General features: G+C 45.3%; 2 protein-coding genes across 2 annotated transcripts in view; both read left to right on the forward strand.

Moving 5' to 3' along the window:
• Window positions 1-17,991, forward strand: part of LOC139411582 (switch-associated protein 70-like) — a 33,781-nt gene extending 15,790 nt beyond the window's left edge. The window contains exons 8-12 of the mRNA XM_071158129.1: window positions 13,873-13,980; window positions 14,347-14,513; window positions 16,464-16,662; window positions 17,118-17,214; window positions 17,390-17,991. Of these exons, the coding sequence (XP_071014230.1) occupies window positions 13,873-13,980; window positions 14,347-14,513; window positions 16,464-16,662; window positions 17,118-17,214; window positions 17,390-17,508 (690 nt within the window). The 3' untranslated portion in view covers window positions 17,509-17,991. The remainder of the gene's footprint in view (window positions 1-13,872; window positions 13,981-14,346; window positions 14,514-16,463; window positions 16,663-17,117; window positions 17,215-17,389) is intronic.
• A 10,908-nt stretch (window positions 17,992-28,899) lies between these two features.
• Window positions 28,900-49,665, forward strand: LOC139412224 (collagen and calcium-binding EGF domain-containing protein 1-like). Its single transcript, XM_071159052.1, has 11 exons — window positions 28,900-29,273; window positions 30,465-30,545; window positions 45,156-45,208; window positions 45,559-45,690; window positions 45,892-46,029; window positions 46,281-46,414; window positions 46,623-46,743; window positions 46,900-47,039; window positions 47,214-47,249; window positions 47,483-47,518; window positions 47,724-49,665. The coding sequence occupies exons 1-11, from the start codon at window positions 29,158-29,160 to the stop codon at window positions 47,910-47,912; spliced, it is 1,176 nt and encodes a 391-aa protein (XP_071015153.1). The 5' UTR covers window positions 28,900-29,157; the 3' UTR covers window positions 47,913-49,665.
• The last annotated feature ends 18,762 nt before the right edge of the window (window positions 49,666-68,427 follow it).

Consider the following 68,427-nt stretch of genomic DNA (forward strand, 5'->3'; position numbering starts at 1 on the left):
ATATATATATATATATATATATATATATATATAGGCCTACCGTTTCATAATATTTCCCCTAATGTTATTAGCCTACCTCCTCTTTCTCTCTCTATTGTTGCTTCATTTCTTCCTCTCTTTCAATAGTTAAATAAAGTACGTTTCATAGTCCTTATCGTCATCATTCTAATGACATCCTTGAATAATATAGGACTAGAATTAGATGCACACGGCTTTCACTTCTCTTCATGAAGATTGAATGGTTATGGCTCTGAATAAGTAACTGCTATTGCCTAACTGGGTTCTATTGGCTGCTGTATTTAACATTCAGCAAACAAGGGCTTGCATCCCTCTTCGAATAGTCTATTGGTATAAGAAATGCAAAAAGAATGTGTGTCCAGCAATTTAACAGTTCCATTTCACGCCATGCTGTTCATGTAAATCATTTATTATAATTTCATGTTTTTTCGCAGTTATTTATCCTTGGAAAAGGGAGAGGTTTTGGGCGGTAAATCCATGTAAATCTCGGTAACCGGTTTCCCGCCATTCAACCCTATATATGCAAATATATGCAAAAAAATTGGATAAATTGTTATTTGGCCTTACTGCTATTAGCCCATACAAATGCATTGAATAACAGATTCACTAAATGGAACAACGGATAGTCCCCACCAAAAAATCGAAAGGACGTTTGTTCTGAAGTGTTTGTCCTATATCTGAGAGAGATAAGAAAAATCAGTAAACATTAGTATATATATATTTCTTTACATGTATTTAACGCACTAAACAGTCTCCATATATACAGTACATCCATGACATTTTTTCAACTGGTACTGGGGGACCTTCAGAAGAGTCTTGTGAGGCCTGTGGGCGTCCTAGAGCAGAAAAATAGTTTATATGCCAAAACTTTCGGACGCTACAGATGATTTTGTGAGAAGCCCGATTTTTTTTAGATGTCTCATTGTCTGACCGCTCTAGCTTTGTCAGCTTTCACCTCAGATGCGGAAGTGCAACATAGGCGGATGCGGTGGATTGAAACTCATCCAATGCATTATGCTAATTAGATTTCCATGGGGCTCAGACATCAACCTTAGGGGGTTAATCTGTTTGACTCAGAGTGATGAATTTTGGCCCACATGCTCAGGGATATGAGTCTAGCTAACCCAAGCAATATCTCAGACACCACTGACCCGATTTTGACTAAAATGGGTGAATGATTCATCTTGCCATAGAGATCCGTAATTTATAAAATTACACTGATTGGCCCAAGGGGGTTGCTGCATCATTCGTGGGGGACGACATGTTTCCTGTTGCCTTGTTTTTCATTAGATCTGAGAAGAGGGGGAAAAGCACTTATGCAAACGTAGCTGGCTCAGGGACACCTGTGAAAGAGCTGATGCCTGTATTCCGGTGCTGGTCTGCTGGTTATTTAGATCTGTCTGACTACCCACTTCCCCCTTTGCACCAGCATCTGGAGGCCCAGCTTTTCTTCTAATGCATCATTCTTTTCTACTCAAGTTCTCAACTCAAATCCTGTGTAGCTCAGTTTTTAGAGCATGGCGCTTGCAACACCAGGGGTGAGGGTTTGATTCCCAAGGGGGTGGGGGAGTATGAAAATATATGTAAGTTGCTCTGGATAAGAGCATCTGCTAAATGACTAAAATGTCAAACAAAATCAGATCAACTACCACGGTTCAATTGTTTAAATATTATTTTGTTGCTGTATTGTCACAATTATAAAGGATAAACATATGATAAAGGGGTCCGATAAGTCTAATGAGTGTAGCTGTCCCACTGAAAAGCAATATCAGATTTTTCTCCTTTAGACCAAACTTAAAGGCAAGTTCCTTTTAAAGGTAACCTTTAGGTGAGCGTGTAAAGGCTGAATTAATACTGTCACGTTGACTCAAAGCGAATGCACTTTTTTAATTACTCTGCCATTTTTAAAGCCATGTCCACCCCGTCCTTGATTTTTCCTAAATAACACACGGTTGTTGTTAGAATCTTATTATCACAAACATCATTTGTGTTATAAGCCATTTTAAGAGGACATTCCCCCCTGCCCCTCATTCACCGCCAGTCATTCACTGGCAGTCAGCCTGCGAGGCAGATGATAGCCCCTCGAAACTACTATATAAAATATACATGTAAATTCTATTAATTTATTCTGCAGCATGACAACGACCCCAAACATACAGCGAAAGTCATTAAGAACTATCTCAGCGTAAAGAAGAACAAGGAGTCCTTCCTGGAAGGGATGGAATGGCCCCCACAGAGCCCTGATCTCAACACCATCAAGTCTGTCTGGGATTACATGAAGAGAGAGAAGGACCTGAGGCTGCCTAAATCCACAGAAGAACTGTGGTTAGTTCTCCAAGATGTTTGGCCCAACCTACCAGCCGAGTTCCTTCAAAAACTGTGTGCAAGTGTACTTAGAAGAATTTATGCTGTTTTGAATATTGATTTGATGTAGATTTTTCTTCTGTTCACTCACTTTGCATTTTGTTAATTGATAATATATAATATGTCTATTTTTGAAAGCATTTTTACTTGACAGCATTTTTTCACATTTGCCTAAAACTTTTGCACAATACTGTACATAATTTTTTCAAACCTTTATATAACTAGCCAAGTCAGTTAAGAACAAATTCTTATTTCCAATGACAGCCTACCCAAGCCAAACCCGGGCCAATTGCGCGCCGCCCTATGGGATTCCCAATCACGGCCAGATGTTATACAGCCTGGATTTGAACCAGGGACTGTAGTGATGATGCCTTTTGCACCGAGATGCAGTGCCTTAGACCACTGCGCCACTCAGGGGCAGTATGGCAGGGCTGAAAAGTGCTGAAAAGTGACCGGTAGCAGGAATATATAAATGCTTATGGTAATATACTAATGGTAATATATTCATGTAAACAGGAGTAATAATGACCAGTAGCAGAATAAATGGATAAATACTTATGGTAATGGAAATCAATAATCAATGAACAGCAGCGTAGTGGTAGTAATACATATTTACACAGAGGCAGGGGAAGGAGAGCCTACAGAGTCACAAGCAGGTAGTTTTGATGTCTATATATGTATTATAGTATCAGAAAGAGCAGATTCTGCAGTTTCTAAATCATATATCCTTGTTAAACAACCCCTAAAAAATGACCCCTTGAGCTCGATTTCAAAATATAATATAATATAATAATTACAGTGCCTTGCGAAAGTATTCGGCCCCCTTGAACTTTGCGACCTTTTGCCACATTTCAGGCTTCAAACATAAAGATATAAAACTGTATTTTTTTGTGAAGAATCAACAACAAGTGGGACACAATCATGAAGTGGAACGACATTTATTGGATATTTCAAACTTTTTTAACAAATCAAAAACTGAAAAATTGGGCGTGCAAAATTATTCAGCCCCTTTACTTTCAGTGCAGCAAACTCTCTCCAGAAGTTCAGTGAGGATCTCTGAATGATCCAATGTTGACCTAAATGACTAATGATGATAAATACAATCCACCTGTGTGTAATCAAGTCTCCGTATAAATGCACCTGCACTGTGATAGTCTCAGAGGTCCGTTAAAAGCGCAGAGAGCATCATGAAGAACAAGGAACACACCAGGCAGGTCCGAGATACTGTTGTGAAGAAGTTTAAAGCCGGATTTGGATACAAAAAGATTTCCCAAGCTTTAAACATCCCAAGGAACTCTGTGCAAGCGATAATATTGAAATGGAAGGAGTATCAGACCACTGCAAATCTACCAAGACCTGGCCGTCCCTCTAAACTTTCAGCTCATACAAGGAGAAGACTGATCAGAGATGCAGCCAAGAGGCCCATGATCACTCTGGATGAACTGCAGAGATCTACAGCTGAGGTGGGAGACTCTGTCCATAGGACAACAATCAGTCGTATATTGCACAAATCTGGCCTTTATGGAAGAGTGGCAAGAAGAAAGCCATTTCTTAAAGATATCCATAAAAAGTGTCGGTTAAAGTTTGCCACAAGCCACCTGGGAGACACACCAAACATGTGGAAGAAGGTGCTCTGGTCAGATGAAACCAAAATTGAACTTTTTGGCAACAATGCAAAACGTTATGTTTGGCGTAAAAGCAACACAGCTGAACACACCATCCCCACTGTCAAACATGGTGGTGGCAGCATCATGGTTTGGGCCTGCTTTTCTTCAGCAGGGACAGGGAAGATGGTTAAAATTGATGGGAAGATGGATGGAGCCAAATACAGGACCATTCTGGAAGAAAACCTGATGGAGTCTGCAAAAGACCTGAGACTAGGACGGAGATTTGTCTTCCAACAAGACAATGATCCAAAACATAAAGCAAAATCTACAGTCAAAGTCCAGACCTGAATCCAATCGAGAATCTGTGGAAAGAACTGAAAACTGCTGTTCACAAATGCTCTCCATCCAACCTCACTGAGCTCGAGCTGTTTTGCAAGGAGGAATGGGAAAACATTTCAGTCTCTCGATGTGCAAAACTGATAGAGACATACCCCAAGCGACTTACAGCTGTAATCGCAGCAAAAGGTGGCGCTACAAAGTATTAACTTAAGGGGGCTGAATAATTTTGCACGCCCAATTGTTTAGTTTTTGATTTGTTAAAAAAGTTTGAAATATCCAATAAATGTCGTTCCACTTCATGATTGTGTCCCACTTGTTGTTGATTCTTCACAAATAAATACAGTTTTATATCTTTATGTTTGAAGCCTGAAATGTGGCAAAAGGTCGCAAAGTTCAAGGGGGCCGAATACTTTCGCAAGGCACTGTAAGATGAGTAATGTAGGGTATGTAAACATAAAAGTGCCATTGTTTAAAGTGGCTAGTGATACATGTATTACATCAAAATGGCAAGATGCAGTAGATGGTATAGGGTACAGTATATACATATGAGATGAGTAATGTAGTGAATGTAAACATTATATGAAGTGGCATTGTTTAAAGTGGCTAGTGATACATTTTTGCATCAATTTTTCCATTATTAAAGTGGCTGGAGTTGAGTCAGTATGTTGGCAGCAGCCACTCAATGTTAGTGGTGGCTGTTTAACAGTCTGATGGCCTTGAGATAGAAGCTGTTTTTCAGTCTCTCGGTCCCTGCTTTGATGCACCTGTTCTGACCTCGCCTTCTGGATGATAGCGGGGTGAACAGGCAGTGGCTCGGGTGGTTGTTGTCCTTGATGATCTTTATGGCCTTCCTGTGACATCGGGTGGTGTAGGTGTCCTGGAGGGCAGGTAGTTTGCCCCCGGTGATGCGTTGTGCCGACCTCACTACCCTCTGGAGAACCTTACGGTTGTGGGCAGAGCAGTTGCCATACCAGGTGGTGATACAGCCCGACAGTATGCTCTCAATTGTGCATCTGTAAAAGTTGCTTTTGGTGACAAGCCAAATTTATTCAGCCTCCTGAGGTTGAAGAGGCGCTGCTGCGCCTTCTTCACCACGCTGTCTGTGTGGGTGGACCAATTCAGCTTGTCCGTGATGTGTACGCCGAGGAACTTTCTACCCTCTCCACTACTGTCCCATCGATGTGGATAGGTTGGTTCTCCCTCTGCTGTTTCCTGAAGTCCACGATCATCTCCTTTGTTTTGTTGACGTTGAGTGTGAGGTTATTTTCCTGACACCACACTCCGAGGGCCCTCGCCTCCTCCCTGTAGGCTGTCTCGTCGTTGTTGGTAATCAAGCCTACCACTGTAGTGTCGTCTGCAAACTTGATGATTGAGTTGGAGGTGTGCATGGCCACGCAGTCGTGAGTGAACAGGGAGTACAGGAGAGGGCTCAGAACGCACCCTTGTGGGGCCCCAGTGTTGAGGATCAGCGGGGTGGAGATGTTGTTACCTACCCTCACCACCTGGGGGCGGCCCGTCAGGAAGTCCAGGACCCAGTTGCACAGGGCGGGGTCGAGACCCAGGGTCTCGAGTTTGATGATGAGTTTGGAGGGTACTATGGTGTTATGAGCTGTGCTGATGAACAGCATTCTCACATAGATATTCCTCTTGTCCAGATGGGTTAGGGCAGTGTTCAGTGTGGTTGCGATTGCGTCGTCTGTGGACCTATTGGGGCGGTAAGCAAATTGGAGTGGGTCTAGGGTGTCAGGTAGGGTGGAGGTGGTGTGGTCCTTGACTAGTCTTTCAAAGCACTTCATGATGACGGAAGTGAGTGCTACGGGGCGGTAGTCGTTTAGCTCAGTTACCTTAGCTTTCTTGGAAACAGGAACAATGGTGGCCCTCTTGAAGCATGTGGGAACAGCAGACTGGGATAAGGATTGATTGAATATGTCCGTAAACACACCAGCCAGCTGGTCTGCGCATGCTCTGAGGACGCGGCTGGCGATGCCGTCTGGGCCTGCAGCCTTGCGAGGGTTAACATGTTTAAATGTTTTACTCACGTCGGCTGCAGTGAAGGAGAGTCCACAGGTTTTGCTGGCGGGCCGTGTCAGTGGCACTGTATTGTCCTCAAAGCGAGCAAAGAAGTTGTTTAGTCTATTTGGGAGCAAGACATCATGGTCCGCAACGGGGCTGGTTTTCCTTTTGTAATCCGTGATTGACTGTAGACCCTGCCACATACCTCTTGTGTCTGAGCCATTGAGTTGCGACTCTACTTTGTCTCTATACTGACGCTTAGCTTGTTTGATTGCCTTGTGGAGGGAATAGCTACACTGTTTGTATTTGTCATATTTCCGGTCACCTTGCCCTGGGTAAAAGCAGTGGTTTGCGCTTTCAGTTTTGCGCGAATGCTGCCATCAATCCACGATTTCTGGTTTGAGAATGTTTTAATAGTTGCTGTGGGTACGACATCGCTGATACACTTGCTAATAAACTCGCTCATCGAATCAGCGTATTCGTCAATGTTGTTGTTTGACGCAGTGCGGAACATATCCCAATCCACGTGATCAAAGTCATCTTGAAGCGTGGAATCAGATTGGTCGGACCAGCGTTGAACAGACCTGAGCGCGGGAGCTTCCTGTTTTAGTCTCTGTCTATAGGCTGGGAGCAACAAAATGGAGTCGTGGGACTAGGAACGCGAAACTAGGCGGCCATCTCTGTCGGCACCGGAAGTAATCTTTAGCCAGAATTAACGCACAACGACTATACCACTTAGCTAAGAATTATTTGTATAATCAAGTCAATAAATGTTAGGTAGAGGGCGGAGCTAGCATGTTGGAGTGAACGGCTGTGCGTGAGAGGCTCCTGCAACTTTTTTGCGAAATAATCTAATTTAACCTACTTTATGGCACTTTTTACAACAAACGTTTCTTTCTAATACAAGATTGTAACTTTTTATATGAAAATGCCGAGTAATAAGCGACCAAAGGACAATAAATCCACAGCGGAGGCCTACTCCCCACTAAACAACGAGACAGACGTGGCGGGAGGCACATGCAACAACGTGACACTTACAGAACTTACCCGGGCTTTGGGGGAGCTACGTGTTGCTATAGCTGAGGATCTTAAGGCCACTATTGCTGAACTGGACACCAAAATCGAGAGCATCATTCGAACGGTCGCTTCGCATGGCCAGAGTATTGTGGACCTTGAGAAAGCTTCTGAATTCAACGCTGGTAGGATCGACGAGTTAGAGAAGCTATGCACGTCATTGCAGGATACTGTGCAGAGGCTTTCTGTGAAAGTGGTGGACCTGGAGGGCCGATCCAGACGTAATAACCTTCGCGTTGTTGGTCTGGCAGAGGGGGTAGAGGCGGGCTCTCGCCCCACCGACTTCTTCGCCAAGCTATTGAAGGATGCAATGGGATCGGATGTTTTGGATTCGGATCCCCAGCTGGACCGCGCACATCGCTCCCTTGTCCCAGTGCCTGGACCGGGCCAACGTCCTCGCCCAGTAATCATCTGTTGTCACAGTTTCAAGACCAAGGATCTTATCCTGCGTGAAGCTCGAATGAGGGGCAACCTGTCACGTAAAGGGCATCCATTCCGTGTATATGAGGATTATGCGCCCGATGTGGCAAAGCATCGCGACGACTACAGAGATGTCATGACCAAACTCTACAAACTCCATCTTCGCCCAGCCTTACTCTTCCCTGCAAGACTAAGAAGTTTTGGACGCAGAGAAGTTTATCCGGGGATATACACCAATCCCCCCGTACAGGTTAGAGTGCCTTGTTATTGCGTGTTAGGGTCTGCTCATGGACTCGAATCCATACTATACCATATTGGGTGAAAACGTATTAAACGGGCTCAACAAGGGCTACCGAACATGTAAGACGCTGAGCAGACCAATGGATGGCGGTCAGAGATCTCAATTAACGTTACATTCACTTTCATCCCGGCTGTGCTCAGCGATTCATATTTTTTACTTCCAGGTTTGATCACTGACACCTTCGGACGGATATACTTATATTCCCCCACTTTTGTTTTGTTTCGTTATTTATTTTACAATCCTTACATTATTCTTACTACCATACCATTTATTTATTGCTTGCAGGGGACTGGGGGTGATGGTTGGGAGGGGGCAGACACCTGGTTAGCAAGTTGATGTTTTGTGCCGTTCTGCCTTTGTCTGGCCGTGGGCCTCTCTCCCGTGGGCCTCTCAGCCCTCTGTAGTTCTTATGTTTGTCTAGGTGTGCGTACATATAATTACTAGTTGCACTTTATTACTATTTTCTCTTAGCATTTTAGTATTATGTATGTGTATATTTTAAATCAGTGTAGATTGTTATTCTGGGGTATGAATGTTTGTATGTGTATATGTGCAGATGGATGTATATACATATTCTTTAAATATATATTTTTATATATGATTTTTTTTGTGTGGGTATGTATACATACATATATGTATGTGTGTGTATGTGTATGTGTGTATGCATATGTGTATGTATATATAGGTATATATAGGTATGTGTATGTATATGTGTATATATATGTGTATGTGTGTGTGTGTATGTGTGTGTGTATATGTGTGTATGTATGTGTGTATGTATATGTGTGATACATATATATATATATATATATATATATATATATATATATATATATATGTATATATATGTATGTGTATATATGTGTATGTGTGTATATATGTATATATTTTTATTTATTTTTTATTAAACTTTTTTTTTTTAATGGGGGGAACGTTTAATTTAACAAATCCTTGTTCCGATCTCCTGACCCACAGTATGTAAAGGTACGGCTGACTATGTCGGTTGCGGATGGTTTATTTTTTGACCGGCAGTGCTTAGCAATATAATCTTGAGGCTATATCTTGCTTATCTCTGGGATTGACCCAGGATGACGCTTAAATGCGCAATATGTTTAAGTTGCAACTTATTCTGTTTAGGTTTATTAGATGCTAACTGAACACTTAACTCGCGGGAGCCTCCTCAGTTCATATGTTAGTAGAAGTTCTAGGATAGTGAGAGGTGAACGTATAGTTGGGATTTCATTTTTGTTTTACCTCTTGTTCGAGGTCGCGCCGTGCTTTTTTGGCATCGGCCAGACAATGTGTTTATTATTTTTATTTTTACTTTTTTTTCTCTCCTGTTTGTGCATGCCTGTTAAATGTGGGTTGATGGGGGGGGGGGGGGTAAGTGTTGGGGAAATTAGGGGAACAGGGTGGGAAGTAAAGGTGCTTGCAGGGGGGGGAGGGGTGGGTTGGATACTGCTCGGGTGTAGGTGCTACATATGCTGATCGTGATGGTTTGGTGCACTTTCTTACCTTTTTATCAAGTTACATGGTATGCAGGCCACCACAGGAACTACAAACGAGAGGAGGGCGGGGCTTACATTTACTTCCTGGAATGTCAAGGGTTTAAACGAACCAATTAAGAGGGGCAAGGTCCTAGCCCACTTGAAAGCACTCTCGTCTGATATTATATTTTTGCAAGAAACCCATCTGAAGAATAACTCTCATAGCAGACTTAAGTGTAGGTGGGTGGGGAAAGTGTATCACTCTAACTTCTCTGCCAAAACAAGAGGCACAGCGATTCTGGTACGGAAAGGAATTCCCTTTCTACATAAAACCACTATTGCGGATAAAGAGGGTCGGTATGTGATCGCAATAGGAGAAATCCACTCTATCTCAGTAACTCTACTAAATATCTATGGGCCAAACATTGACAACCCCTCTTTTTTCAAAAGAGTCCTTGCCCTGATTCCAGATATCTCCCATACTAACCTGGTCATTGGAGGGGACCTTAACTGTGTGCTAGACCAATATTTGGATAGATCCTCTACCCGGCGAACCCCTACCTCCTATTCAAGCGAATTCTTGAATACCTACATAAAAAATTCAAACTTATTTGATATATGGAGGATCGCTAACCCTATGGGTAGGGAATACTCCTTTTACTCTCATGTTCACAAGGTTTACACTCGAATTGACTACTTTTTGTTGGATGCTAGACTACTCCCCTATACCTGTAATGTGAGGTATCATGATATTATAATCTCGGACCACAGTCCACTCACCTTCTCCCTGAGATTGGGTGACATTGTACCGAACGAGAGGGTCTGGAGGTTGAATCCTCAGCTCCTCACAGAACCAACATTCTGTGAATATCTTAAAGACCAAATTACATTTTTCTTTGATACCAATGACAACACAGAGACCTCCTCAGCATTATTGTGGGAAACACTGAAGGCTTATCTGAGAGGCTGTATCATCTCCTTTCAGGCTGCCAGGAGTAGGCAAAACAGAGGAAAACTGGAAGAACTGGAGGGACAAATTCACTTACTGGATAGGGAGAATGCTAGCCACCCATCTATGGAGAAACATAAAAAAATTACCTCTTTAAAATTTGAATATAATCGGATTCTCTCAGCTAAAATTGCTAAATCTTTTCTCTATGCCAAGCAAAAATATTTTGAGTTTGGTGACAAACCACACAAATTACTCGCCAGACAACTTCGAAAAAATGTGAGCGACCGAATGATTCACAGGGTTAAATCTGCATCTGGGGAATTACTCTCTTCCCCCAAAGACATCAATGACAGATTCCGGCAGTTTTATGAGACTATATACATCTAAAGCGGATCCTAACCCCTTAATTATGAAAACATTTTTGGAGGACTGTAATCTTCCTGCCCTGAACCAGGAAGATTCTAACTTCCTGAATAAGGAAATATCTCTTGATGAAATTCGAGAAACAATTAAATCTCTAAAGAGTGGCAAGACCCCGGGCCCAGATGGATACCCTGGTGAATTATATAAAACATTCAGCAACATGCTCTCTCCCTACCTGCACAAAATGTTGGTTCAGGCCAATGAGGATAGAGCTCTCCCTTCTACTTTGGACGAAGCGTTCATTACAATTATACATAAGAAGGGTAAAGATCCAGACCAATATCTCTCCTTAATACAGACCAAAAGATTTGAGCAAAAACTCTGGCTAACAGGCTTAGCACTTTAATTGGCTTTATCCCTAACAGAAACTCATTCTTCAACCTCAGGCGCCTCTTCAATATTATGTATTCTCAAAGGTTACCCAACGTGGACCTTGCCGTCATATCTCTTGACGCCGAAAAGGCCTTTGACCAAGTTGAGTGGCCCTATCTATTCAAGGTCCTACAGAAATGTAATATTGGAGATAGGTTCATAAATTGGATCCAGCTTTTATATAGGAACCCTTGTGCCATAATACTCACTAACCAATCAGTGTCGCCCCGATTTAACCTCAACAGGGGGAGGGAGGGTTGTGCGCTGTCGCCTATGCTCTTCGCCCTAATTATCGAACCGCTCGCTCAGACGATTAGATCTCATGCAGCAATACACGGCTATAATACTAAAGATACTCTAAATAAGATCTCCCTATATGCAGATGACATCCTCCTCTATGTAACAGAACCCCAGGCTAGTATCCCAGCTATTCTTGATGTGATCAATTTGTTTGGTACCTTCTCGGGTACAGAATAAATTGGAACAAGAGTGAATTAATGCCCATACGGTCGCAAAATACCTCCTGGCTAGAACATCTCCCATTTAAGTTATCTTCAGAAAAATTTACCTACCTAGGAATTGTAGTTACCAAACAATACTCCTTACTATTTAAAGAGAATTTCCCCTCTCTGATACAAAAACTCAAAGCAAACATACTATTTTGGAGAACTCTCCCAATTTCTCTGCTCGGAAGAATTAATGCCATTAAAATGGTCTTCCTCCCACAACTGCTCTACCTATATCAGAACATCCCAGTATTCATACCTAAATCCTTTCATAAACAACTGGACTCAATTATCAATCCTTTCATCTGGGATTATAAAACACACAGGATAGGGAAAAAACACCTCTGTAAATCCAAGATGGAAGGAGGATTGTCTCTCCCAAATTTTATATTTTATTACTGGGCCGCTAACCTCCGCGTTGTTACGTTTCTGTTGGATGACGTACTTCCGGCATCCAGCTGGCTTAGTATGGAGCGTGAGGAGTGTCACCCCTTCTCTATTGGCGCTGTGATTTTGTCGCCTGTCAATCTGGAGATGTCACTTTATTGTAACAATCCTATTATACATAGCACAGTCCGAATCTGGAAGCAAATTAAAGTCCACTTTGAGCTTAGACCAATGTCATTCATGCTCCCTGTCGCCAGGAATCCCTCCTTTGCCCCTTCTAACCTTGATAACACCTTTGAGCGATGGGGAAAGTTGGGGATAAGTACCATAGGGGATTTATACATAGAAGGGACCTTTGCTTCCTTTGAGTTGCTGAGGGAAACTTATAATCTTCCCAGAAGTAATTTTTTCAGATACAGAGACTACGTTAGAAAACACCTCCCAACATTTGGGAATGCTAAACCTTCCATGTTTGACGGATGCATAAAAATATGCCCCACCTCAGATAAACTGATATCGCGTCTATATGATGCTTTTCAATCTGTTAGCACACCTTCTACAGATGCCATCAAGGCAAAATGGGAGGAAGAACTAGGGACTGACATCTCGGTGGCAGACTGGGAAGAGAGCTTGGAGTATATCCACACATGCTCCATTAATTCCAGACATCGTCTCATACAATTCAAGGTATTACACAGATTACACTATTCCAAAACTAAACTGCATAGGATATTTCCTGACACATCACCTACATGTGATAAATGTCAGGCTGCGCATGGTACACTACTCCACTGCTTTGCCCTATGCTCTAGCTTGCATGGTTATTGGTGTGGAATTTTTGGGATCCTCTCTGAAGTTTTGGAGACTTCAATAGATCCAGACCCGCTTCTGATAATCCTGGGAGTATCTGAGTCCCTAATCGGATTAACCAACCCCCAAAAACAACTAATCTCGTACGGTCTCATTTCGGCAAAAAAACTAATCTTGTTGTTTTGGAAAAGGAGGGAAGCGCCCTCTACCAAATTATGGCTCAGTGAATTGGCAAACACTGTACACTTAGAAAGAATTAGATATATTCTGAACAATAAATTATCAACATTTGATCAAATCTGGCAGCCTTTCCTCTCCTACTTGGACGAGTCGGCGCTGTGAATTTGTACTTATTAACGCACTCTCAATTGTAATATTTTAATCTACCTTTGGGCAGCATGTGCTGGCCCTGCCACCCGAGCAGTTGGGAAGGGGGGGGGGAGAGGGAATAGGGGGGAATAGGGGGGAATAGGGGGGGGGGGGGGGGGGGACGGACATCTTCCCTCTTTCTTTCTACGTGTCCTTGTTTTGTATGTCGTGTTTTGTATTATTTGTTCTGCACCCAGAACTCTGGGTCTTGTTGTTCCTGTATGCTCTTTTATGGCTAGATAAGAATTGTATACCATTCTTGTGTGTGTTTAATAAAAAATATTTGAAAAAAATAAATAAATGTTAGGTAGTTATTTAGATAGCAGATAGTTAATAAACTGCCTGGCAAGTTCGATGTATTAGTAGCCAACTAACATTAGGCTTTTCAAGTGTTAAGTGTTAAGGCTTCCTCTCCCTTGGCTTCTGACAGAAACTGGAGGAGGCAGCGGCCACAGCGACTCTGGAGGAGCAGAGGAGAAAACAGAACCAGACTGACCTGCAGGACCGCTACAGAACAGACCTGGAGAGAGAGAAAATGGTAACCAACCACAAAGCTACACTCTAGATCTGTTCCAGGAAGTTAATACTCAGAATCACTGCAACAACGTATTACTCAGCAAGACTTTTCTCATGACTTTGAATCATTGCGTTTGATGTATAACCAAGTATTATTACTATTAATATTACTATTACTCACAGTATGAGTATTATTTATGGAGTTATCTGGGAAAATCTACACTAAACATAATTGATTGTCATATGCACAGCACATGCTACTTTGTACTGTGGTGGTGTGTGTGTGCACGTGTGTGTGCACGTGTGTGTGCACGTGTGTGTGCGTGTGTGCATTCTTATCTGTGTCCAGATTATCATATCAACCTGTGTGTCCATTGTCCCCTGTCAGGTTCGTCAGCAGATGGAGGAGCAGGTGGCCCAGAAGTCCAGTGAGTTGGAGCAGTACCTGCAGCGTGTCAGGGAGCTGGAGGACATGTACCACCGCCTGGAGGATGCACTAGAGGATGAGAGACAGGCCAGGCAGGATGAGGAGATCATGCGCAAACTACAGACCAGGTTAGACGCAACACACACTTGACACACTCATAGACAGTAGCCTTACACTGAGTGTACAAGACATTAGGAACACCTTTCTAATATTGAGTTGCTTTCCCTTTTGCCCTCATATTTATCTAATTAACTAACTGTTTAATTGTTACACAATTAAATTAATCATGTAGCAATGAACTAATTAGGATCTGGGGCACCACGAGAGTGGTTCTTTAAAGCGTTACCATCTCCCGAATTAAACTCTGAAAGGTCTTTACCTATCATATCTATAAACAGTCAACTTATTAATCATAACCTCATATCCTCATAATATCATATCATCATTCTGAGCAGTTGTAACCTCCTTGCATCTGCAAAAACCTGAGCCTTAATTATGATTCAGTACTACACAAATTGGTTTAATTATTTATTTACTAGCTAATTAAATGAGAACACAGGATAAACACACACACTCTGCACCGGTTATTATCCCCAGCGGAATGACAACAACATGGATGCTTGTTAAAGAAGAGATGGAGAGAGAAGGACAGAGACACTTAACACTGCCACATTCATACTACTCTCACCTACAATAACCATATACTTTGCACACGAACCGCCGCCCGCTTTGAGCTAGACATCATGAATGCATTTACGTGAAATGCCTGGGTTCGCCAGGGATCTCTCACTAAACGGGGCAGCCTTGAAAAGGGTGTTGGGCCTTTTTTTGTCGAAAATGATTCAAACAACTCTTCTACTCTTGTCCTTCTTCGTAGTTGTCCGGTATCTGGGGACTTGTTGTGTAGTCCTGAACAGAACTACAGAGTTGATTTCCCTTCCATTCACTCTTGAAGATACTTCTTTGAAGATAGGCTAGCCAGCTGTATCACTGGTTTCCCAGTGGGGGGATGAGAGTAACGTAATATGATGGTTTGAGCAGAGTAACAGGATGGTCCTACTTAAACTCGCTTTCGAAGATACTTTACTTAGGACAGCTAAACAGCTGTTCCAGTGATTGTCCTGGAGGTGAGTATCATCTACACCTCGTGTTGAGATTCAAAGTTCAAACCATTTTAAACATGTAGTTGCTGCTTCACACTTTTTCTGGTCCAATGTGTTTTTTTCTTAACCCATCATTTATACCTTTTGCTCGAAAGGTATAAGGTATAAGGTTCCGGCAGGCAGGCACGCTCCCTGACCTCACTCTGGGGCGATGATTACTCACTGTGCAATGTTTTGGAAAACAAGGATCTCTTATAACTTCTCAAATCACATCCCTCTCTTAACAAAAAAACACATAATTTTCCATATTACATGCACAACCCATAGTATGGAAACTTCTTCCATGTGGTATGTATACTTTCCAAGTTACAGTATTTCCTTCATAAAATTTTTAAGGACATCACAAAACAACAAACAAAATGACACTTTCCATGTTAGAAATATTGTTCCAGTATTCACTTTTTAACGTGTTGACCTTGAAAAGGTCTGTTGAGACAAAGAACATTCCTTTGGTGAATTTGGAGAGCGCAAGCCTGGATCTTCTCCCTTGATTTACAACAGGACGTGAGTGTCAATCCCCACTAGTTATTTACTCCCCCATCTACGGGTGAAATGGGGTCTGATTGATGTTATTCATTGTAAACCTGATCTGACCTATTTGGATTCTCATGGTTGGTCATGACAAAGGGATCCTAGCTTTCATCTGGATTCACCTGGTCAGTCTTTGTCATGGAAAGAGCAGGTGTTTCTAATGTTTTGTACACTCAGTGTTCGTGCACAGGTTAAAGGTAGTACACTATATAGGGAAAATGGTGCCATGTGGTACACAACTTCACACACAGATGTAGTGTACATTATCACACAAAAACAGTGTATCAGTAGGCTGTGTATAGATGTTAACGTTCACATTCTCAGGCTTGTTTGAGTCTGTCTGTGATTGGTTCATGTGGTGTGTCTGTTTCTGCATGTACACAGGCTTCTGGAGGAGGAGTCAGCCAAGCGGGTGGAGCTGGAGCAAATCCACCAGCAGCAGCAGAGAGCCATCTCCCAGACCCAGGCTGAGAAGCAGGAGCTGGAGAGTGAGCGGCTGGCCAAGGAGATGGCCCTGCAGGCAGCCATGTTGCAGCTGGAGAGACTTGAGAGAGAGAGGCACGGAGCGCTGGAGCAGTACGAGGTCAGAGAACAACACCCTGTGTTTCAATATGGCTGTTAGTAGGGACCATGTCCACTATTAACACTTCACTTAAAGTAAGGTGTTGCCGGGACATTTCATAAACAAGATTAAAACAAATTTGGCAGGAAGTACTTCCTTTTGACCTATATGTCTGTGAGCAACTACTTGTCTTTATTCAGCTGAAGATAGTGTTGAGTCAGTGGAAGGCTGCCTGAAACAGACAGTCCGTCCCTGGCACCAAACGTGCCTTCTTCTCGAATTACTCCTCTGTCAACTGTTGACACAACACAAAACTATCATAGAGGTCTCTTCTTGCACTCTGTTGCCATCTAGTGGTGATTTCACTGAGAACTGTCTCTACTTCAAGAACAACAGCATAACTTATTTATTACTTAAAGGGACTTGGCCATCATTGAGATATATGGATAAACTATGTGTGTGTGTTTGTGTTACAGGAGGTGAGAATGAAACTGGAGCAGGCAGCTAATAAGACCAAGAGCTGGAAGGACAAGGTGGCCAAGCATGAGGGACTGGTCCGTCTCATCCAGCCAGGTAAGTAAGAATGAGAGGCCAACATCACCATAGTAGAATGTCATCCACTGCATGTTCATGTTCTGTTCTGTTCTCCTCTCCATACTCATATTACAATGCTATTCATGTCTTTGTTCTATTGATCTATTGTTTTAATACAGTCTGTGATGTTTTCTTTCTCCTTCTGTCTGTGAAGGTGATAAAGGACCACAGAGGATGACTAACTGGGGCCCAGCAGCCTTCACAGACACTGAGCTGGACCTGAGGAAGAAGTCCTGGCAGGAGAGGAAGAACCACAACCAGTCAGCCCAGTAGACTAGAGATGGTGCTTCTTACCTGATGGTCCAGACATCTTACTGTGATCGTGTAACATCACGATACTGTTGTCATATTGTTGTTGAGAATTAACTAATGTGTACGGTTGCAAAATTCCTGAAACTTTCCCAAAATGTCCAGGATCTGCAGAAATCCAGATTGCTGGATTCTGGATTTCCTGCTTATTTTCTCCTAATTCTGTGAATCTTCTAACCAGGATATCTGGAATTTTGCAACCCTACTAATGTGCCAATGCTTTGACATTCCAAGTGTTTCACCATTCTGTGGTCTGATAAGTCTTTAACCAGGAAATAGAGCTGTAGATATTCAGTGAATAATATGTTAAACTTATTTTTTTAAATAATGTCATGAGAAAGTAATACGATTTAAAGTAATAAGATAAAAGTAATAAGATGTTTTCTATTTAAAATGCCAACGCATAAGTAGTGTATCTTATAAAATATATTTAAAGACATTTCTTTATACTGTTGCTGTCTGTTTTATTGGATGAGAGATGTGAGAATTATATGTGTTAGAATAGGCGAGTAGTGAATGGGGTTAGATATACTATATCCAAAAAATAAATATGGCATGTATATATGACTCTGGGTTAGATATGCTCAGCCTTGATTTATATATTTGATACATTTCATTCAAAATGTTTTTTTTTCAATCTAACCATTTAAAATGTAATTTCCTGGTTTGCCTGTGGGAACTGTGGAACCTTCAGTAATATTCCTATGAAAGACTTGGCCAATGCCCTCTTGTGGTTTCATGAGTTAAAGCATCTGTTTACGGCTCTGCTGTAACTCACAGTAATATTATACTGTGGTGGGCCGGGAGTTACTATAGATACCTTGAACCGCTTGAGTCCATAGCTATAGTTCCCCTTGTATTGTAGTCAGGTAAAGTTCAATTTAACCAACATATGCAAGTGTGAGCTGACCTCTGAGCTCGTGTGTGTAATAGTGAATGTTGGTGCAGTGAGAACTTCTGAGATCTGACTGCAGGGATGGAACTGCTGGGATCTAGTGTTTCTCTGCGGACTCTGAGCTGTGTTATATTCTCTCTGGGGGAACCATGGCCCTGGAATGGGATTCATTTTCTCTCTCTTGGGGCCCTAGGTCCTGCTTAATTCCACTCTCCACTACATCTCAGCCTAGCGCTGCAGATTTCTGTAATGGATGTTCTGCAGAGCTTCAAAGAGCTGGCTTGGCCATCTGTTTGTCTGTCTGAATCTGTCCTGGCAGGCTGAGGTCCAGCTCTCTCTCTCTCTCTCTCTCTCTCTGAGCCAGCCTGACCAAACCACCCCAACCATGTGTGACTGATAGTGACACCCTCTCCTCATTCATAAACCTGTGGTTTTCATTACAATAACGTCCTACTTTGTGTCATGTCGAAACAAATACAATCTGATTTTCTTATTTCTTTGGGGCCAAATCCTGCTTTTGATTTGCTAAGGTGTGTGTGTGTGTATGTGTGAGTGAGTGAGCATGTTCTCCTCACATCTGGAGCTCACTACTGTAGGTCTAGGTCTTCTAGACTTTGTACAAAAACAGTCAGTCGTGACTAAGTTGGAGTATGAGGAGATCTGTGCAGACTTCTACCAGCCCTTTCCTTTATGAGAGCTTGGACAAACAATTATGATGATTAATAAATGCTACAGCACGAGCACACCCCCTCATGCCCGGACTCGCACTCTCGTCCACCCTGCTCGGGTTGCGCAGTGAGCTGACTTCACAGAGTGGTCTGGTCAGAGGGCTCGCCCTGGGCGGCCGCAGAACAAAGTCATGTCGATGGGAGGAGACAGGAGACCTGACCGCTCGGAGTGTGGAACCAAAGGCCTGTCTGTCAGGATGGAGAAACACTCCAAGCAAACATGTAAACATCACAACAACCCCATCACACTGGCACGACAGGCATGCTGCAGCATGATACACATAGTAAATCATTTTCATAAAACAGGATTTCTCCCTTTAGGCATATTCTTCTCTTCAGGAAAGACTCAAGGATTAAACATCTTAATATAACTAAGCCCTAAGAACAAAAATACAAGTAAGCATAGCTGAAGTAACACAATCCATCAAAGACTCCAGACAGAATTGTTCCAGACCAACCCAGTTCAGAGTGCCTCTCCATGTAAACAAAGAGCTGGGCAGGCTTAAACAAAAACACATGAGACATACTTGATTCTATTGTAGCTATCTCTCTTGTTGTTGCTCCAGTAATTGGGCTTTCCAGCCTTTTTTTTGTGCTGAATATATATTTTTCCATTCAACTGTTTTATTTCATTGTGGAGAAATCTGCTGTTTTGTAGGTATGTGAAGTGACTTCCATCCTCACTGACAGACTTGAGACTCTGAGACCTGAAAACACCAGGCTCCACACCTCATCTACAGTCTACCAGTAGAAGGTTGGTTGAGGTATGAAAAGAACCAATTTGACTCATACTGCATTTACATTTTAAACATTTAGCAGACGCAATTATCCAAAGCCACGTTCAGTTAGGCGTTACTCTCTGTCAAATTAAATACGTGTTTTGTCTTTGAGGAGGAGAATTATATGAGTTGAGAATGAGGCTTTTGAGAACTGTTAAAGAAGGAATTTTAACAGGAATGACTTCAAATCCTGGAAGGTTGTTTCTTGGTGTCCTGGATTGTCCTGAGTAACACTGTCAATAAGGGTGTCTGCCAACTCTTAAGCCACAACCCTCAACACTGAGCATTCCATCCACCACTTCCTGTTTACTAGCTCTGACAAATGGCCCAGTGCCACTCCTCCTCCCTCTCTTCTACTTCCATTTTCTCCTCTTCTTCTTTCCTTTCCTCCTCTCCAAGAACTTAGTCTCTCTCATCTGCCACCCATTGTCCTCCTCCTCCTCCTCCCATCTCACTCCTCCTCCTCATCCCCCCTTCCCTCTTTCCCTTCTCTCTCTCCTCCTCCAACACAAGAAGTTCCTTAGTCTCTCTATCTCCAGTTTGCTCTCCTCCCTCTCCATTTTCCTCAATGAAAGAACCACAAATAAGTTGGTTAAGGGTTTTAAATCTGCTCTTCAATCTGCATCTTGCCTTGAGCCAATTACTCCTGTGTGAAAAGTAACTAATTGACCCAAATCATTCTTGTGACATAACAGGAAGGGAAGTGAAGACCGGTGATGAGGCAGGTACACGAGGTGTGGTAAAGGTTGAATTAAACTGTTAATTACTTTTATGCTGCATCCACTTTAAAGGAAAGTGTTTGTAAAGAGTGTGACTTGCATACATTTGGCCACCCACATGAGCTAGTCAGGGCCAGCCCTAGCCTTTTGGGGGCCCTAAGCAAGATTTGGTTTGCCGGCCATGACAATAACCTCCCAGCCCCTCAACCTCAGAGAGGCTGCCCAGAAGTTACTCCCGCAGTGTGGAGAACTATGTGGTTGATTTCCGCATGTTGGCTGCCGAGAGTGCCTGGGACCCGGAATCCCAGTTCAACACGTTCCTTCATGGATTATCGGTTTAGGTTAAATACGAGCTTGCAGCCCAGGAGCTGCCTACGGATCTTGACTCGCTCATCGCCTTGACCATCCGGATCGATGGGTGGCCACAGGAACGTAGGAGGGAAAGGAGGTCTGATTCCTGTCCCACTCGATCGCCCAAGGCTCCCACCTTGCCTCCGAGGAATCCAGGAAGTCCACGGCGTTTATGTCCCGGAGAGAATCCGAGGTTACCCGAATTCCCCCGAGAGTCTCTGAAGTCTGCCGCCTAGCCTCTTCCGGAGCCGATGCAACTCGGCAGAGCTAGGCTGTCTCCAGCCGAACATTTACGCAGATTTAACACCAAGAGTTGTCTGTATTGCGGGACTACCGGTCATTACGTGTCTACCTATCCATTAAAAGACCAGGCTCATCAGTAGGTACGAGTACTCTGCTGGGCCATATGGATAATTGTTCTATTCCCCTTACTCACACCCCTCTCCATGCCATCCTGCTGTTGGGCAACCAGTCGAAATCTCTCCGAGTTCTCATTGACTCTGGGGCCGATGAGAGTTTCATGGACTCTACCCTGGTGTCAGAGTTGGACATCCCCACTCAGCCCCTCTCCATTCCCATGGACGTTAGTGTGCTGGATAGGCGCTCTATAGGCAGTCACCCACAATACTACTATCAACCTGCGAGTGTCAGGGAACCACAGTGAGTCAATGTAGTTCATGCTCATCAAGTCAGGTCCTCAGGTTCACGTTTTATTGGGGTTTTATTGGGGTTTTCTTGGGTCCAGCAACACAATCCCCTTATCAACTGGACTGCTGGTGCTATCATGGGCTGGAGCCCGTTCTGCTACACCCATTGCCTGAAGTCGGCGCAGCCTGCCCCGGGATGTCTTCCTGTGGGCTCGGAAGAAGCCTCGGACCTCTCCGCCGTTCCTGCGGAGTACCAGGACCTCTGGGAGGTTTTCAGCAAGGCCCGGGCCACTTCGCTTCCTCCACATCGACCCTATGACTGTGGGATCGACCCCCCTCGAGGGGGCATGTGCACATGTGCTCACTATGGGCATGATGCATCTGATGGCTCTCATCACTCTTTATCAGTGACATCAACCTGCCTTCTGGGTGATAAGAGCCTGACCAGGTCCTGAGGTTCTGCTATGTGTCTGTGGTTCTCCTCTCCCAGCATGTTGCTGTGTCCTACACATGTACCAGATGTAATATCGCTAGCTGGTTAGCTGAGTGTACAAGTACTGTTTCCCTTGCTAAACCAAGACCATAGTTGCCACGTACAGCAATGACTCTCTGGTACTGACTCCTTTTGCTTGCACTCCAAAGCCTCTCGTCTGAGAAAAGCCTCTCTTCCTCCTTAACTCTCAGAGTGCGTCACCTCAGCTTTGATCCCATGCAAGACTAAATGAATAAATGAGACCAAACACAGAGAGTAAACATAATGAGAGTCATATGATTATGTGACAGTGATGTCGTTAGGGGGCAGCGATCCAGCCCAGAATGTGATGCACAGGAAGAGAGAGCAATGACCATAGGAGGGAAGGGGAAGAGAGATTGTGAGCCTTGACACTGTGGAGCTGCCAGCAGAGCTTGTTCTGGTGTCCTAAAGGACAAAAGAGCACCACCACCTCCCTCACAGCTCATATCAAATCCTTGCCCCCTATCTCCTCCACACCCAGACTAGAGACTTCAACATGAGCTGCCTGGAGGAGAGCAGAACACCACACAGCCGGCTGCCATAAGGGAAACATAACATGGTTGTTTATGTGAGCCCAAGCTGCAGTACATTCTCCTAACTCCAACTCCACATGTGTGAATGGCATCGCTGTTTGACAGAGCCATGCCAGATCCTTTGTTTGTCTCCTCCATGAACTTTGTTCCTGATTTTCTCAAACATTTCATTTCAGACCAAATGTTCTTAATCTGGATGTTTCAAAGTGGGACTGTGATAAGTCATACACTGGGTGGAGAAAAGACGAACCTGTAATGTCTTAGGTAATGTCCTTCTACAACAATAATTCTCACTGCTGAGACTTTAATGCTTCAGCACCCCCTACAACTCAACCACACACACAGAACCCACAGCCATTGAGAAAACCATATTGTGGAATCCCAAGTCATTTGGTCCCATGCTAACATGGTATAATGCTTAAAGTGCAGGACTATTAGCCAGATAGTTTGAACTAACGACAACTACCATTGTGATATAGCTTCTTATACACTGCCACTGCTTCCACAATCAAGACCTACTCAAATTCCAAATGGGTATTTTACAAGAATTAAATAGTAAAACCAAACATTTACACAGAGTGATTTTAGGCCTCCTCTCTGAGGGGTTTTTCCCACTGTCACCATCTGCTTCTGCTTACCAGTAAATTTACAGTTTAAAACAATCGCTTCTCACCCATTTCAAGATTGCCTCCTAGTCCTATATAATAAATCTGCTGTTAAAGACTGTAGGGTTTATTTGTAGCCTGCGGTCCAATCTGTTTGGTATTCATTTATATCACTGAGCACATAACTACGTCAAGGCCTCCATGCCACCTTTCAGTCCTTCAACACATGACCTGTAGACCACTGGGGCCCTATGTAGCTACATAAAGAAATGAAATTTATTGACCACAGATTTCTCTGGTTCAACAACGTTAGGAGCACAGAGGGTATATCTGATCGTCTGAGCTAGTATCGCAGAGGAAAAAGTAGCTGCAGGGCTTGTTTGATTAAGGTAATTTGATAATGTCAACATTGATAACAGAGGTTATTGATTGTCTGTATATGTCTGTATATGTCCTTCCTGTTGCAGCAAGAGAGAGAGAGAAAGAGGGGTGGGGGGGCAGAGATTGTATGGTACATCTGATTAGGCTATGGTTCTGGGGAGAAGGACGCTCCCTGCTCCTCTCCATTGAATTAAAACGGAGCAGGACTTGGCTTCAGGCCAGCCGCTAAACTGCCCGTCTCAGGGGAAATTGCACCACACACACACTGACACACACTGACACACACTTCCATTCCCTCTGGGAATATGTTACCTCCAAACTGAGTTAGGATGCTAAACTATTTCCTTTAATGCAAATGACATGATGTGAATTCTCTCCTTCTCTGTCTTAGTGAGTGTTCCACTACTTCAAGTCCTGCTCCGCCACCACCAGCATCCCTGTGACTACGGGAACGGGAATGTTTGTCCCAGCTCAGCTGCGGTAGGTACAGCACATCACACTGATTAATTGGCAAGAGTTCACATTATCTTTTCAGAGGTACTTAATTCAAAACTTAAGCTTCACCAGTGACATTTGTCTGTAGTTTTCCATTTGGTTCTCTTCTTCAGTGGAACATCAATTAGAATAGGCCAGAAGTAGTTTTAAGTGAGGGGTGGGGTTCAGTATTGCCTCCCTGCCTATGTTCTGCTCTCGCTTCGCTCTTTAAACTCTGGGGAGAGAATTTTTCAGATCTGGTTTCAATTACTTGCTATTGTTTTCTGTCTTATCTACAGTGTCTGAGCAATGTGTCCCATCATACTGTACGTCCCAACATCCACACTACCACACTACTTAGAATGAATGCCCAATACATTCTAAGTGGTTTGCTAGTGTGGACATAAGAACGTAGTATACTCCATCCCCATACTCCTGGTTTAGTGCTCCACAGCTGCTCTCTATAGTAACCAGTGAGTTACTGTAAGTGTGTGAAGTCAGTGGCTGGTTCATCTCCAATTCTGAGGCTCTCTCTCGACTCTCCCAGTCTGAGGCAGGAACCAGAGGAGAAGTAGAGAACAGTAATCTCCTGGTCCGTCCCTGGGGGGTCACGGCCGTGTCGAGAGACATTCCAGACATAGCCGCTTCACAGCTCGATTAAACCCAACTGGTCACTGCACACACACAAAGTGAGACCTCAGCAGCAACCAGCCAACCGGCCAGGCAGTCAGCCAGGCCCCGGTGCTACTGTACTGTAGGTTCAGCACCAGTCCCTCCCAGTCTCCCTACTCTTTTCTGAGTGGCTTGTTTTAATCACCTCATTCCATTTGATGTGTAGTCCACTCCCTGCTCTTATCATCCAGGAATGTCCAGGCTATCATAAAAGAGAGAGGGTCTAATGGATCACTTTGATTACCCACACCATACCACCCCTTTGGTACGACTGGGGCTACACCAGCTCTGTGTGTGTGTGTGTTTGTGTGTGCGTACGCGCCATGTACCTCCATGTTCCTCTGATTTATTAGATGTTGGAGGCTTTCAACTTTTGAGGAGGCTGGAGAGGACAGTTCCCCTGCTCCCACAGGTGCTCCCAGCAGCCAGCCCAGAGACAGTATAGAACAGAGCCGAGCCTCCCAGCAGGCGGTGGAAGAGCTTTGACACGATTAAGACCTCATCTGGAACCCAAGCACCCTGCCTGGCCATCTGCTGGTGTGGATCATGGTCAATCCTACATTCAGGCCCAGGCAACATGATGTAGAGAATACACATACTGTAACAGACTGGAAGTGGTTAACCACATCCAGATCACAGTGTACCCAAAACCGTAACAGGGACCAACAGTAGAGGGACTTAGTGTCATTCCTCTTCTAGTACGCCAAGAACAACATGCATTTCATCACATGAACAGGTTTTTGGCTGCATGGAAATGAGCTTAGGACCCCTATCAAACTCCATACACGTGCAGAGGAGACGTGTCAATAAATCACTGTTAGGAGCAAAGGCCTGGAGACACAGCTGGGAGTCACGGGGCTGAAAAACAGCAGGACGAGGGAGGAAAAGTCTGTAAATCTGTTACACAGAGTGGAACCGGGCAACCCAAGAGCAGACTCAGATGAGGAGACTGGGATGAAGTAACACAGAGAGAGAGAGAGGGAGGGGAGAGAGTACTAGGGGAGTGGCGGCAGGTCAAGGAGACACAGGATGAGTTGTAGAGGGCGTTGCAGGAGCCGATGTGAAAAAATCTGTACGATAAGAAATCAGAGTTTTTGCAGTTTGAATTTCATTAAACAACTGGAGTTGATGCCCCTGTTCTTTTACAAGTCCTTGCCTTGTCCCAGTGCTGTAAAGCAGGGTTTCCCAAACTCAGTCCTGGGGCCCCCCTGTGTGCACGTTTTGACCTAGCATTACAAAGCTCATTCAAATAATCAAAGCTTGATGATGAGTTGATTATTTGAATCAGCTGTGTAGTTCTAGGACAAAAACAAAAATGTGCACTCAGGGGGGCCTGTCACGACTTCCGCCGAAGTTGGTTCCTCTCCTTGTTCGGGTGGTGTTCGGCGGTCGGCATCGCCGGTCTTCTAGCCATCATTGATCCCTTTTTCATTTTCCATTTGTTTTGGCTTCTCTTCCCACACACCTGGTTTCAATTCCATCATTACATGTTGTGTATTTAACCCTCTGCTCCCCCCATGTCCTTGTCCAGAATTGTTTATTGTAAGTGCTTGTACACATGATTTTCTGGTGTGCGAAGGGTTTTGTACCCATTGTATAAATTGTTCTGTTTATTATTAAACTGCACCGTTGTAACAGTTTTCGCCTGACTTCTCTGCCTGCCAGTACGCACCCCTTACAGGGCCCCAGGACTGAGTTTGGAAAACCCTGCTGTAAAGGACGCATGTGAAATAAAGCATGTATGGTACCTCAACCTCAGGTCATGCATAAATGTAACAATGAGGCCCAATAAAGAACAATGTAAAAATCTTTCTGCTGTCAGAGTCCACTCAGTTTGAGAGGTTGAGACATTCTTATTGCTTCTGTACAGTACAGACAGACAGTCTTATAAAATACAGATTTATCTGAAAACAAAAGAAAAACATTTGTCCAAATGTTTGTCCAGGTAAAAAAAAGCATATTTCCATGATTTATTTATTTATTTTGTGTGATAAATCACCTCTGTGATATTGTGTCAGATCTGTCAGGCGTTTACTGCTGTACTGGAGTCATGAGAAAACTATCTTCCAGGGTTTGTATTAAATGCATAAATGGCAGAAACAAGTAAACATCAAATAGATGAGTGAAATAGCTGTCTAAAGTGACTGTGGAAAGAGGCCCATCTCAATAATATGATGTGTTTCCCCACTTGATCCAGAGAGGGTGTTTATCAGTGTTCTTTTTCTGGTGATGTGGAACCATGGGCTAGAGGACCAGGGAAGACATACATTCCTTACAACAGTCAGAGAACCATTACTAAAGAAACAGAGGGTCCAGCTGGGATATTGTCAAAGTATTATCTCTTACTGCAGACAGTACATTTCAGGACTGGACTGTTTCACCCAGAAGATATGACAGTAAGCTTAAAAACACTGCTGTGTATGTGGCCCCAGCCTGCAATGGAAAACACATTTATACTGGTTTCAATATACGCAGATAGACAAACACCAACTAAAAACCAAAACCAAAGTAAACCAAGAGAGGAGCTCCATTCCGTGGGAACATGAGTAAGCATGGGCTCTGTGGTCATCATAATGAACTAGAGACTGCAGTTTATACCATCGCTTTTCTCTGCGGTTCTTTAATAATGCTTTTTATATATTTTATACATTTATTTGACTCTAGTGGGAACGTAACAAAAGGAGACCAGGGAAGCAGTTTCATTCAGTGCGTTAGGCAAGTGGGAGGGGAGTCTGAAGGACAGATTCGTTTGTGGTGAATAAAACCATCTGTTGCAATTGACTGGTGGCCAACAAATCCGCTAGAGGAAAAGATACAGAGAGGCTGGACAGAAGTCAACTGAACACAGCATTACATAACATCACCACTGACACTGACTGACCATTGGCACTTTAGGCTGACCACTGGGGTGACTGGTGGTCTGCTTTGCCCTGTCAGTGTGGTTAACCCTTACCCTCTTCAGAGACAGAGCTCAACTATGCAAGTCACTCTCCTTGCAAACTGTCCAGATTCCAGAACAATCCTAGCACTGCAGCACAAAAAAATGAAGCACAATATTTCCCTCATGCAGACAAATATGGTAATATTGCATTGCATCTCCTAAATTATTTGTCAAGGGAATGTCAACAGTTGATGATTTACTTAGCGAGCAATCAAATGTGTCTACCAGTCATTTAAATGTGTGATTCTATCATATTTCACTCACTGAATCTGAAAATAATAAAGTAGCTTGTGTTGTGTAAACATATTAAAGATGTCCCCTGCAAAGTTCCTTCAGTGACAACAGCTTCTCTGTTTTAGGAAGATTGAATTTAAAGCAATAAAATCAAATTAGGAAAACAGTGGCAGCTTTAGGGCCTGAGCAACTGAAGAGTTATCTTGTTAATTCAGCTTTGATTTAGAATTACAGAAATATTTTACAAATACAGGCTTGTATTTTTTCACGATTATGATAAAAAAAGATATGATGTTTTTAAGACTTTTTTGGACTTCATATAACTTCAGTATGCCAATAGTGTATATGACATGCAGAAGAACATGAGTAGAAAGTCTAAACAATAATCTTCTGGACATTGATTAAAGAGTGGGCCTATATCAACAATTTATGGGGTGAATATAAATGGGAAAGTTAATTTCAGCAATCAGTAAATGTGTTATGCTACAGATTGTCCTTGATGAAAGAGAGGGTGAGAGGAGAATAAGAAACAATCAGTTAATCGATTTCCTCTAAATTGGTTCTGTTCTTTACATAGAAAATTGACCTCTTCCCCCTCATATGTATTTCCTAAATCAAATTAAATGAATGCACTAATGTGTAGGGAGGAGAGGATGAGAGAGAGACGCATGTGGAATTAGTGAAATTATTCTGGGTGAGAGTTCGTTCCACAAGAGGACGACAGAGGTATTTTCAACTGTGTCTTAAATGTTTCCTTTTCGTCAAAGTCAGTTTTTAAAAAACAGGAATACAGGAATGTAATTCCGCTGGGGATTCGTGAGAGGAATCGCGCTCATCACGGCGCATGTCTGTCTATAAACTCGTCCAGAATCGCTCGAGGGGGTCTGATTCAGTGCGCAACAGTTGGGACAGGACTCTGACTCACTACAGTACCGCGAGGAAGTTTTGAGTGTAGTAATTAATGTGCAGGGTCTCACGTGTTTGACCTCTGAGTATAATTATAACTGATGTTAGCTTTAAATCAGTACGTGTGCGACATTGATAAATTAAAACATATAGCTGTTTTGCAGTAGTGCACAGTCTTCGTTTTCGAGGCACCAAGAAAATATTAACAAGGCTGTCACGGAGGTCACCAGGGACATGGGTCAGCTTTGCGCTGCAACACTCTTACCATTTGGTGCCATCTGCGTTGTTTTTATTTGGGATTGTGGTGCCAGTTCTTCAATAAAAACAAGATTTGCAGTGCTCACTTCAGGGTAAGTTGGTAGTCCGCGCATTTGTGAGGGAACGTTGTAGATATCAGTCTGTTATTTCCTATAAGAAAATTAAATAAAATATAGGACACCTGATCAAAGCTTAAGAAAAGTGCATGTAAATTCAAATGAACGATTGGTAGGGAGTTAATAAAACTGCCCAGTAACTTGCTATCCAGTTGGATATGGTGATGAGTGTGCTATTTAGACCGAAACGTAACTGAATTTAATATTAATGTGTAATGTGTGAGAAACAATTAAAAACAATACTTTGATTGTGAAAAACGTCGACAATCAGTCAAAGAAAGACCACCACGTTGCTCAACTCATCAAGCCTACCTACCCAATGATCCGTGCGTCCGCAAGTAAAAGGCTGTTGTGATGTGATTGGAATATTGAATGAGATCACGCAAATACAGAGGAGTAGTTATCGGAATCACTCAATGCCAACTGTAAATTCTGTCCATAGCGTGACATAGGTTATTAAGGTGCACATAGAGAGAGGTCTGGACCAGGGAGAGGGAGTTCATAGCCTACATACAATAGTTTGAATGAAGTGGGCAAAGTATAGACCAGAAGAACTTTGGAGCATCTAATTTTGCTCAGAAATGATCATTTAATTCTGTGCTATTACCTCTTAGTTCAGCATTCCAGTTGTAAACGATTTCATGATATTATTATTTTACTTTACTTTTCCAAGAAAATGTCTTTGTGACAGACATCTGTATTTTCAAACGAGTTATTGTGTTTCTTAGTCCTGGTCCTGGCGACTCAGAGGGGGTGCACATTTTTGTTTTTGTATTAGCACTACACACCTGCTTCAAATCATCCAAAGCCTGATGATAAATGCACCTCTTTGCAGGGTTATTTAACAAACGTTTCTCTTGCAATCATGTGCTGGCCACTGCATGGCACAATCAGTTTTCTTTATTACTTCCATTTTGAAATGTTCTTACTGCTTCACATACAATAGTTGCTGCCATATAATTGTGATTATGTATTGTAGCATGATGTACTACAGTAGCCATAATGCTTGGGAACTGCTTTGAAAGGAAATTTCCACTAAATTTCCACTATGAAATAACTGCCAATTTAATTGAGTGGCTTTCTCTTTAATACCACTCCTATTACTATAGTAACAACATTGTTACCAATACACTTATCTCTCGTCTCCTTTCTCGTGGCTTTGTAAAGGGAGGAGTGTCCAGAAAACAAGGTAGTGACAGTGGAGTACCCCTGTATTACAGCAAGGGGCACGGATGGCACCTGTCTCAGGTAAGAGTGTCCCATCCTTTAAAAAGAAAAGGAGAGCCGCACACTCCAGGACAGGCTTTCCCAAACTCGGTCCTCTGGACCCCAAAGGGTGCACATTTTGGTTTTAGCCTCAACACTACACAGCTGATTCAAATAATCAACTAATGATCAGGCATTGATCATTTGAATGAGCCCTGTAGTGTTATGGCAAAACCCAAAACGTGCACCCCTTGGGGTCCCCAGGACCACGTTTGGGGAATGCTGCTCTAGGAGCTCAGATGAAATAATTTAATAGCAAGCTGTCTTCATCAGGGTTTAATGGCAAACACTGCGGGTCACTAATTGATATTGTTTCAAAGGACACACACAGGTGTCTGTAATCATGGCCGGGTGTGGCATGATTTCATTGGACAATTTTTCAAATATCAATAGAACATGTAAAAAAGCATGAATGGATAACATGCGATCATAGATACAATTAGGCTACATCATACAGGCCTACAATCACTTTATTTACAATGGATAACAAAAACACAATCACAGGAATGGCTTCAGATCAAACTCTATGTTGAGACTGAAGGGAGCGAGGGCCTTTAAATGAAAGATCCAGATGGTCCATCATTTTAACAATAAATTGTCAAGGTCACCCACTCTCCTAGGGAGGGCGATGTGTTCGATGCCGATATAGTGACGAGACGAAATAGGGTGGTCCGTTCAAAGAAAATCCCCATCTACCAACACGGAATGTACACGCACGCACGCACGCACGCACGCACACACACACACACACACACACACACACACACACACACACACACACAAGAATCCCCCAGTCTGCAGATCTGGTTTAAGTCCGAAGCATATGATCTGTGTACTGTCAAGGTTATACCACAGCAATAGAAGTTGTCTCATTTGATTCTTGGGTCCAGACGAGATGTGTGTGGTGGTGGTGGAGTTTTAGCTAGTTTTCTAGCTTTTCCTGCCATGTCTCCCAGGGAAGCGTGGTAAGGACTGCCTCAGGCTGTAAAATAGCATTTTGAGGATGGCCATGCATGAAAATGATTCTGTCTGGTCTGCCTAACCGTGCAAGCAGAGTGAGTTAACCATATAGCTCAGTGAGTCCTGGCAGCCTGCAGGCTTTCCCATGTCTCTGTGGTTGGGGTTAGCACAATTACACTGGGTTATTGTGGTGTCGGGCAGCAAACCCACACAGCCACTAGAAACAAAGAGCCAATGAGATGTATTTTTTTTTCTCTCTCTCTCTCTCTCTCTCTCTCTCTCTCTCTCTCTCTCTCTCTCCACAAATTGATTTAAAAAAGGTTTTTCCTCAATCTACATACAACACCCCATAACGACAAAGCGAAAACAGGTTTTATTGACATAAGTATTCAGACCCTTTGCTATGAGACTTGAAATTGAGCTCAGGTGCATCTTGTTTCCATTGATTATCCTTGAGATGTTTCTACAACTTGATTGGACTCCACCTGTGGTAAATTCAGTTGATTGGACATGATTTAGAAAAGCACACCCCTGTCTATATAAGGTCCCACAGTTGACAGTGCATGTCAGAAGAAAAAAAACAAGCCATGAGGTCGAAGGAATTGTCCGTAGAGCTCCGAGACAGGATTGTGTCGAGGCACAGATCTGGGGTAGGGTACCAAAACATTTATGCAGGAATGAAGGTCCCCAAGAACACAGTGGCTTCCATGATTCTTAAATGGAAGAAGTTTGGAACCACCAAAACTCTTCCTAGAGCTTGCCATCCGGCCAAACTGAGCAATTGGGGGACAAGAGCCTAGGTCTGGGAGGTGACCAAAAACCTGATGGTCACTCTGACAGAGCTCCAGAGTTCCTCTGTGGAGATGAGAGAACCTTCCAGAAGGACAACTATCTCTGCAGCACTCTACCAATCAGGCCTTTATGGTAGAGTGGCCAGACGGAAGCCACTCCTCAGTAAAAGGCACATGACAGCTCACTTGGAGTTTGCCAAAAGCCACCAAAGGGCACCCAGATTGAACTCTTTGGCCTGAATTCCAAGTGTCACGTCTGGAATAAATCTGGCAACACCCCTATGGTGAAGCATGTTGGTGGCAGCATCATTCTGTGGGGATGTTTTCAGCGGCAGGGACTGGGAGACTAGTCAGGATCGAGGGAAAGATGAACGATTCAAAGTACAGAGAGATCCTTGAAGAAAACCTGCTCTAGAGCGCTCTGGACCTCAGACTGGGGTGAAGGTTCACCTTCCAACAGGACAACGTCCCTAAGCACACAGCCCAGACAACGCTGGAGTGGCTTCGAGTCTCTGAATGTCCTTGAGTGGCCCAGCCATAGCCCAGACTTGAACCCGATCTAATATCTCTGGAGAGACCTGAAAATGGCTGTGCAGCAACGCTCTTTTATACATTTTTCTAAAAACCTGTTTTTGCTTTGTCATTATGGGGTATTCTGTGTAGATTGATTAGGGGGGAAACGATTTAATCTATTTTAGAATAAGGCTGTAACGTAACAAAATGTGGAAAAAGTAAAGGGGTCTGAATACTTTTCCTAATGCACTGTATGATGGGATTTGGGTATAGAAGGTTAAGGGTCTGTTTTCACTTCCCTGCTAGTCCAATCTGTTGTTGTAATACAGTGGTAAGACTGGTTCCACTGGGAAGAGGTCAAGTATTTGGGGATGTGGTATAGCGCACACACACACACACACACACACACACACACACACACACACACACACACACACACACACACACACACACACACACACACACACACACACACACACACAGACACACACACACACACAAACACTAGCCAACAGCTCGCAGATACAGTGCGGCTAGGCTGTGCGGATACTGGGTAGCTTAGTCTACATAATGACATTGTTATGGATAAGAGGAGGAATTTTTGTCGTTGTCAAACGACAGTCAATCAAAGATCATAATGTCACCAGAATAAGGTCCTCAATATTTATTGGAAAGGAGCATCAAGCTCATCACAGTGGACTTTCATCAACCTGTGAAGTTCATCAAAACTTATTTCCTCTGTAGCCTAATAAACTACATGGACCACACACCACATCATCATATGACTCCAAGTTTACTTTGATATGATGGTTATTATATCAGTATTTGCACAAGTCGTTTCCACCACCATTTCTCGCATAATACATTTTACAGACACAAAAAGATCCCAACATGTCGAATGAACAAATGATCTGTCGGCATTCATAAAATTGTACCAAAAGGGAGGAGGATGTCTTCCCTGTAACGCCTTATGCCTTATGATTAACAAGATGTGGTGTGATCATAACAACATACAGGAACTCAAGTCCTTCTGTTCACCTGACTTAGAATTCCTCACAATCAAATGCCGACTGCATTATCTACCTACAGAATTCTCTTTGATCATAATCACAGTTGTGTATATTCCCCCCAAGCAGAGCTGAACTCTACTAAGCCCCCCTGTGATTCGCTGGCCAGGGCACTGAGAGGTCTCCCCTTTACAAGCCATAAAACATGTGACACATCGACGGTCCTGAAAAAACGTCATTTGACTATGTAAACTGGAAACCACATATCTTGAGGCTGCATTTTTTGTAGCTGGGGATTTTAACAAGGCTAATCTGAAAACAAGGCTCCCTAAATTCTATCAGCATATCGATTGCACAACCAGGGCTGGCAAAACCCTATATCATTGTTATTCTAACTTCCGCAACGCATATAATGAATGCCCTTCCCCGCCCTCCTTTCGGAAAAGCTGACCACGACTCCATTTTGTTACTCCCAGCCTATAGACAGAAACTAAAACAGGAAGCTCCCACACTCACGTCTGTCCAACTCTGGTCCGACCAATCGGATTCCACGCTTCAAGATTGCTTCGATCACATTGAACTGGGATATGTTCCACACTGCGTTGAACAACGACATTGATGAATATGCTGATTCGGTGAGTGGGTTTATTAGCAAGTGCATCGGCGATGTCGTACCCACAGCGTGTATTAAAACATTCCCAAACCAGAAACCGTGGGTTGATGCAAAACTGAAATCGTGCAAAACTGAAATCATGAACAACTGCTTTTAATCAGGGCAAGGTGACCAGAAAAATGACTGAATACAAACAGTGTAGCTATTCCCTCCGCAAGGCAATTAAACAAGCTAAGCGTCAGTATAGAGACTAAGTAGAGTCGCAATTCAACGGCTCAGGCACAATAGATATGTGTCAGGGTCTACAGTCAATCACGGACTATAAAAGGAAAACCAGCCCCGTCGCGGACCAGGATGTCTTGCTCCCTGACAGACTAAACAACTTATTTGCTCGCTTTGAGGACAATACAGTGCCACTGACACGGCCCGCTACCAAAACCTGCGGGCTCTCCTTCACTGCAGCCGACGTGAGTAAAACATTTAAAAGCTCGCAAGGCTGCAGGCCCAGACGGCATCCCCAGCCGCGTCCTCAGAGCATGCGCAGACCAGCTGGCTGGTGTGTTTACGGACATATTTAATCCATCCTTATCCCAGTCTGCTGTTCCCACATGCTTCAAGAGGGCCACCATTGTTCCTGTTCCCAAGAAAGCTAAGGTAACTGAGCTAAACGACTACCGCCCTGTAGCACTCACTTCCGTCATCATGAAGTGTTTTGAGAGACTAGTCAAGGACCACACCACCTCCACCCTACCTGACACCCTAGACCCACTCCAATTTGCTTACCGCCCCAATAGGTCCACAGACGACGCAATCGCAATCACACTGCACACTGCTCTAACCCATCTGGACAAGAGGAATACCTACGCGAGAATGCTGTTCATCGACTACAGCTCAGCATTTAACACCATAGTACCCTCCAAACTCATCATCAAGCTCGAGACCCTGGGTCTCGACCCCGTCCTGTGCAACTGGGTCCTGGACCTCCTGGCGGGCCGCCCTAAGGTGGTGAGGGTAGGTAACAACATCTCCACCGAGCTGATCCTCAACACTGGGGCCCCACAAGGGTGTGTTCTCAGCCCTCTCCTGTACTCCCTGTTCACCCACGACTGCGTGGACATAAACGCCTCCAACTCAATCATCAAGTTTGCAGACAACATTACAGTGGTAGGCTTGATTACCAACAACAACGAGACAGCCTACAGGGAGGAGGTGAGGGCCCTCGGAGTGTGGTGTCAGGAAAATAACCTCACACTCAACGTCAACAAAACAAAGGAGATGATCGTGGACTTCAGGAAACAGCAGAGGGAGCACCCCCCTATCCACATCGACGGGACAGTAGTGGAGAGGGTAGAAAGTTTTAAGTTCCTCGGCGTACACATCACAAACTGAATTGGTCCACCCACACAGACATCGTGGAGAAGAAGGCACAGCAGTGCCTCTTCAACTTCAGGAGGCCGAAGAAATTTGGCTTGTCACCAAAAGCACTCACAGACTTTTACAGATGCACAATCGAGAGCATCCTGTCGGGCTGTATCACCGCCTGGTACGGCAACTGCTCCGCCCACAACCGGAAGGCTTTCCAGAGGGTAGTGAGGTCTGCACAACGCACCACCAGGGGAAAACTACCTGCCCTCCAGGACACCTACACCACCCGATGTCACAGGAAGGCCAAAAAGATCATCAAGGACAACAACCACCGAGCCACTGCCTGTTCACCCCGCTATCATCCAGAAGGCGAGGTCAGTACAGGTGCATCAAAGCAGGGACCGAGAGACTGAAAAACAGCTTCTATCTCAAGGCCATCAGACTGTTAAACAGCCATCACTAACATTGAGTGGCTGCTACCAACATACTGACTCAACTCCTGCTACTTTAATTATGGAAAAATTGATGTAATAAATGTATCACTAGCCACTTGAAACAATGCCACTTCATATAATGTTTACATACCCTACATTACTCATCTCATACATATGTATATACTGTACTCTATGCCATCTACTGCATCTTGCCATCTTGATGTAATAAATGTATCACTAGCCACTTTAAACAATGCCACTTTCATATGTTTACATACGCTACATTACTCATCTCATATGTATATACTGTACTCTATACCATCCACTGCATCTTGCCTATGCCGTTCTGTACCATCACTCATTCATATATATTTTTATGTACATATTCTTCATCCCTTTACACTTGTGTGTATAAGGTAGTTGTTGTGAAATTGTTAGGTTAGATTACTCGTTGGATATTACTGCATTGTCAGAACTAGAAGCACAAGCATTTCGCTACACTCACATTAACATCTGCTAACCATGTGTATGTGACAAATACAATTTGATTTGATTTGAAATGCCTAGTCTGAGCAACCCCTTTCCCCTGTGTGTCAACCGCTTGGCTTTCAAGTGGTCTGTGTTCATTAGTAAGACAGACTCCGCTCCATGCCTGGTCACAATCTGCCCGTCTACACGACACAGCTTTTCTCTTTTAACTGTGACTGCCTTCGTCTGGAAGGCTGAAGATTTGACAGGGAGAGAGAGAGTCCAGGCTCAGGCCTCCTCACACATTACTCCCTCCTCAGGGATAGGGGTTGATGATGATGCCAGGGAGAGGGTCTCGGATGTCATTGTCCCTCAGAGAGATGTGTAGAGTTTCAGCCATTAAACCCTGAGATAACACTGAGCAGGGAGATGGAGAGTCTGGCTGGGACCTCCACTCACACTGGCTGCATTCCCCTCGTCTCCTCTCCTTTCCTCTTTCTCTGAGTGCAATGTGTGTGTCCTCCCTGGTGTTAAAGAGCACATAGTGAGTGATAATGTGTGTGTCAGTTGAGTTTGCGTGTGTGCATGTGTCCTAGGCTCTGACAGCTGATAGTGCAGGAGATGCCTGGAGTGCATGCAGGCCCAGAGCGTATGTACTACGTACTGTAGCTACTACCTCCTGAGTGTTAAGCTCCCTCTCATCTCTCTCTCTTTATTTGTTTCCTTGTGGATTTACTGCATTAGACTTGGTTCTCACCTCTGTAGTGTTCTCTCTGTGGGCTCCATACTCAATCCCTCACCGCTCTGCTCCCCCCTACAGTCCCTACATGTCGACAGGCCATGGTGGGGCCGGCTGTAAACAAGTCTGTGACACGCATGGCAGGGGGAACAGGAGGAGAGAAGGAGGAGAGTGAGGGAGGGGGAAAGGTTTCCAAGGCTTGCCTGGACAACCACATCAAGGTGTATAAAAAGGGCCAGGAAGGAGAAATCACAGGAGGGCGGGAAGCTCTATAGGTCAGAGCTCTGGCTTTTATGAACCTCAGTATTCTGCTGCAATTGGTGCCCCGTAGTCCAGTTGATGTGGTGGAACCGTACCACTCTCTTTCTCTCTCTCTCTCTCTCTCTCTCTCTAACAACATAGTTGTAGTACACGTGGCTGCCTGCTGTAAGGACTGGAAACCATCCTATCCCACGGCCCCTGAGCTCACCGTGGAAGAATAAAGAGGGAGGCAGCACAGGAGCGAGGGGGGAGAAAGGAGAGCGAGAAATGAGAGAGGGGGCGGAGAGAATCAGAACATACTGAACCAAGCTCTCACAGTCCTGTCTCTCTTATGTGCTCTGGTTTTATCATTAAAGCAGGTCAGAGGAAGCAGACCTGCAATGTCCACACAATGTGTCCACACAGTGTGTGTGTGTGTGTGTGTGTGTGTGTGTGTGTGTGTGTGTGTGTGTGTGTGTGTGTGTGTGTGTGTGTGTGTGTGTGTGTGTGTGTGTGTGTGTGTGTGTGTGTGTGTGTGTGTGTGTGTGTGTGTGTGTGTGTGTGTGTGTGTGTGTGTGTGGCCGGGGTGCAGAGCTGAACTCTACTAAGCCCCCCTGTGATTCGCTGGCCAGGGCACTGAGAGGTCTCCCCTTACAAGCCATAAAACATGTGACTCTATAACACATACATCATACCTACCCTGGTAAGCCCTGTCTGTCAGTCAATCACAGTCAATCACTGACACTAAGGTGATCAACAATCAACTGAGAGTTTAGGTGCAAAAACAAGTCATGTCAGGAAACACATAGAGACGAAGTGATTTAGGTCCGGAGCAACAGGCTCCGAAGCAGTAACGAGGACCAGGTGTGTGTGTGTGTGTGTGTGTGTGTGTGTGTGTGTGTGTGTGTGTGTATCCAGTCAGGTCTGAACCCCACACTGTGCTCCACTAAGGTTCTGACAGGGTTACTATCTTCAGCCAAAGCCTCATCAGACTCACTACACCACAGCAACCAGCAAGTTAGCCACGAAATGAGGAGTGAAATATCCCACCACTTCCACCCAATGGTACAAGCTTGGGTTATAAAAGGTTCACAGAGACATGTCTTCTCTTGCCAAGAGTACATCAGGACAGCTCATTCACCCTAAACACATAGTGAAACTGGGATCTATCACACATTGTTTACATTGCATCTAGGAATTCCATGGGGTGTCCTATTCTAACTAGTATACTTTTTTATATTTGGCATTTCTTCCTCAGTGTGTTTTGAATGGCAGTCAAGCTGTGGGGAAATGAAACTGTTTAATTTGTCTCACACTTGTAGTTGACATAAGTGTCTCTCTTAGCAACACTTTTCTGAGTACTGCCGTAATACTGTTTCATTACAGGGGAAATATTATCAATTTCTCTGTTTCTCACAAAACGCTTTTTTAAAAGGCCTGAGGTTCATTTCCTGTCTTTAATGGTGAAGTCTAATCATTTGTGTAGATCGGTATTATTGTTGGACCACAGTAAATATCAAGTAATCATTGTACATATTTTTCTAGTTAACATTCACCTGAACAGCGCTCTGTACAAACACAATGCCTGTTATTCATTACTGTTCCACTAGGTGATTAAAGTCTGTAATGGCATCGTCAGCATGTTGTTTGAAGTACAGCACAGAGAAGCAGCTGTGTACTGTATAGACAGTACATGTTTTTATATCACAGAATTGTAAAAGGGGGAGGGGTGAAGGAATGAAAAGGGAGAGATTAAATAAAGGAAGTTTGCAGTGGTAAAGATGAGGAGTCACAGTCGGACACAACAAACATAATCTCTCCATGCAGTGGGGCCATTTCAACCCTCCCACCTCCAGGCCGTCTCCCTCTGAGTCCTGGAAGGTTCTGGAAGACTTTCATGTCTTATCAGTCCATTACCTTCAGCCCTGGTTAAGGACTTTGGTGTGATCTCAGTGTAGAATCCTTAAAATAGACCAGTCTGTAGCCTTGTTTCCTTCCCTGGCAGTAGAGCACTCACAGACTTGTCATTAAGACAGATCCATCATTGTGTTACTTTTTATTATTACTCTTTATTTTAGTCTACTTGGTAAATATTTTCTTCTTCTTGAACTGCACTGTTGGTTAAGGGCTTGTAAGCAAGCATTTCACGGTTAAGTCTGTTATATCTTGTTGTATCTTGTTGTATTCACTTGTTGAATTCGGCGCACGTGACAAATAAAGTTTGATTTGATTTGATCATTAGTTTGGCTTTAGACTCCCTTCTCAGTTACTGGCTGCTCTCACTACATTACCTGTAATCTGGACTTCATCTCTCTCTTAGGCCCTTTATTGTCCTCATAGGGTCCATTCTTTCTCTTGCTGTCACTCTCCCTCTATCTCCCTTTACCCCTGTTTCTTCCTTTCCCTCCCTTTCCCTCTCGCTCTCTCTTCCTCCACACCCTCCCTCCCTCCCTCCCTCCCTCCCTCCCTCCCTCCCTCCCTCCCTCCCTCCCTCCCTCCCTCTCTCTGTCGTCAGGTAAGGCTCCAGGCCAGGTCACATGTCTGTCTGTCTGTCTGTCTGTCTTTGTTTTTGAGGTTGTGAGAGGCTCAGAAGGGCCAGAGATGGCACATTCCTGGGGTGACACACGACACTCGCATGACCCCAGGGTCACAGAGGCCAGCGGCCCTTCATATTACCTGGGGGGAACCGAAGATAGGCGCTGGCACTGGGAATAGACCTGGGAGCTTTAAGGTCTGTAATGAGAGGCGTCATAAAAGAGAAGGAGAGAGGGAGAGTGACATAGAGGGATAGGGGGCGAGAGAGGGGAGGATTTGTGTCACTCTCGGGCCCAACATTAACTGGCTATGGCTTTATGAGGGGTGTTTTACCCTTTTCACACTACCGTGCAGACACAAACCATACTGTGCTGGGCTGGCTCTGATATATTATTTTCACATTGTCTTTCCTAGCACGGTTCCAGCCATTATGGTTGATGTGTCACCAGGTCAGCCGTGGGAATAGGGATAGGCTGTTTTAGAACAGGCATTGGTGATGGAGTGAGGACCTGTGAAGACAGAAGCGGTAGGCGGTGGGTTAGAGGTGACGGAGGAGTGTTGGTGCTGTTTGGGAACTGTAACGTGGCTGTGCTTGTGGAAGTGGTGCAGACCTCCTGTGCTCTCAGTGAAAGCATCCACTGTCTGACTAACAGCCTTCCCCACTCTGATGTGTCCCCAGAGAGACCGCAGGCTGGATGTGTGCTGACAGATAAATAAACAGAGAGAGGACGTGCTCACATCTCAGCACACTAACACCTTCACGTGTATACTCACACGGCACAAGAACAAGACGCTTATACACTAACACCCCTACATACCCACACACACATAACAGCCTAACACCCTGCTATATGAGGAAACACAGAGAAAACAACAGACCCTCTTAAAACTAACACCCTAATCGATTATACACACTGACGCCTTTACTTAAACACAAAGATGGAGACAGACTATCATCCATACACAGAGAGGCAGTCTTATAAACAGGATAACATATATTCAAAAACTGCAGCGCACACAGCACCCACACACCCACACAAAGACATCAATATGACATATGTAAGAGCAGAAACACACACAGACACTGTCTCTCCTGTCCTGAAGTGTCGAGGGGTCCGTGACCACCGAGGTCCACATCCTGTGTTTCTGACTCACAGAGCACCACATGAAGGACCATTAAGCATAACTGACATAAAAGCTACATCTCTCTTTCTTTCTCTCCTTCTCTCTCTCTCTCCATCCTCCTCCTCTCCTCGACTTGTCAACATCTCCCTGTCTCATTTCCTCCACGCTGCGTATCCTCCTCCATCGCCATAACAATCCCCTTAAGTAATCTCCCCTCTCTCTCTGATGAGTCTGGGAATTGACAGAGTAAATATGATACATAACGTTGCGTCACAAGACACCTAATGATACTGTTGTCCCTGTTCGCTATCTTCCCCATATCTAGAAACAGAAACACTATCTGGGGTCCAGGGAGCAATCCTGTACTGAGTGAGTGGAACTGTTAATACATAGTGACTTCCGTCTGGTTCATGGAAAGCATCATTCCAGATTGGTCTCTGCTCTGCTTTCTCTGTGTAACCTCAGTGCTGTCTGTCCAGGCTGCAGACAGTTGGGGGGGGGGGGGGGGGGGGTCTATAATGAATATCCAGTCTTTGTAGTGGATTCTTGGGGGAGTCTATAATGAATATCCAGTCTTTGTAGTGGATTCTTGGGGGAGTCTATAATGAATATCCAGTCTTTGTAGCGGATTCTTGGGGGAGTCTATAATGAATATCCAGTCTTTGTAGCGGATTCTTGGGGGGGTCTATAATGAATATCCAGTCTTTGTAGTGGATTCTTGGGGGAGTCTATAATGAATATCCAGTCTTTGTAGCGGATTCTTGGGGGGGTCTATAATGAATATCCAGTCTTTGTAGTGGATTCTTGGGGGAGTCTATAATGAATATCCAGTCTTTGTAGTGGATTCTTGGGGAGTCTATAATGAATATCCAGTCTTTGTAGCGGATTCTTGGGGGGGTCTATAATGAATATCCAGTCTTTGTAGTGGATTCTTGGGGGGGGGGGTCTATAATGAATATCCAGTCTTTGTAGTGGATACTTGGGGGAGTCTATAATGAATATCCAGTCTTTGTAGCGCATTCCTGCTGCGAACGCACAAATAAATCACGCCAGCCTGGATGGAAAACAATAACACTGAGCTCTCCTCCCTGGAGGGAGACCCTTGCTAAAGTACATAATCTGGAGTGTAAAGTGATCCTGCTCTGGCCTGTACTCTGGATCCTGTCTTGCTATTCCTCCAGTGTCTCTGTGTTGTTTTTGGCAGCAGCAGTGTAGTGTAGAGCCTGTGTGGGCCCTCGGTACGTCCCTCTCTCTGCAGGTAGTCACTGGGTCACCACCAGCACCAAGGAGAACCAGGGGGAGCGCAGGGACAGGGATGTCCAGGGATGGTGCTCCCAAGACGGACTCGTAGCTGGGTGACTTGCATGGTCAGACAGACCTGGTGGGTCTGTAGGCACTATGTTAGAGTGTGGAGCATCAAGAGAAGCAGTGTCTAAGAGCAGGAATACCCTCAGGGTGACACAGGGACTCCACTCATCTTCTGAAGGAACTTAGTCAGACAACATGCTTGCAAAGGGCATGTTGAAGCAGAATTTGGATGGGATCGAATGGGCAAGAAAATACCATAGAATCCGACCATCAGTGTTGATAATCTGGTTGTAGAGAAAGATACTCTCTTAGAAAAAAGGGTTCCAAAAGGGTTTTTCGGCAGTCCCCATAGGATAACCCTTTTTGGTTCCAAGTAGAGCACCTTTTGGTTCCAGGTAGCACCCTCTGTAGGAAGGATGGAACCAAAAAGGGTTCTACCTGGAACCAAAAAGGGTTCTTCGAAGGGTTTTCCTATGGGGACAGCATAAAACTCTTTAAGGTTCTAGATAGCACCTTTTTTTTCTAAGAGCGTACTCTCCTAACCTTGTTAGTCACCTGACCTCGATATTTGTCTGTATTGTGAAGAGTGCCGAGAACTGAAGGAAGAGCCTGGTCTGGGAGCTCTCCTCCTCAAGGTTGTGTTTAACAGTCCTGTCAGTGTCACACATCACTCTCACTAATAACCCCTGCCCTTGTTTCCTGACATTAACAAGATGCACCCAATTACTGACTGCTCTGGTCCCCAGACACACACACACACACACACACACACACACACACATGCACGCGGGGGAGTATGAGAAGCGGTTATCTCACTGTGGAGGACAGGGAGGGAGGGAGGGAGCTTTAGTGGTTTGGTCTTTTCCCTTTAAGATCCGAGAACAGTGTTAATCAACAGAGACCCCTACATTCCCAAACATCAACAGACAGGTCATCACACTGTGTAACTATTAACCTGAGCAGTTTATACAGACTACTGAAGAGCATGTATCATCAATCAGAGACACCTCTAGCATTTAATTTGACATTTGAGTCATTTAGCAGACGCTCTTATCCAGAGCCACTTACAGTTAGTACATTCATCTTAAGATGGCTAGGTGGGACAACCACATATCTCAGTCATAGTAAGTAAATTTTTCCTCAATAAAGTAGCTATCAGCAAAGTCGGAGCTCGAAAGGGGGGGGGGGGGGGGGGGGTCAAGTTAGCTCACAAAATGCTTTCTCTTTTTGCAGGTCCCAGATCAGATCAGGGGCAGTGTGGGGTCAGGTCTCTGTGTGACTGACAGGTTGTCTGTTGATGTTTGGAGTAGGGCAGTGGAGCAGTGGACTATGAGAGCAGAGGTTGTGTGTTGATGTTGTGAGTGGACACTCAGAGAGACCAGAGGCTGCCAGCCATAGCCTCCCCTTGCTGGCTGTACAACTTCAGCCCAGACAGACAGGACCCACATATGCTGTCCATTAGCCCAACCTGGCCCTCTCCTCTGCTGGCACACTGACTGGAGGGGCTGGAGGTGGCAGGCCTGGAGAGAGTTGTCCTTCAGGCCCCTGGCCAGAGCCCCCTAGCAGCCCCCCAGTACTGTCCCATCCCATCCCCAGCTCTCTCCATCACAACACAACACAGCTATGAGCCACAGATTAAAGCTCCAGTCCGTCATGTGGCTTTAATCAGGCCCTGGCCAGGCCCATAGTTTTGTAAGTTATTTATCATTCAGAAGAGGGAGTGGGGGAGGGTCTTAGAGGAGTGATTTAGGGTTATGTTGCATGGAGGTTGGAGAAGAATAAAAGCAAGTTGTGGTCTTGAGGGACCTTCAGTGAGGTACCATGCTAACTTCCCTCCATCAAGAGCGTGCAGTTTTCGGTGCAGGAGCTAAATCCTGTGTGTGTGTGTGTGTGTGCGTGCGTGTGTGTGTTTGTGTGTGTGTTTGTGCGTGTGTGCGTGTCCCCTCCTCGTCTAGGGTCTGTGTTATTTGTGTTCTGTGATTCTATGAGTATTTCAATATCCCTTTCCATTGTTTCCTATTCCGCAGGTCCATCCCTAATGCCTGTACCATGTGGTGTTTTGGCTTGCTGTGTGTGAGGATGATGCTCTTTGTTCAGCTGTCTCTTGACCATCTAGGCTAGTGCTGCTAGGAAGTGGGGATGGAGGTAAGGGATCTGGTGCTAATGAGGAGCTCTGGTCCTAAAGACAATTGACACGCTGGGTGTTACCAGAGAGGAAGAGGCGAAGCGAAGAGGATTTACTCCTGTCAAAATCTGTCCACGATTAGCAGACTGATAAGCAGAGAGAAAAGCAGACTGCCTGCCTTCCCGCCTTTGGGACAACAACTCCCATTGTTAGGATGTAGACAAGACCATCTCGTCATTGTATAAAGTATCTCTGGTGTTTCACATTTAGTGGCTGTGTAGATCCGTTCAGTATGTGAAGGGAAGGATACAGCAGCTGGGAAATGAATTATTGGCTCATGCTACTGTCTGTCTGTGTGTTTATCCACAGGAGGAAATGCTGTGAGGGCTTCAGGTTCGTGATGGGCCAGTGCATACCTGAAAGTAGGTTAAAAAAAATACAGCAGTTCTACTCACCTCAAGTCAGATACTTTGCTCAGTGCCTGTAATTACACCTGGACACCTGTACACAGACAGAATGCACATTGCAACACCAAATTAACCCATTACTGAACTGCAAATTCTTTCAAAAGTGAAAGAGCACGTCATTCCATAAATTGGCAATACTGCACAATGATACACCATGACCAATAGAGGGCAACATTACACAGGAATACCCTTGAGGAATATTATTGGACATCCAGGGTTATTATGGAGCTGTTAGCTTTTCATGTAAGATCCTATCTGTACATGTCCCTATTGATGAACCAATCCCTCCCCTCTCTCTGCTCCAGATGTGGACGTGTGTTCTGGCTCCCCCTGTGAACAGCAGTGCACCGACAACTTTGGACGGGTTGTCTGCACCTGTTACCCCGGATACCGCTTTGATCGAGAGAGGCGTCGCAACCACCAGACCTACTGTTTAGGTAAGTCCACTACCTGTTTATCTGCCAATCAGCTTTTTATCAGCCTGTTTATCAGCCAATCAGTCTTCTTTTGTATGAATCTTAATTTAACATCCTGCATCAGAGCAACCGCTCTCTCTCCCTCTCTCTGATTAGAGAAGCCTAAATGCAGCCTTAATCAGGTGTAAAGTAACAGCTGGTGTTGTGTCTCCCACACCCCAGACATCGATGAGTGTGTGGAGTCCGACGGCAGTGTCTGTGATCATGACTGCGAGAACACCGTGGGCAGCTTCCTGTGTCGCTGTCACAGGGGTTACATCCTGGCACCGGACAAGCACTCCTGTATACCCAGTCACAACCGTGGGTGTTGAGTATACTACTATACTTTACTCCTACTGTCTACGTGAGGCTGGCTACTACAGCTACACTACCTCTGGGCTTAGCTCACTAGTACCTTCCTGTGTGTCTTCAGCCTGAGGGTACAGTACTGTACATGTGTTTGAGAGGGTGAACATAGACTACTAGACTTTGTTTTTGTGTTACTTATTCTGTAGTGTTACTTACTCTGTGACCAGCCTGTCTCTCTGAGAGTCTCTTTGTCTTTCTGTTAGTGAGCTCGTCAGGGAAGTCTGACACCCTGATGAGTGCTGGCTCCTGCTCCCTCACCTGTCAAGACTTTGTCAACATGAGGAACAGCCTGCTGCAGCTCAAACTGAGGCTGGGCAGCACTCAGTCACCTAACCAGGTACATCTACATCACAACACTAACTACTGCACATCCTACTTACACTGCTGTTCCATACAAACACAGAGATACACTAACCAGAGATACACTAACTGTAAACTAGCCTCGCCAGACTTGATGTCTCACAATGGAAGTCTGGCCAAATGAAGACTACAGTGAGACAGGTTGTTGTACTATACTACCTGTGTGTGTACCTATGTGTGTGTAGGTGTTGTCTCCTGGCCTGGCTAACAGCAGTGATAAGCCGTCTGCTGGGAGGTTGGGGAAAGGTCCTGACACCCCCGCCCTCCCTGGTCCTCCTGGCTCTCCAGGATCCCGTGGGGTCCCAGGTAAGAGTTGTCTTCTCTTTCTCTGAATCTTTCTAACTCAATCTTTCTCTCTCTCTCTCTGTATCTCTCTGTTTACTGCCAATGTCAGCTGTTTGTTGACTGATATTCAAGTTATCTCCTTGGTTCGTCTTACATCCCTTTATTCTTGGATCCCAGGCCAATCAGGAGTGTCGGGGGAGAAGGGAGAGCCTGGAGAGAGAGGCCTGACCGGCCCTCAGGGGCCACGGGGAGACATGGGCCCTATGGGCCCCGAGCCTAACCTGGAGCACATGAAGAGGGGTCGCAGAGGAGCTGTGGTAATCTTATTATTGCTTCCACGATAACATGCTGTTGGGCCTATTAGTCCAAGCAGACCTCAACACATCCATAGCTGCAGAGATACATCATTACAATAAATGTTGCATGGAAGGAGCTGTAGCTCCCACTAAAAACATTTAAAACCATATTTCTGTCTCTCCTTTTTCCAACAGGGACCTCCTGGCGCACCAGGCAGAGATGGACTGAAGGTCAGTATAACAGTCTATCCGTGTGTCTGTGGGTGTTTAGTACATGCTTGTGTGTGTCCTGTATGTGTTTAAACTATCCTGTAAACTTTTCAAAGCTGTTAACTGGAACACTAACAGCAACACTTTTCTCCCCACTCTGAGAGCTCTGAGCTGCCGATGTGGACTCTTATAGAAGTCTGTGTGAACGTTGGAAGTATGTAACAGGACGTTTCTGGATGTTTTTTTCTCTTTAGGGAGACAGTGGAACTCCTGGTCCCAGAGGTCTACCAGTGAGTCTACTTTCTATATTTGCCAGCTAGGCGTTGAAGTATTAAATGCATTATCATCATTGTCATCTTGTTGATCTATTCTATGTATTATCAGATTCCAAGCATACAATAAATCCACCCTAAAGCATGCAACATGCTTTACAGGTTGAAATCTAATTTACTGATGTGTGGACAGAGATATTAAAGCCTCCGTATCTTTCCCCAGGGACCTCCCGGCTCCTTTGACTTCCTCCTGGTCATGATGGCCGACATTCGCATTGACATCATCGAGCTGCAGGAGCAAGTGTTTGGGAAGAGGCGGGGCCTCTCCTTAGACAACCCACCCCACTCCAGCGGAGAGACAGGGTTCGGAGAGTGGGGCTCCGGACAAGGAGAGCTCATGCTCAATACCTGAACTCCATAGCCCTTCCCACGGTAACTGTCAATCAAAACGATAAGCCAAAGGGAACTAATTAATCAACTGGTTCTTGTAAAGCAGAGATATTGAACTGACTGAACTGACTCCTTTCCTCCAGTGAAACATTGTCTCTAAAACCCAAATAGGACTGTATGAGGTGAGGAGACCTCTGATCAGCTCTCTCCTGTCAGAGACATGGACTATAAACAAATGGAGAGAGAGAGAGAGAGAGAGAGAGAGAGAGAGAATGGAAAAAATGGAACCACTGACCCTCCAAACCAAACCACTGCAAGCTTTGCCTTGCCGTCTTGATGTTTCCTTCGTGCCTGGTCTGGTCCGGTCTGAGGAGAGGGGGTATGCCTTTGCATGCGAGGCACAGTGTGATGATGGTTGTAGCACTGTGAGACTGTGTCTTTGTGCGCTCTGATCTGAACAGCTTCAAACACAGCAAGGGCTTTATCGTCTGCATCTCTTCCTGTTCCTGTCAAATCTGTACAGTCCGAGGAGAGGAGACTCCGGTCGGTCGCTGCCTGACACTGTTTACCTGCCCTGCAGGGCCTAGAACCAGACTCAGGCCCCAGACTGCACCTGTCCATGCAACAACCCAACTCAACAGCTTTTATACTCCTGCCACTACACTACAGACTCTCTGAAGCATCTTTAGAGATACAGTACATATACTACATTAGCAAAAGTATGTGGATACCTGCTCATCCAACATCTCATTCCAAAATCATGGGCATATATATGGGGTTAGTCCCCCCTTTACTGTTATAACAGCCTCCATTTTTCTGGAAAGCCTTTCCACTACATGTTGGAACATTGCTGCGGGAACTTGCATCCATTCAGCCACAAGAGCATTAGTGCGGTCGGGCGATTAGGCCTGGCTCGCAGTTGGCGTTCCAATTCATCCCAAAGATGTTGAGGGGTTGAGGTCAGGGCTCTGTGCAGGACGGTCATGTTCTTCCACACCGATCTCGACAAACCATTTCTGTATGGACCTCGCTTTGTGCACAGGGGCATTGTCATGCTGAAAGAGGAAAGGGCCTTTCCTAAACTGTGGCCACAAACTTGGAAGCGCAGCATTGTCTAGAATGTCATTGTCAAAAATAATAATAATAATTGTATGCTGTAGTGTTAAGATTTCCCTTCACTGGAACTAAGGGGCCTAGCCCGATCCATGAAAAACAGCCCCAGACCATTATTCCTCCTCCATCGAACCTTACAGTTGACACTATGCATTTGGGCAGGTGGCGTTCTCCTGGCATCCGCCAAACCCAGATTCGTCCTTCGGACTGCCTGAAGTGTGATTCATCACTCCAGAGAACGTGTTTCCACTGGACGTTTGGAACTTAGTAGTGAGTGTTGCAACCGAAGACAGATGGTTTTTATGCTCTAGGCGCTTCAGCACTCTGCGGTCCCATTCTGTGAGCTTGTGTGGCCTAACACTTTGCGGCTGAGCCGTTGTTACTCCTAGATGTCCCCCTTCACAATAACAGCACTTACAGTTGACCAGGGAAGTTCTAGCAGGGCAGAAATTTGACGAACTGACCTGTTGGGAAGGTGGCACTCTATGACGGTGCCACTTTGAAAGTCACTGAGCTTTTCAGTAAGGCCGTTTTACTGCCAATGTTTGTCGATGGAGATTGCACCTGTCAGCAACGGGTATGGCTGAAATAGCAGAATCCACTAATTTGAAGGGGTGTCCACATACATTTGTATATTTGGTGTAAATAAAAAAGGAACCATTTGAAAGTTTCAGAAAGTTATTTGGATATGAGTGTTGGTAAACATACTCTTTTGTTGTTATATTTTTTGTTGTCGTTAGTGTTGAACTTCCCTACTCAAGATAGGTGCATATATGGTGTGGTGGGCTCTCTTAATGCTAGCTATTGATCTACACCTTAGATCACCTTCTAAAGCATCATGTGTGCCTCTGCTTGTGTGTAAGTATGTACAGTTGAAGTCGGAAGTTTACATACACTTAGGTTGGAGTCATTAAAACTAGTTTTTCAACCACTCCACAAACTTTTTGTTAACAAACTATAGTTTGGCAAGTCGGTTAGGACGTCTACTTTGTGCATGACACAAGTAATTTTTCCAACAATTGTTTACAGACAGATTATTTCACTTATCACAATTCCAGTGGTCAGAAGTTTACATACACTAAGTTGGCTGTGCCTTTAAACAGCATGGAAAATTCCAGAAAATTATGTAATGGCTTTATGTAACGCTCGTCCTCTTCTTCTGACGAGGAGTAAGAGATATCGGACCAATCTGCAGCGTGGTAAGTGTCCATTTTAATATGTACAACTGAACACTACAAAATACAAAATAACAAAGTGAAAGAACAAAATAAACGAAACAGTCCCGTGTGGCACAAACACTGACACGGAAAATAATCCCCCACAACTCAAAAGTGAAACCAGGCTACCTAAGTATGGTTCTCAATCAGGGACAACGATATACAGCTGCCTCTGATTGAGAACCATACCAGGCCAAATACAGAAATCCCAAACCATAGAAAAAGGAACATAGACAACCCACCCAACTCACGTCCTGACCATACTAAACAAAGACATAACCAAAGAACTAAGGTCAGAACGTGACAGTACCCCCCCCAAAGGTGCGGACTACGGCCGCAAAACCTGAACCTATAGGGGAGGGTCTGGGCGGGTGTCTGTCCACTGTGGCGGCTCTGGCGCAGTACGTGGACCCCACTCCACCATAGTCTTTCTCTGCGACCCTCGCCGACGACCTCGGACTGGGGACCCTAACTATGGGTCCCAAATGGACGGGAGATTCCGGCAGCACCGGACGAACGGGAGATTCCGGCAGCACCGGACAGGCGGGAGACTCCCGCAGCTCCGGAGTGAAGGGCGATTCCGGCAGCTCCTGGCTGACGGACGGCTCTGGCAGCTCCTGACTGATGGACGGCTCAGGCAGCTCCTGACTGATGGACGGCTCAGGCAGCCCCTGGCTGACGGACGGCTCTGGCAGCTCCTGGCTGACGAGCGGCTCTGGCAGCTCCTGACTGACGGACGGCTCTGGCAGCTCCTGGCTGACGGACGGCTCTGGCAGCTCCTGGCTGACGGATGGCTCTGGCAGCTCCTGGCTGACGGACGGCTCTGGCAGCATCTGGGTGACGGACGGCTCTGGCAGCATCTGGGTGACGGACGGCTCTGACAACTCCTGGCTGACGGACGGCTCTGGCAGCACCTGGCTGACTGACGGCTCTGGCAGATCCTGACTGACGGGCGGCTCTGGCAGCTCCTGACTGACGGGCGGCTCTGGGAGCTCCTGACTGACGGGCGACTCTGGCAGCTCAGGACAGACGGGCGACTCTGGCAGCTCAGGACAGACGGGCGACTCTGGCAGCTCAGGACAGACGGGTGACTCTGGCAGCTCAGGACAGACGGGCGACTCTGGCAGCTCAGGACAGACGGGCGACTCTGGCAGCTCAGGACAGACGGGCGACTCTGGCAGCTCAGGACAGGCGGGCGACTCTGGCAGCTCAGGACAGACGGGCGACTCTGACAGCGCTGGGCAGGAGGAAGACTCTGGCTGCGCTGGACAGGCGGGAGCACCTGTAGGGAGGAGACGGAGAGACAGCCTGGTGCGGGGGGCTGCCACCGGAGGGCTGGTGCGTGGAGGTGGCACCGGATAGACCGGACCCTGAAGGCGCACTGGAGGTCTCGAGCACCGAGCCTGCCCAACCCTACCTGGCTGAATGCTCCCGTAGCCAGGCCAGTGCGGCGAGGTGGAATAGTCCGCACTGGGCTGTGCTGGCGAACCGGGGACACCATGCGTAGGGCTGGTGCCATGTACCCCGACCCGAGGAGACGCACTGGAGACCAGATGCGCTGAGCTGGCTTCATGGCACCTGGCTCGATGCCCACTCTAGCCCGGCCGATACGAGGCGCTGCTATGTACCGCACCGGGCTATGCCTCCGCACCGGGGACACCGTGCGCCTCACGGCATAACACGTGCCTGCCCGGTCCCTTTCTCTCCATGGTAAGCACGGGGAGTTGGCTCAGGTCTCCTACCTGACTTAGCCACACTCCCCATGTGCCTCCCCCCAATACATTTTTGGGGCTGCCTCTCGGGCTTCCAGCCGCGCTGCCGCGCTGCCTCCTCATACCACCGCCTCTCGGCTTTCGCTGCCTCCAGCTCTGCCTTGGGGCGGCGATATTCACCAGCCTGTGCCCAGGGTCCCTTGCCATCCAGAATCTCCTCCCATGTCCAGGAGTCCTGAGATCGCTGCTGCTGCCCGTTAGTTACCACGCAGCTTGGTCCTTTGGTGGTGTGTGATTCTGTAACGCTAGTCTTCTTCTTCTGACGAGGAGTAAGAGATATCGGACCAATTTGCAGCGTGGTAAGTGTCCATTTTAATATGTACAACTGAACACTACAAAATGCAAAATAACAAAGCGAAAGAACGAAACAAACAAAACAGTCCCATGTGACACAAACACTGACACGGAAAATAATCCCCCACAACTCAAAAGTGAAACCAGGCTACCTAAGTATGGTTCTCAATCAGGGACAACGATATACAGCTGCCTCTGATTGAGAACCCTACCAGGCCAAATACAGAAATCCCAAATCATAGAAAAAGAAACATAGACAACCCACCCAACTCACGTCCTGACCATACTAAACAAAGACATAACCAAAGAACTAAGGTCAGAACGTGACTCTTTAGAAGCTTCTGATAGGCTAATTGACATCATTTTAGTCAATTGGAGGTGTACCTGTGGATGGATTTCAAGGCCTACCTTCAAACTCAGTGCCTCTTTGCTTGACATCATGGGAAAATCAAAAGAAATCAGCAAAGACCTCAGAAAAATAATTGTAGACCTCCACAAATCTGGTTTATCCTTGGGAGCAATTTCCACACGCCTGAAGGTACCACGTTCATCTGTACAAACAATAGCACGCAAGTATAAACACCATGGGACCACGCAGCCGTCATACCGCTCAGGAAGGAGACGCATTCTGTATCCTAGAGATGAACGCACTTTGGTGCAAAAAATGCAAATCAATCCTAGAACAACAGCAAACGACGTTGTGAAAATGCTAGACGAAACAGGTACAAAAGTATCTATAGCCACAGTAAAACGAGTCCTACATCAACATAACCTGAAAGGCTGCTCAGCAAGGAAGAAGCCACTGCTCCAAAAACCGCCATTAAAAAGCTACAGTTATGGTTTGACTACAGTTTGCAACTGCACATGAGGACAAAGATCGTACTTTTTGGAGAAATGTCCTCTGATCTGATGAAACAAAAATAGAACTGTTTGGCCATAATGACCATCGTTATGTTTGGAGGAAAAAGGGGGAGGCTTGCAAGCCGAAGAACACCATCCCAACCGTGAAGCACAGGGGTGGGAGCATCATGTTGTGGGGGTGCTTTGCTGAAAGAGGGACTGGTGCACTTCACAAAATAGATGGCTTCATAAGGAAGTCAAATTGTGTGGATATATTGAAGCAACATCTCAAGACATCAGTCAGGAAGTTAAAGTTTGGTCGCAAATGGGTCTTCCAAATAGACAATGACCCCAAGTATTCTTCCAAATTTGTGGCAAAATGGCTTAGCAAAATGGCTGATTAGCACTTGTTGTCTCTGCAGGTATTCTCTCTCCAGAGGTACTGTGTCATCTCCAGCAGAGGGAGCTATGTCACAGAAGGGGTTCAGCATCACCTAACTCGCGCTGTGTGTTACTAACACCACTATACGACACAGAGTAAATCATTTGTATATAATATGTAACACATGATGTGTCTCAGGCTTGGCAGGTAAAGATGGTGAACCATAGTGAGGTTCAGTGTAATTATGAGTGGTGTAAGTACCAGAGGTCAGGGTTCAAATGCGTTGGCAAAGACAGCTGGATGGGTAATTACAGACCCCCTGTGTCATCAAATCTCAACTCGTTCCCTAACTTAGCCTGTGATGAGAGTCCACATGGATGAGTTAAAAGTATGTTCTGTTCAGCCTGGGAAAATCCCCTGCACATCATGTTTGTTCTGTAGTGAAGAACACTGACTCCTTTCTGTTCTCTTTGATTCAGACACGTTGTACACTTGTCAGCTCTCTGGTGGTGATAGCACAGGTGGAAGGCTATGTGTGTGAGTGTGTGCATGGTGGAAAGGTATGTGTGTGTGTGTGCGTGAGCATGCGTGCGTGACAAGCCTCCAAGCCTCTCATCTACCAGCTCCGCCCCCTGCCGTGCAGCCACGGCTCACAGTAAAGACGTCGCTAGGCAACCAAGATCAGGAAAAACAACATGAAACAATTTAAGAACTATGTCAGAGAGAAAAGAGAGAGGGAGTGAGAGATTATCTCATTTCCTTCACTGCTTGTCATGCAATTGTAATGTATTTCCCCCTTTTGGCCTGTAGATGACAGCAGTGAGGAGTTCAACTGAGTTTATAATGGGTCAACAAAGTGCACGTCAGATGTGCAGTGCACACCGTACTAACCCTTATCTACCCTCCCGCTGCCATATACAGGAGATGCTTAATGAACATTGTGTCTAGGCTTTAGAAGTTCTCTCTACTGTGCACAATGTCATTATACTGACGAGAAAGGAAAGATGTACCGCAATCTGTACTTACCTCTCTCTCTCCGTAGGTCTGAAGTATACCAACTATACAATCATTTTTTCATGCCTATACATTTCATCTACCACTGTCAATGACTTTTCATCTACCAGACTTTTCATCTACCATATGTCAATGACTTTTAGAGAAATTGTATATTCCAAGTATTCAGAATGATGACATTTCTATTTATGATATGTTGAAGGTTTTATTTCAAAGCGGCACCTCCACCATTGTTGCACTACTGGGCGAGGTTGTTGCCACCCTAACTCAGCTATTCACTGGAAGCTGCAGTTGAGTACCAAGATGTAGCAGATAAAGCTGTTCCAGAAATGCTCTCCAGGTAGCCTCAGATAGGAGAGTTATTCTCTCTCTGACACGCCATGCCCACCCAGACACACGTCTTGTCCATGTTCAAGTACGTGTGTGTGTGTGTTTGTGTCTGTGACCGAAGGCACGTAACACATGCCTAGGCAGAGGGCTCTGACATCAGGCCAGGCAGTGAGGTCACTGATGCAGGTTTGGACATACCCAGATAGATAGGGATCTATGAAAGTGTTATATTTAATTATATTCCCACAGCGTACTTGTGGTCAGGAATAGACACGGCACCTGGCATTCCAACAGCATAACTAACATCCTCTCTGTTTATTCCTCAAAAGAGAAACTCAAATATGCTGGTTATCTTGTCATCTGTCATTTCTGCGTTGACATCATCCAAGGGACTTTTATATCTTGGCAGGTGGAGCTGGCTACCTGAAAGGTCTGGATTTCTGACATTGTTTGATGTGCTCCACGGGTAAAGTAACTGTATTCAGCCAGGGAGAAGAGGTAACTGAATGCATGCCAGCTGCTTTTATGTCAGCAGGTTGTCAGTGGTCATAACACTAAGCAGCCCAGTTCAACTCAATACAGAGTCCAGAGTTTCCCTGTTCAGTTCATGCCGCCATAGTAAACGTAAATCCGGAACACTCAAATTAGTATGATAAGTTACATTTTGTATGGTTCATGTAAAACCGAAAGGAGGTAAAAACAAAAGGAGGGTGGTTGGTCAGGGTGGATGGGTAGGCTTATTACGTGAACATCTAGGAACCTAAAGGTTGCGTGTTCAAATCGCGTCACCGACAACTTTAGCATTTCAGCTAATTAGCAACTTTTCAACTACTTACTACTTTTTTGCTACTTTTCAACTACTTAGCATGTTAGCTAACCTTTCCCCTAACCCTAAACCTTTTAGCTAACCCTTCCCCTAACCTTAACCCTAAACCTTAACCCCTAGCCTAGCTAACGTTAGCCAGCTAACTCTACGTTAACATTAGCCACCTAGCTAACATTAGCCACAACAACGTAATTCATAACATATCATACAAATGGATGATGGACATATCATACTAAAAGGAGTGTCTCGGATTTACGTACAGAATAATATGAAATGCTCCAAGACTAGGTTGGCTCATGTGGTCAGTACAAAACCCTGGCCCTGAGTATTGTGCCAATGTGAATGAAAGCCGTAGCGGCAGAGAGCAAATACAACTACCGGCCATCTTTCATCTGTGCACAGATCTACCCCTTGCTAATGAGGGGTTAGAGATTAGGAAGAGAAATGTCCAAAGTCAAAGTCTGTTATAATGACCTTAGTCTTGGTCTGTCTGCCCCATGTATCAACACTTCCCCTGTGTGTCTCAGGTAGGGGAGAGAGATGCTCTGAGATGACACTAAACACTAAACCTGCTCTTCCTCTATGTGTTGTTTACACAACCAGCCCCAACCTGTGTGTTAGAGGTATTGAGGAAGAAGAGAGCTCCTCAGCGCGGCTCAGCCACTGAGGTGCTGCATGACTCTGTCAATATTTTGGTGTTTCCAGGGCTGCACAGCCATTGGAAGCATTACAGATGTTGGATCTTAATTTGAGCTAGTTTGCTACAGCAGGAAATGTGAATTATTATATGGATTATAATTAATGGACATTTTTGTAGAGGTTGGTACATTTTTCGTAGAAATTACAAACTTCAGAAGCCTTTCTGAACCTAAAATTCACTACATGTTTTTTATTTCCTGCATTGCAGGAAAGTTCTCCTGCAACAAGGTGATCAAATTGAGATCCTACATCTGTAGGTAAATCACAGGTGTCCCTCACTGCTTGGATATGCAGCTGTGTGCAGCAAATGAGAGAGAGAGTACACACAAGCACACACAGACAGACATGCTCTCTCTCACGCACACACAGTACACACAAGAGTTCCCGCACGAAACATAGGCATGCCACTGAACACCTGACAGGTGCAGGCGTGGTCTGTAGCAAGACACGCTATCTTGACACGCTAACTCATTCTTAAATCTGAGATACATGCCTCCGCCTGAAAACAGCACAGCTCGCTCTCTGAAGCTGAATCCCTCCTCCTCCTCTTGCCACACCCCTTCCAATAGTACTACTGTAACTCTATTGAAGGGACTGTAAGCCTGAGACCTACCTGTACAGGTTTAGTGAATGAGTCAAGGGTCTGTTATACCTGTACATACTACATGTAGGTCTATGTCACCTTGGTCGTCTGTCACCATTAGGTGTCTGTGAATGGCTACACAACGGTTGACTTGACAATGACCTAGGAAGTCAAATTTAAAGTTTGAATAAGGACAATGTTTCATGATAAGTAGGTTGTGTTGGATGGAGACAGATGTTGAAGTTGGTTAATGAATCGGCCTTGTCTGCCTATATGTCTGCTTTTTTTATAACACAGTAGGCTACTTATTACTTAATTAAATAAACTGCTGTATGACCCCAAACTGAGGACATTGTGGGCCTATGTCTATACCCATGCAGCATGCCTTACAAATTGACAGCGGAGGTAATCAGAATTAATCAGAAATAATTATTATAGGGTGAAAAAACATGATTTTAGGCCTATACAGTATGCATTATATACAATGTATGCTAAATGATGCATTTGCAATCCAATCTTTAATTCTACATGCCAGCTACTCTTGTCAAAAGCACAATAGCAGCAACAGAATATATCTAATCTGTCAAGGGTGTAGGCTATGTGAAAAAGGGATCAGGGCCAAGAACCTTTGAATATTTTCACAGGAAGGTTGCGCTTTATTGCCATCGTTATGTTAGGTCGGATAGAAAAATCAGAGAGGGCGGATAAATGTTAAGGCGTTGTGTAAACTCCCCTAGCCCCGGGCCCTTCTTCTCTACACCTCGGCTTCCTCTGTCATTTACAAGCTGTTCGCATGCACATTTGCAGCCAAGAACCAGGAACCGGCCGGACAGGTCTGGGGCATCTCAGTTTTTAGGAAAAGTGTGTTGCCTCTGGTTCCGAAATTGCTTGGCTTGCGTGAGGACAACTGCTTTATCTTTTCATTCCCTACGACCTCTCAACCTGGCCTTTGGCGGCGGCATTTTTATGACTTTCTTTTTTCTTCCCACCTTCTCATTGGCCCGCAAACAACCTATTGATCGTGACAGGCAATAATAGGTTGTTTGATTGTGTTCTCACACTAAGCTTTAAAATCATCCATCTGCACAATGGCTCTGTCTACTGAGTCAAGTGTTTTCCTATGTAGGCTAAATAAGAGGTGGATTTCCATTAGTTAAATAGTGGTACTGTAGTCTAATATAAATAAACACTTTGATGAGTATCCCCCAACTGTCCTGACATCCAATATAGCAATCACAAGTTGTAACATGTAGGGGAGAGAGGGGTAAGTTGAGCCAAAGAGGGAAGTCGACCCACTATCTCTCTCTGTGGGTAGTCTCTAGTCTCTCTAGAGATGTTTAAACCAGGTGATGTCATCGCATATGTAGGAGGTGGAACAACATGGTTGGTTAAGGCATATTGAGCAGGGCTAGAGGCTCTACAGTGAAATAAGACAGTAATCACTAACCAGGACAGTAATGGACTAGGCATATTGATATTAGATATTGATAAATAAAGTAAATCACTTTGACTTGGGATAAGTTGGGCTGATGGTCATGGGGTAAGTTCAGCTAATGGTTGAGCCAATGGGAGGTTGAGTAAATTGAAGTGTTTTCTTCCCAGTCATGCAAGGCATTATCACTGGGATATGAGACAACAACAGGGCCTGGCCTATGTTAAAAGTGTTTAAAAAGTACTAAGTGTTTGTTAGGTGTTAAAAGATGCTTAAAATGATTCAAAGACAAATAAGTGATTGTGATGAATATACATGGTTTTAAAAAGGTAGCAGTAATATTTCATTCAGTACAGAAATTTGTACGAAGAGACAACTTTATTTTGGACAAGCTATGTTTTCAAAATATTAATGTTTACATGAATTCTGATTACTTCCAGGGATACACAACATCCTGAAATATATGTAGATATCTTTGTTAGTATTGTTGCATTTACACAGACAAGCCAATTCTGATATTTTTTCACTAATTGGTATTTTGACCAATCAGATAAGCTCTGAAAATATCTAATGTGAAAATATCTAATGTAATTGGTCAAAAGACCAATATCAGAATTGGGCTGTCTGTGTATAAGCAGCCAAAGAATACTATATTTCCATTGACAGAGTGATGCTGAATGTAAAAAATGACTCAACTTACCCCACTCTCCTGTACTGTCAATAGAGCTCACACAATTCCAGCACCTGTCATATAAAATTGTTGTTGTTTTTGGGCCAAGCCACAGTCAGGTGAATGACATGCAGTGGTGACATGCCTGAGAACCACTATCTATGCCACTAAATGAGGTTAGCCAAGTTCATGGTGTTTCCAGGCTCTTGATGCAGTCATACCATCACAGGGCCCCTCTTTAAACTGAATAAGCTTTATAATGCAACTGGTGCCATTCATAGTTACCCCTGTTCTCTGAGTGTGTGCGTGCGTGCGTTCACGCTCCAGCAGACTGGGTCATAATGATTTGTGCAGACCAGGGGTGTTTAAATGGAGCTGGATGTGTGTATTATCCCCTCGGCTCCCACTGCCGGGCCCTGCTCAGTGTAATTGAATTATGGCCGAGGGCTGAGCGGCAGGCATTTTGAGTGTCTCTCTGTTCAGTTGCCCTGTTCAAACAGCACAGCAGCCCAGGCCAGCTAGCAGATAAACTCAGGCAGTCAAAACACATGTCAGCCGCTGGCCTTCCTAACACAGAGCCTGCTGATGCTGCCATCAGGACACACATGATACACATCAGTCATTTATTGTTTCTAATACTTGAAAGAAAACACAACTTGCAGATTGTTGGGGTAAAACTAACAAATAAGTTGCTGCTGTGATGTCAATGGAGCACAGGAACCAGTGAGCGAAAAGGAAAACAACAGCCAGATAAAAGCTAGAGGTGATATTTTGATCTGGGGAAAACAGAGCCTCCAACAACAGTGTGTGTATTCGGTCCTCTATTGAAGCTTGTTGGTAAATCTGTTTTCCTTACTGTGTGTTTGGAGTGGGACGTCTATCAGCAGGTGCATGGAGATCGGAGGTACAGAGCTCAGTGAGGTGGGGATCGGGCCCAGGGAGGACAGCAAAGCTCACATAAAAATTATTGAGAGACAGTTGAAAGGCATTTTGATGTATTATTCATCATGAAAATTTTGGCAGGAGAACAGCCTCTGGTGGCGTTTCATCTAGACTCTCTTTGATATAACTAAACCCCCTGAGGACATTGGGACATTTCCTCACTATTTTGATCTGGGAATTACACTTCCCTCCTGGCAAAAGAAGTACATAAATACACACTCATCAAACTGGAGCTCTGTCAAATGTTTAATGGTTTAGCAACAGAGAAACATTTTGTTTCAAGATGTTGGTATGATCTGTGGCATTCAGCTATTTCATAAAGGGGTTGACATAACGATTGACATAGACAGAGGTCAGTGGAGGGGAGGACGGCTCATAATAATGGCTGGAACGGAGTGAATGGAATGGCGTCAAACACATGGAAACCATGTGTTTGATGTTGTTGATACCTTTCCACCCATTCCGCTCCATCCATTACCACGTGCCCATCCTCCCCAATTAAGATGCTACCAACCTCCTGTGAGAGAGGGAGGGAAGGAGGAGTAGGGAGTCTAAGAAAATACAGTACATAAAGAACAAACTCAACCACTCCACCCTGAATAATAATAACAGTAGTGACAACACAAACCTGCTGTGCTCATAAAAGGCCCAGTGACAAAGACACTAGAGGATGTAATTAAAGTCTGTGAGTGCTGCTGCGACGTTCCCAAGTATTTTCACGGAGTCTTCCTCTCTCAGTACACATGGCTAGGTTACATGACTTTGTGAAGTGGATCACACGCACACCTGGGACTCAGGTGAATGGGGGTTTCACAAGCACCTGCAAACACAGCCAGAAAATCTGTTAAGATGCCATGAAACAACCAGCCATAATGTAGGTCCAATCAAACATCAAGGTGCCATTCACTATGCCAATTATAAATGGGCGAGCATGGGCAATAAATAACACCATTCTAAAATATATACAGTATATTATTCAGAGCTGCTCGTTAAGCAGAGATGCTCAAATGTTCTAGACGATGGCAATAGACCGATGGCAGTAGACCGATGTCAGTAGACCGATGTCAATAGACCAACCAAAGAACAAGCCTCCCAATGGGCACAGACTTCAGTTCAACGTCTAGTTTGTCAACTTCACTTTGAGTTGACAAATTCACCAGTTCATTGGATTTAAGTTCAAAGTTGGGCTAAAAAAAGAGTAAATTCCCTTACTTTGCTGACTTTTTAAATCCAATCAGTTTTCCACAATGATTCAACATCATCAGAGAGATATTTTTAGTTGAAATGATGTGGAAACAACATTGATTCAACCAGTGGGCTGTGGTCTTAGAAAAATGTCAGAAGCTTTTATGTGAGTGACTGTAATCCTTTCATGTTGACTTTCATCTGAGATACATTTCCTGAATTCACAGAGCACTTCCACTTCATCCTGAATTCACAGAGCACTTCATCCTGATTTGGAGGCTATCTCAGGTTGCATTGAGATCAATGAAGCGTCACACAATATAGGAGATCTTTATCTGATATTTCTTGGAAACACACACACTTAAACACATTCTCTCCCCCTGAACATGCACCCTTCTTCCCTCTCTCTCTCTCTCTTTCCGTCTCTCTCTCCCTCACATGCACTCTCCTGCCCTCTGAGGTACGTGTAATGATGGATAGGTGATACAGTGGCGTAAGAAGCAGTTCCAAGATGCTCGCTCAAGACAGCACGTTCCTGGGTTGCAGGCAAGCTTTAAGCAGGCAATGGTGTGTGTGGGTTGGTACGTTTGTGAGTGTGTGCGTGTGTGCATGCATGCGTGTGTGCGTGCATGTTTGTGAGAGAGAGAGACGGCGACAGAGAGAGAGAGTGTGACAGAGAGAGAGGTAGAGAGAGAGAGAGAGAGAGAGAGGTAGGGAGAAAGGAGGTAGGGAGAAAGGAGGCAGGGAGAAAGCAGGTAGGGAGGGGTGTGTGGAGCACTTCTGAACCCAGTAAACACTATCTATAACTTGTCAGCCTCTTCCCTCTCTCTTCTCTCCTATCTGCTGGACATGAACATGAACTTGTAGCGTCACACAATTCCCTGTCCCTGAGATGAACCCAACCACCGTAGTACTTCTCAACCTGACTTACACCTGGGCTAAGGTGCTTAGAGGGAGGAAAGAGAGAGCGAAAAAGAGATGCCATTGTCATTCACAAAAGAGTTTGCCTCTTCAGTGAATGGGAGTCTCCCTGAGGTTGTTAAGGTTGTTAAGTCAGTACTGACTTTGAAGCATTTGTAAATTGGAACACAGACCACACACATTCCAAGTCTGAGTAACTACATTGACAAAAGAGCATAAAGTACACTGACAAAATGGTGCATATCAGGAGCATTTCTATACTATGTGTCAGGTATGATTTACAAGCCTGAAGGCATGAAACATCATTGCGTTTCTGCAGATAACAGTGAGACAGTAAGAAACACTAACATAAGTCAAGTAACCATACGTTTAATGAGGATTGTGTTGCATTACATCCTGTAAAACCATTTTAGGGCGATTCCACGCCAGCGGGAGCAGAACATATTTTTGGTTCTTCTCAGATTGTTCTGGCAATTCTCACATAAAAACTTATTTGGGAGGAAGGATGTTTGAAATGCTTTTTACATTTGTATCACAAACCATTTTTAGAAAATCATAATGAAAGTGGCCATTTCAGGTCCTTTTTAGACCTTTACATGCCTCCTGTAAGACCCGATGTTCTGTGAACTGTACATGATACAGACAACATCTTGGTCTTGAGCTTAGAGGGCCTAAAATTGCCAATTTCATCATGATTTTTAACATCCGTCCTCCCAAATAGTTACTAAGTGAGTATTGCCAAAACAATCTGAGATACCAAAAATATTTTGGGAATCGCCCATTACTACTACACCTGATGCTGTAATATAGTAGAAACAAATAACAAGAAGACGGTGTCAGCTGAAATACTGTTCATCTCTTGTATCCCTCCTCCTAACCTGGAAATCAACAAGTGCTGTATCACATCGGAATCGCTTGATTATTATCATCATAATCACTATAATTCAACTCACTTCCATCTCTTTTATGGGCTACCGTATACCACAGCTTAGCATTAGTCACAGCTAAGAATTATTTTGTGGACTGTTCAATGCCAGTGTTAGTCATGGTCCTGGCTATTACTCATGCTAGAGGAATCATCATGTAATGTAGCATACCTGTCCATTTACTCACTGCTCTCTCTCTTTCTCTCTCTCTCTCTCTTTCTCTCTCTCTCTCTCTTTCTCTCTCTCTCTCTCTTTCTCTCTCTCTCTCTCTCTCTCTCTCTCTCTCTCTCTCTCTCTCTCTCTTTCTCTCTCTCTCTCTCTATTTTACTCTCTCTTTTTCTCTCTCTTTCTCTCTCTCACTCTCTCTCTCTCTCTCTTTCTCTCTCTCTCTCTCTCTCTCTCTCTCTCTCTCTCTCTCTCTCTCTCTCTCTCTCTTTCTCTCTCTCTCTCTCTCCCTGTATACACTAGACCAGCTGGACCACATGAAGTTAACAAGGGGAGATATGGATATTGTCAGCTCCCCACCAATGCATGTGTTTCATCTTATCTTTATTCCTCCTGTCTCCCCTCCTTTCACCACTCTCCTCTCCTCTCCCTTGACCACTCTCCTCTCCTCTCCCTTGACTACTCTCCTCTCCTCTCCCTTGACCACTCTCCTCTCCTCTCCCTTGACCACTCTCCTCTCCCCTCCTTTCACCACTCTCCTCTCCTCTCCCTTGACCACTCTCCTCTCCTCTCCCTTAACCACTCTACTCTCCTCTCCCTTGACCACTCTCCTCTACTCTCCCTTGACCACTCTCCTCTCCTCTCCCTTGACCACTCTCCTCTCCTCTCCCTTGACCACTCTCCTCTCCTCTCCCTTGACCACTCTCCTCTCCCTCTACCACTCTCCTCTCCCTCCACCACTCTCCTCTCCCTTGACCACTCTCCTCTCCCTTGACCACTCTCCTCTCCTCTCCCTTGACCACTCTCCTCTCCTCTCCCTTGACCACTCTCCTCTCCCTCTACCACTCTCCTCTCCCTCCACCACTCTCCTCTCCCTTGACCACTCTCCTCTCCCTTGACCACTCTCCTCTCCTCTCCCTTGACCACTCTCCTCTCCTCTCCCTTGACCACTCTACTCTCCCTCCACCACTCTCCTTTCCTCTCCCTACACCACTCTCCTCTCCCTTGACCACTCTACTCTCCCTTGACCACTCTCCTCTCCCTCCACCACTCTCTTCTCCTTCCACCACTCTCCTCTCCCTCCGCCACTCTCCTCTCCCTCCACCACTCTCCTCTCCCTCCACCACTCTCCTCTCCCTCTACCACTCTCATCTCCCTTGAACACTCTCCTCTCCTCTCCCTCCACCACTCTCCTCTCCCTCCACCACTCTCCTCTCCCTCTACCACTCTCCTCTCCCTCCGCAACTCTCCTCTCCCTTGACCACTCTCCTCTCCTCTCCTCTCCCTCCACCACTCTCCTCTCCCTCTACCACTCTCCTCTCCCTCTACCACTCTCCTCTCCCTCTACCACTCTCCCCGTTCTCTACCACTCTCCTCTCCCTCCACCACTCTCCTCTCCCTCTACCACTCTCCTCTCCCTCCACCACTCTCCACTCCCTTGACCACTCTCCTCTCCTTCTATTCCTCTCCTCTCCCCCACCACTCTTCTCTCCCTCCACCCTCTCCTCTCCCTCCATCACTCTCCTTTCCCTCCACCACTCTCCTCTCCCTCCACCACTCTACTCTCCCTCCACCACTCTCCTCTCCCTCCACCACTCTCCTCTCCCTCTACCACTCTCCTCTCCCTCCACCAATCTCCTCTCCCTTGACCACTCTCCTCTCCTCTCCCTTGACCACTCTCCTCTCCTCTCCCTTGACCACTCTCCTCTCCTCTCCCTTGACCACTGTACTCTCCCTCCACCACTCTCCTTTCCTCTCCCTCCACCACTCTCCTCTCTTTCCACCACTCTCCTCTCCCTCCACCACTCTCCTCTCCCTCTACCACTCTCCTCTCCCTCCACCACTCTCCTCTCCCTTGACCACTCTCCTCTCCCTTGACCACTCTCCTCTCCTCTCCCTTGACCACTCTCCTCTCCTCTCCCTTGACCACTCTACTCTCCCTCCACCACTCTCCTTTCCTCTCCCTACACCACTCTCCTCTCCCTTGACCACTCTACTCTCCCTTGACCACTCTTCTCTCCTCTCCCTCCACCACTCTCTTCTCCTTCCACCACTCTCCTCTCCCTCCGCCACTCTCCTCTCCCTCCACCACTCTCCTCTCCCTCTACCACTCTCCTCTCCATTGAACACTCTCCTCTCCCTCCACCACTCTCCTCTCCCTCCACCACTCTCCTCTCCCTCTACCACTCTCCTCTCCCTCCGCAACTCTCCTCTCCCTTGACCACTCTCCTCTCCTCTCCCTCCACCACTCTCCTCTCCTTCCACCACTCTCCTCTCCCTCTGCCACTCTCCTCTCCCGCCACCACTCTCCTCTCCCTCTACCACTCTCCTCTCCCTCTACCACTCTCCTCTCCCTCTACCACTCTCCCCGTTCTCTACCACTCTCCTCTCCCTCCACCACTCTCCTCTCCCTCTACCACTCTCCTCTCCCTCCACCACTCTCCACTCCCTTGACCACTCTCCTCTCCTTCTATTCCTCTCCTCTCCCCCACCACTCTTCTCTCCCTCCACCCTCTCCTCTCCCTCCATCACTCTCCTTTCCCTCCACCACTCTCCTCTCCCTCCACCACTCTACTCTCCCTCCACCACTCTCCTCTCCCTCCACCACTCTCCTCTCCCTTGACCACTCTACTCTTCTCTCCCTCCACCACTCTCCTCTCCCTCCACCACTCTCCTCTCCCTCTACCACTCTCCTCTCCCTCCGCAACTCTCCTCTCCCTTGACCACTCTCCTCTCCTTCCACCACTCTCCTCTCCCTCCGCCACTCTCCTCTCCCTCCACCACTCTCCTCTCCCTCTACCACTCTCCTCTCCCTCTACCACTCTCCTCTCCCTCCACCACTCTCCTCTCCCTCCACCACTCTCCTCTCCCTCCACCACTCTCCTCTCCCTCCACCACTCTCCTCTCCCTCTACCACTCTCCTCTCCCTCCGCAACTCTCCTCTCCCTTGACCAATCTCCTCTCCTCTCCCTCCACCACTCTCCTCTCCTTCCACCACCCTCCTCTCCCTCTGCCACTCTCCTCTCCCTCCACCACTCTCCTCTCCCTCTACCACTCTCCTCTCCCTCCTCCCTCTACCACTCTCCTCTCCCTCCACCACTCTCCACTCCCTTGACCACTCTCCTCTCCTTCTATTCCTCTCCTCTCCCCCACCACTCTTCTCTCCCTCCACCCTCTCCTCTCCCTCCATCACTCTCATTTCCCTCCACCACTCTCCTCTCCCTTGACCCCCCTCCTCTCCCTCCACCACTCTCTCCCTCTACCCCTTTCTTCTCCCCCACCACTCTTCTCTCCCTCCACCACTCTTTACTTTTACTCAAGTATGACAATTGGGTACTTTTTCCACAACTGCCCTAACTTGACTTCAGTCTTCGCCAATGAGAACCAAGAGGGGCCTAGCTTTGTTCTTCATGACTGGAAAAGGTCTCGATTCTAGGCCGTAGAAAATCCTACATACATCTCATTAGATCAGAACAGGATGGATCAACAGTGATTCATATTATTGATTTGCATCCTAAAGCAAGGACAACACACTTACATTATTTGTCTACCCATATGATGTGGATCATTGTCAGGTTATTAGATGTATATGCTTCAATAACAACAGAACACCATGGTTGTAATAACACTTTAAACAGCTCCTTTGTAAATGTATAGAATGTGTTTGTTTTGGGTCCACACTGGTAAATTAGATAATCACAGGGGATTTTCTTCTGAATAACTGGTCAGGGCATAGCACTTTCCATTCCGCTTCAGGCAACTTTGATGTAAGGCTTGATCACACCTGTAGTGACTACTTCTATCCATCATGCCCATTGTTGCTTATGCATTGTTCACTAGATATATCAATGTAATTACACCCAACACAATGTTGAAAAACAGAATGCTTCCCACCGCTAGATCACATAACTACACGAGAGTTGGATGTGATACCAACGCTGCCACCAATGTAGAGGAAGAGAGTGAAATCTGCAACAGGCTCTAACAAGCGCTCATACGTGGCAAAGTGAGCTCTAACGGCTGTTGCCATGAAAGTAGGCCTCTGGGCAGAGGCAGAAGGCCTACAATGCTGGCATATGTCGTGTTACAATAGTCTACGTATATAACATGATTAACACGACCGTAATAATCATCATGAAACGCCCTTGGAAGTGCCATATGTGTAAGGCAACTTAATTCATTATTTTACATTAACCTGTTTAACTGCATTAATATGGGTTAATTGAACATAGTCCAGACTTGTTATAGTTGCAAATACCATGCAGTTGCACCAGGGGAATTTAAACCAAATAGATTATTTTTGCAGGTCTTCTGTTTCCCCACATTTATTGATGAATTAATTTCCCATCATGTAAATGTATCCCCATTCCCCAATCAAATACCTTTATCAATACCACAAAAAAAAAAGCCAAATCAGCTTTTTACTCCAATCTGGCAAACCTCATAAAATCTGACGAAAGCGAAAACAAGCAGAGAACACTGAGAACAGAGGGGTATGTCTGTGCATGCCACTCTGATATTTCCTGCACTTATCTCCTGTACCATCTTGTCCTGCATGCAGGATTTAACACTACTACGTGCCTACGTACCATGCATGCCCCTCCTGTGGCTGGAGAGAGGGGGGTAAAGGGAGAGAGGGTGGGAAGAGAGAGAAAGAAGAAAGCAAAAACAAATGTCACAATATCCCCAGGCAAGCTGAGGCTGAACAGTAGCACATGGGCATTTTCTTTTTGTTGCAAGTGTTATAATTACAGCTGCTTTTATTTGGTAGGTGGCGGTTGGGAGCTGGCTGAGAATCAAATGGGAATAAACTGTTCACACCTGACAGACAAAGTAATAGGGCTGTTGGCAGATTGATTTGTAGCCCAGTTTGATGGGACACTGGAAGGTAACATCTGAGAACTGAGAGTCCAGGGGCTTTCTACTCCATCACAATAGATACCTAATCACATATCTATACTACAGTGTAGTTAAAGGGGGTATACTCTGCCCTGTAACCATTATAAAGGGGTACGCTCTGCCCTGCACCTATCATGTTCCTCCACACGGCCCATCCCTCAGTCAGTCGTTAACTAACTAAACACAACAACGATACTTACTTTTACTTCACATAATCAAACTACTGATTTGCTGCCATTCTTCAGCGGGTTGATACAGGGCCAGGACAGAGAGCACTGGTTTGATTGAGTGTATTCATCTCCTCTCAGGAGCAGGAGGCCTGCAGGG

The sequence above is a fragment of the Oncorhynchus clarkii genome, chromosome 6 (genome assembly GCF_045791955.1).
Source record: "Oncorhynchus clarkii lewisi isolate Uvic-CL-2024 chromosome 6, UVic_Ocla_1.0, whole genome shotgun sequence".
Lineage (NCBI taxonomy): Eukaryota > Metazoa > Chordata > Actinopteri > Salmoniformes > Salmonidae > Oncorhynchus > Oncorhynchus clarkii.

What these genes read in the sequence shown, in the direction of transcription:
- LOC139412224 (XM_071159052.1), top strand. Translation starts at nt 29,158, where the DNA reads ATGGGTCAGCTTTGCGCTGCAACACTCTTACCATTTGGTGCCATCTGC. An exon ending in CTGTATACCCAGTCACAACC is followed by an intron (nt 46,030 to 46,280) that starts GTGGGTGTTGAG and finishes TCTTTCTGTTAG; the next exon opens with TGAGCTCGTCAGGGAAGTCT. An exon ending in AGGATCCCGTGGGGTCCCAG is followed by an intron (nt 46,744 to 46,899) that starts GTAAGAGTTGTC and finishes CTTGGATCCCAG; the next exon opens with GCCAATCAGGAGTGTCGGGG.